A 72,089-nucleotide genomic window follows, 5' to 3' on the forward strand; every position below is an offset into this window, starting at 1 on the left:
ATCTTCTATTAATCTCCCTTTTCCAAGCTTCAAGGAATTTCATTTACTCACCTTTTGCAACCTCACTTCATAAGGATAATTTCCACAATCAATTCTTTTACACCCAGTCAGAATTTCCTAACTGGGGCATTTTTTATTTCAAAATTTGGTGTGTTTTTCTTTGCCGCTAAGCTCGACTTCCAACTGGCTTAGCAACAAAGAGGGACATTTATAAACACCCCAAAATTTTCAAGTCCATTTCAGACATCTCTTTTCTCAGATGTCAAACCTCTGCAAGGCAGTATTGAGTCTCACCCATAGGTTTACTTCTGTCCAGAGGTCAGTCTACCTCGTTCGACCAATAAATTGCCATTTTACTCCTAAGTCATCCTTGGACCTTTCGTCAGTTAGGTTTAACCAAAGCTCATTTCAAGTTCAGAACAGTTAGAATGTATGTCATTTCTAGCTCCCCTGAGCTTACGAAGAGCAAATCCTGATCATTTCCTGACCATTTCAGCTAATTTAGCTCGTTTCAGGCGAAATAAGCTCATTTTAGCTCAAATCTTAGCCAGACTGTCCCTAAGTCAGCCAAACCTGGTAGATTCTATTCCCATGAGTCTAATCTGAGTTCATCATGAGTTTGAATGGTCCAAATCTAATTCAAAATCACTTTTTCACACTTGGATCTTTGTTTCAACTCATTTTAGCTCATTTAAGCTTGATTCAATCCAAATCGAGCTGACTCAAGCTGGTTGAGCTAGTGTTTTAGCTTCGAGTCCAGTTCATCTGAGTATAATTGGCTTCTGATTCAGTTCATTCCTATCATATCCAGTTCAAATTAGTTTAGACCTGTTATGTATCATGTTTGTACCCCTATAGGGCAAAAACAAAAAATACAAATTTCTTCAAAACACTGTTTCTGACATTTTTCTAAACTAGGAAAAGTCCCAATTCGGACTCGAATCAATTCCTTCATCTAATATCTTATCAATATCCAAGATCCAATCCATTTCAATTCGGATATTGGGTCCAATGCTGGATCCGGTATCTAATTTCATCCCAGACCTGCATTTTTCATCTGATTCATTCAAAAATTTATATCCAGAGTCCAATTCATTCTTTGAATATGAAATATCCCATCAGATATTCAGAATTCAATTAAACCATTTCGGATCCATTTCAGTCTAAATCCACCTTCTGATCTATTTAGAATGTTAAAATTGAATCAATTTCTGAACTCAGATTAATCTAACATCAGAGATCCAAATTCACTTCTTGGATTCTGTTTCAGATCCAAGATCCAATTTCATTCTCTAAACTGGATCCAAGATTCAAATCCAAAATCCCAATTTTATTATAAATTTGGGTTTTTTCCATTTTCAATTCTTCAGAAAACTATATTCAGGGTTTGATTCTCATTTTCGAACCAATTTCCTTCAAATCGAGATCCAGATCCAATTTTTTTCAAAACCTCGGATCTAGATCCTTTTCAAAATTCAATTTTTATTCTAATTTCAAAATCAATTCTTTAATTTTGAATTCAAAATCAATCATTTTTGCAAAAATTCTTTAAAAATACCTTGGATCCAGTTCATAATTCAATTTAAATTTTGAAACATCAAAATGGATCCAGATCCAATTTCAAAATCCAAATTTTATTCAAAATCAATTTGGGGTTTTCAAAATCAAAATCCAATTTGTATCCCCAATTTTAAAATTAACTTTGAATTTCAAAACCAAATTTAATATTTTTTACAAAAATTCCTTAAAATTTAATCTGGATCCGGTTGTTACCTAATTTGAATTTCAAAAATCAAAATAGGATTTTTTTGAATCCAATTATTTCTAAATTCTCCTTTTAATTTCTCATATTTTATTTCACTTTCATATTGATTTTTAAAACCAAAAATTAAAAATACATTTTCAAAGAAGGGGTGCCACTTGGTATTTTAAAAAATCAAAATCATCTTTATACCTTTAAAAACCCTTTTTAAAACCCACATGAGCATCACTTGCAAGGTGATGCCATGTGTCAAAATTTCAATAAAATTCCTCTTTTACCCATTTGAGAACTTTCAAAAAGACCCACATGGGCACCCAATTGCAAAAGGGGTGCCACATGTGCTTTTTTCACAAAATGGCAATTATGCCCATTTACAAAAAAGAGGAATACCCACATGGGGTTGGCGCCAACCTTGAAAAAATATCTTAAATACTTTTGTCCAAAATGTCCCCATTTAGCACTATAAATAGACCCCTTGGGGTCTCTCCTTTAATAACTTGAAATTTTGAGAAATTGAGAGAATAAAAAAGAAATCTCTCTTTCTCTTATCCTTTCTCTCTCTCTCCTTCCTTCCTCCTTAAAGTTGATGCTAATTGGGGAGAAGAAGATCCATCTTCATCCCAAAGGTAAGTCCCTTCTTCCCTCTTTTTGATTTTTTTTCTTTTGTAATTTTTTATTTTTATAATTAGATCTTTCTTCTTTTTTTCAATTTCTTTCTAATTTTGAAAATAGCAATGTAGATCTATCTTAGTTCTATGTTAATTTCCATTTTTATGTTTTGATCCATTGAATTTTCTATTTACTTTGTGCATTTTTATTCTAGCCATTTAGAATTATGAGATTTGATCTTCAATAGATCAAATCTCATATTCAATGGGCTAAATCAATTTCAATTTATGCTCCAATGCTTTTAATTTCATTTTAGATACTTTTATAATTTTTTTTATCATTTTAATCATCATCCATGGTTTGAAATGATGGATCTCATGTTTGATCATTGGATCAATTCATTAATGAGATGTCATTCTACTCAATCATGTTTGGATGATATTTTCCATTCTGGTCCATTTTTTATTTCATCAATTCGCATATAATTATGCATCATTTTTATCTAAAAATTTTATGACATTTTCATGCATATGTTTTGGAGATCTTCACCAAAAATCAGATCAATCTGAGTTGATTTGACTTCTCAAAAAATCAGGATTTGGACCCTATCATTTGGCCTTGTCTGAATTTGACCCAAAACTAGATTAACTTGTTTGAATGATTTCTCCATAACCAGAGATGATCTTTCAAGTCTGTAAAAAGGGATGTCTTCAGCATTGAATCTAGTTTGTCCATAGGGTTTTCATATTTGATTTTGGTCAAAAATCATAACCCTGTTATACTATGTCATTTTAATAGTCCAGATTTTTGTCTATTTTGTCAGAGTCATATCTCACTAATGGGAAATCATTTTCTAGATTTGTAAAAATGACCTCCTTCATCTATATGTCTAGTTCATTTCAGTAAAGTTCATCAATTTCTATAGAGAAATTCTATTTCTTTTGCATTTTAAGTCGAGATCTTGTCTATCTGCAATCTCAAGCATTGCTTAAACCCAAGATCAACTTGTTGCATTCATATCTCCCTAATGGGAGATTGTTTTTCAAATCTGTAAATAAGAAATTCTTCAATAAAATGTCTAGTTTATGCATGCCAATTTTCATAAATTTTGATTTCCTTTTCATTGGCCATTAAGATAAAAAACTAAAACCCTGCCATTTTTTTTGTCAAAATTTTCACAAGTTTTTGGCTAACTTGATCAGATTGGATCTCCCCAATGGGAGATTGTTTTCTAGATATGTAAAATGGATATTTTTATTTTGCACGTCTAGTTTATCTTTGTAAATTTTCAGCAATTTCTATGGATTTTTCATATTTGATTCTCACCAAAAATTATAAGCCAGTCATTTAGCCTCGTTAAGTATTACTTAAATTTTGTTTCAACTTGCTTAGGTGTGTTCTCTCTAATGAAAACTCATTTTTAAAATATGTAAACAGGGTTTTCTTTCATTTTAAGTCTAGTTCATCTATATCAATTTTGATAAATTTCTATGATCATTTGACTCTTCATTCATTGCATTTTCTAAAACTAATTTTATAAAAGACATCTTCTTTGTTAAAATAAAGTTAAATTAGGTATTTTAACACTTTTAAATTCAATTCTCAAATACAATTCATGTATTTCATGAATTAAAAATATCTTTTATCAACTTAGAATGCCTTAACTTCATTTTAAACAAATTTTGGAGTTTATTTACCTTTTATTTCAATCATTTTCAAGATATTTTCATGAAAACCTCAATTTCAAGGTTAAATTCATTTTAAATTCAAATGTTAAAGTGAATTTACCTATTTCAAACCCAAATTTCAAAAATTTGAAACTCTAAAATATTATTTTCAAATAATTTACAAAGTCATACATCATTTGCTTTATTTTTGTTTAATTTTCTTTATTTTTGGGGCATAAAAGGCATAATTTAGATATTTTCTTCAATTTTTCAATAATTGAAGAAAATCCATAAATACCTACATTTATTTATAACAAGTTTGCTCATTTTGCAGGAATTTTTATTTCCTTTTCAATTATTGTAATTGATTAGAAGGTTGTAATAATTATATTAATAAAAATTTTACTTTACGCTTAGTTTAGAATGAATGTGCATCTTAGTTTAATTTTTAATTTCATTTTAACTTATTGCATTTTTCTATTTTTTTCTTAAATATACTATAGAAAACATGAATGGCATGTTCACCATTTAATAAAGAATAAATAAAACTAAGTAAAGTTCATATTTTTGGCCCTAGTTGAAATATGAATAATACTTAGAGTTATTATTTTTATTAAATAAAAATTCCACCTACACTTTTAGGTCATTTTTGAAAATCATCATTTCTTTCAAAACTAATTCTCTTTTCTTCCTTTATTTGAATTAAAATAAAAATTAATTCCAAATATATTTGTGGCCCTAGTCATGAATATATTAAAAATTAATTTTGTTTCAATTCTATAAAGGCACAAAATCTCTTTTTTTCTTTATTAGAACTTTAATAAAGATTAATTTAAAGTATATTTGTAACCCTAGTCATGAATATATGAAAATTAATCTTGTTTTAATTCTATAAAGTATAAAATTTTCGTTAAAATTCAAATGATTTTTCAAAGAAATAGCATATTCATCATTTAAGATAGAATTGCATCATTTTTCAAATTGTTTTAAGTCATTTTCAAATTTCCAAGTGATTTTCGAAATGATTTTTCAAAAACATATTTCATTTAAAAATTCAAAGTCATTTTCGAAATCCATTTACAAATTCAAAGTTATTATTTTTCAATTTCATTTTCGATTTCATTCAATTTCTAATCCTATTTCAAATATTTATTTTCAATTTTCAATTTTTTATTTTTATTTTCAATTCTAACTTTCTATTTTCAAATTTCAAATTTCAACTTTGAATTTCATTTCAGTTTCAAGTATCAAATTCAATTTTCTATTTCTTTCAAAATTCCAAATTTTAAATTTCATTTTTCGTTTCAAATTCAAATACCAATTTCAAATTCTCCATTTTCAAATTTGAATTCTTAACTTTGAATTTCATTTCAATTCTCGATTTTTAATCTAAATTAAATTTCGAATTTCATTTTGAATTTCCAATTTCATTTCCAAAATTTCAATTTTAATTTCAATTTCAATTTCAATTTCAATTTCAATTTCAATTTCAATTTTTTATTTTCAAATTCAATTACATGTTCAATTTCAGATTTCAATCCTTCAATTTTAAATTCAAAGTTCAATTTTAATTTTCAATTTCAATTCTAAATTCTGATTTTCAATTTTAAATTCCAAATTCAATTTCAAAAATCAATTTCTAAGTTCAATTCTCAATTCAAAAATCAACTCCAATTTTGATTTTCAATCAATTCAGATTTCAAATTTTGAAACTTGACTTTGAATTCAATTTCAAAACCTTCAATTTCATTTTGTCATTTTCAATTCAAAATTCAACTTCGAATTCTATTTCAAAATTAAATTCAATTTTCAAACTCAAATTCAATTTAACTTCAAATTTTCAAACTCAAATTCAAGTTTTCAATTCAAATCAAAGCCAACTTCAAGTTTTCAATTCAAATCAAAGCCAACTTCAAGTTTTCAATTCAAATTCAAATCAAATCCCACTTCAAGTTTTCAAATTCAAAACTCAATTTCAGTTTTCCAATTCAAGTTCAAATTCTTCCATTTCTTAAAGGATATTTTCAAATCCATTTCAAAATCACTTCGATTTTTGAAATCTTTCCAAAAGCATATATATTCTCAAAGTTCAAAATCATTGCACAAGCATGATTCTATGTGCATTTTAGGACTTAGAATAATTTCTTGGGCAAATTCGAGCCAGTTAAAGGCATAAATTCGATCCTTGGTTCAATTACCCTGGTAAAGGTGTCAGAAACGGTTAAACCTCGTACCGACGAGCGAGCCTCGTCTCCCCATTTTCCCGCATTTTCTAAAAATGGAAGAGAGTAATATTTCAAAATCTTTTCAAAAGGTCAAGTGGACCTTGCGAGAGTTTTCTCTTTCCTTAAAAAGAAAAGGAAAATTTTTTCAACGATCACACTCTTGTTGCCCTAACTCTCACCCACTTCTCTCTCATTTAAGACCCCTATATGTGACCCTCATCTCAGCCCCAACTCCCTCCCCACTAATGGATTAGGTGACTCTTGGAGTGACTAATGAAACCCCCCAATTAAACCACTAACATCCCTCACTTAATAAAAATGTAACTCTCATTCCCTCCCTCTCTATATAAAGCTCACGTAAACCCCTTCTTCCTCCATACTTCTCCCTATCAATCTCTCCAACTTGTTGCATTCTTCTCACTGTTGGGAAGTGGTGATTGTGGCAATAGATAGTGGAATTCTCGGCCCACCAATATAGATCAATCAGCACCACAATTGACTTGAAGTTCCATTAGTAGGGTAGGTACTCTGACTTATTATGTGCGTGTAGGTTTAGGCCTCATGAACGTTAATTTTTCCATGTTGTAGATTTCTTGAAATTTTCATTTGGTAATCAAATGTTAGTATTTGACATAAAAGTCTTATTAGCATTTTCTTTTAGATCGATATGTGTTGTCTCTATTCAGATGGATATGCAAGTATGTTGATTTGGTATATGCATGTAGGCATAGGCTGCATGGTTTAATGTATTTTCCTAAGTTTTATGGATGTCTATGTGAATGTGGAAAAAGAAAATAAATAAATAAAAAAGATTTTCTTTATTCATTTTTCCTTAAGATGGTGAGACAAATTTTTTTTGGTATTTGGACTAGTGATATTTCTTCCAACAACTGCATTTTTGAAAGTTGTCCAGCCGGTGTGTATTGGTTTCATCACATAGAAAATTTGTGACATATGAATGATGTTATTTCTTAACATAGTCGGTTCTTGAATCGGGCCTATAAAGAAAAAAAATAAAAAATGCTACATATGATTCAAATCGTTACCTGCGACTAAAAATGTGAGTTTTTGTCAAAATGATATTTGTGTTCTAGTGTTCAATTTCAACCAGTGATTTAATTTAATGTATTTTATATAAAAAATATATATAATGATATATGTGTTTTATGATTTAAATGGTAACTTGTGGTTAAATCTTGGTTTTTGTGAAAAACGATACCTGTGTTATGATATCCAAATTAAATCTACGATTTAAAGTTATATTTTTAACAAAAATGATTTGTGTACTAATGATTCAAATAAAATGGGTGATTTAACCCCTATATGACATATTAATCGAGGTATGCTAATTCTGCTCAAAGACAAAACATGGTTTAACCTATGTTTAATGTTAGGAGTTGTATATGTTATAAGTTCTAATGAAAATTGGTAACTTAGTCTTTGTTTATGTATTTTAAATCTGCAATTTTCATTAAGTGAAATTTATGATTTATTTTATATGATGTGCATTCTTTTATATGATATGCATTTTTATTTCTTAAGCATAACTATGTCCTGCGTGATATATTAAGACACATCATGTATGTTTTTTGATGAACATGGCACGAACATCATGCCCTGTATGAATGGCATGGTTGTTAGAATAAGAAAAATTAGATTTTTGATAAAACGTGTGTGTGCAGTTTCAAAAATAAAATCTTTAGAGTGTGTGGGGTGTGATGCATGTGTTAGTTGCATGATATCCTACAGATGTATGATTAATGTATGATGGATAAGGCATGTTTATAGTGGTAACTGCATCATGATGGAAATATGATGTGCATGCATATGATTGATAAAAAAATGCAAATGAATGATGTATTAGTGAATTGTTCTAAGATATTTAATACATGATACAAAAATTGTACCTCACATGATATTGGAAAATGCAATATGTGCTCAGAACATATGCAGCTAAATGTGATGCCAATGCTTCATGTTGAAACTTACCATGGATGTTGTTTAAATTATGCTTAGGGCATAATAAAGTGACATGTATGGCAATAGATCCATTGAGAAAAAGTTCCAAAGGAAATATTTGTGAGGGTGTGCATGACCAAGATCGAGAAATCTGGCTGGGGTGGTAAATCTCTATTATGATATGCATTATCCAAGACTAGGTACACTACAAGAAACTTGTGGATTAGCGACGATCTAAATCCGTCGCTAATCCGATGCTAATCCGTCGCTAAACAGCTTAGCGATGGATTAGCGTCAGATTAGAGACGAATAGCTTCCATCACGAATTTTTCGATGCTAATTAGCGACACAATATATATGTCGCCCATTCTGTCGCTAAGTAGCGATGGAATGTATCTGTCGCCAGTTTCGTCACTAAGTTGCGATGGAATAACGAATGCCAACATCCATCGCAAGGTCGTCACTACTATACGGCGATTTTGGTGTTGCGACGAATTTATAGTCACCACTAATCCGTCACTACATTCAACGCTAATAGTAATTAGCGACGAATATATCCATTGCTAATCTGTCGCAAACAATGAAAAAAAAATTAAAAAATATTTGAAAATTAAATATCGAGAAAAAATTTCTCGTGATACAATTTATATTTCCTGTGAATAAAAAACAAAGTACACATAAAAATACATATAAAAGGAAACTAAAACAATGAATCGATCCACTGTAAAAATCGCTAGTTCTAATTATTTACAATTCAACATTTACATTTTTGAAACAAAAAGAAGGTAGAACAAATTCAACACATGAATTATAATCATCGCCAAGATTTTGTGTGTCCTATTGTTTATTGTCTTGATCTATCCCTTCAGCTCCACAATGTTGATTAACGTCAACAACCTACACGAGAAAAGAAAGGTCAGTATTGATAAACAAAATATACTTAAATAAATTATACTCTATATGTGATTCTATCATGCTCATATGTGTTCTAAGACAGTAAAAAAACTGTATATGTGATTCTATCATGCTCATATGTGTTCTAAGGCAGTAAAAAAACTATATATATGATTCTATCATGCTCATGTGTGTTCTTAAGGCAGTAAAAAAAACTTATATGTGATTCAACCATGCTCATATGTGCTCTAAGGCAGTCAAAAAAATGTATATGTGATTCTACCATGCTCATATGTGTTCTAAGGCAGTAAAAAAACTTTATATGTGATTCAATCATGCTCATATGTATTCTAAAGATAGTAAAAAAACTATTTTTATGATTTTATCATACTCATATGTATGAGCTCTAAGGTAGTAAAAAATTTGTATATGTGATTCTATCATGCTCATATGTGTTCTAAGGCAGTTAAAAAACTTTATATGTGATTCAATCATGCTCATATAAGTTCTAAAGGCAGTAAAAAAACTTTATATGTGATTCTACCATGCTCATATATACTCTAAGGCAGTAAAAAAATTATATATGTGATTCTACCATGCTCAGATTTGTTCTAAGGCAGTAAAAAAACTTTATGTGTGATTTTATCGTGCTCATATGTGTTTTAAGGCAGGCAAAAAACTTTATATGTGATTCTATCATGCTCATATGTGTTCTCAGGCAGGCAAAAAACTGTATATGTGATTATACCATGCTCATATGTGTTCTAAGGCAGTCAAAAAAACTGTATATGTGATTCTACCATTCTCATATGTGTTATAAGGCAGTCAAAAAACTGTATATGTGATTCTATCATGCTCATATGTGTTCTAAGGCAGGCAAAAAACTGTATATGTGATTATATCATGCTCATTTGTGTTCTAAGGCAGTCAAAAAAACTTTATATGTGATTCTATCATGCTCATATATGCTCTAAGGCAGTCAAAAAACTTTATATGTGATTCTATCATACTCATATGTGTTCTAAGGCAGGCAAAAACTGTATATGTGATTATATCTTGCTCGTATGTGTTATAAGGCAGTCAAAAAAATTGTATATGTGATTCTATCATGCTCATATGTGCTCTAAGGCAGTCAAAAAACTGTATATGTGGTTCTATCATGCTCATATGTGTTCTAAGGCAGGCAAAAAACTATATATGTGATTATATCATGCTTATATGTGTTCTAAGGCAGTCAAAAAAACTGTATATGTGATTCTATCATGCTCATATGTGCTCTAAGGCAGTCAAAAAACTGTATATGTGATTCTATCATGCTCATATGTGTTCTAAGGTAGGCAAAAAAGTGCATATGTGATTATATCATGCTCATATATGCTCTAAGGCAGTCAAAAAAATTGTATATGTGATTCTACCATGCTCATATGTGCTCTAAGGCAGTCAAAAAACTATATATGTGATTTTATCATGCTCATATGTGTTCTAAGGCAGTAAAAAAATTGTATATGTGATTCTATCATGCTCATATGTGTTCAAAGGCAGTAAAAAAATTGTATATGTGATTCTATCATGCTCATATGTGTTCTACGGCAGTAAAAATATTTTCAGAAAGTTACTAGACATGACTCTAACAAATAATTAAATGTGAAACACATTAACTATGACAAACAACTATATATTATGAATAAGGATCACAGTCTGTCTATCACCTCTTTTGGATACTTTTTCGATTGAGCGATCGGTCCAGGTAGATATTGAAGTAGTGAATTTTTAATATCGCGTACTACTTCTTGTGGCTCGAACCTCGTTCTGCACATGAATTGATACACAATAAATATCAATATATAATATTTATAAGATATGCAATAAGTGAAAACAAAATACTTATGGTCGATTATCGATATACAATATTCGAATGAGTCTTCTTATGTCAGACTAAGAAGACCCTGCATCCTGTGTTGGCTCCTGACTTGTATGATCAACTGGTGTAGGTGGGTCATGTACAGGCGAAACATCATCTGTAAAAAAATACATTAAAAATTCTCAGAATGCGCATTTCAACTAATCAAGCATCCAATTAGTTAAATAATATACCTATCAAAAGAGCCCGTGAAAATGAAGGTTGAGACTGGCTACTACTGGATGAACGACCACTGTTAGCTCCACGAACCATATTCTAACAAATAAAAAATGTCATGCAATATATTCAAATTGTTTCAAATCATTCACATCAAGTATTTCAATACATTCAAATAATTCAAATCAAGTATTGTAATACATTCAAATCATTGGAATACCTATAAATCATTCAAATCATTGCAATACATTTCAATACATTCAAATAATTCAAATCAAGTATTGCAATACATTCAAATCATTGGAATACTTGCAAATCATTCAAATCATTGTAATACATTTCAATACATTCAAATAATTCAAATCAAGTATTGAATACATTCAAATCATTGGAATACCTACAAATCATTCAAATCATTATAATACATTCAAATCATTCACATCAAGTATTGCAATACATTCAAGTCATTCACATCAAATATTGCAATACATTCAGATAATTCAAATCATTCACATCAAGTATTGCAATACATTCAAATCATTCAAATCATTGTCACACATTTCTATACATTCAAATAATTCACATCAAGTATTGAAATACATTCAAAACATTGGAATATATTCAAATAAAGGTTTGTATTACAAGATTTTGCTCACTAGCTCAAGAAATCTTTCTCATCACTTATTTGACTTTCTTCTTCTTCTTCTTCTTCTTCATTGTTTGCCCATCCACTTGGTATATCATTTGAATCACATTCTTCTATGAATGTTTCATCGACCAATGAAAATATGACATGCATATCATGCGCAACATCGTGACCATAAGAGAAGTCATAAATATCATCTGATTGATAGTAATCACTCTCTTCAGTTAACTTGTATTCCTGTAACTGATCATACTCAGAGTATAGTTTGGACTTCATCTTGCAAACTGCCCACCATTCATTTCTATCTGACTATTTTATACTCGGATATGAAGTATAATAAACTTGTTGAGCTCGCGAGGCTAATATGAATGGTTCATATGTTTCAAACCTTGATTTATGATTCACCTCCACAATGCCTGAGGCTTTGTCAACTTTTGTTACAGTTGGATCAAACCAATGACACTTGAATAAAGTTACCCTATTATTTATGCCTAAGTAAGTCAACTCCATTATTTCTTCTATAACACCGTAGTAATCATGTTTATTTTCACCGTAGCTACTACCCTTGACACACACGCCACTATTCATCGTTGATTTGTTTATACCATAGTCTTTTGTATGGAATCGATAACCATTTACGATATACCCATTGTAACATTGCACAACTTTGGTCGGACCATTTTGTAAATCACATATTTCTTAATCTTTAACATCACTATGGCGGACCTACAAACATAAATAATGATTGTGATCACAACCAATTAAGTAACTTAATGTTGTTTATAAGTACACAATTTATGTGAGCGTCCTTACCAACTCTTTCAACCACTCCATAAACTTAGTTTCATGTTCTTTTTGTACTTTTGCATCAGTGAGATGTGAAACTTCTCTTCGCAACTCCAAATCAAATCGTCTGCAAACCACAAATACTTATATTACTGAACCATGTATGCATGTATAGAACATAAAAGGATTTAAAATTGTGTTGTGTCTACATATACTTACTCGATGTATGGGTCGATCGCGGAGCAATTAAAAAGAATATAGATGTGTGTTGCATCTTACTCTCGATCTGCCAAGAGTCTTGATCGGCAACTACCAAATGAATGCCCAAGTGGTTGAAATATCGACAGTTTGTCAGCTACAGTTACTTGTTCTCCATCATCGTTACGAGGTGGGCATGTGTAACGTGTTGGAATGTGATGTTCAAAGTACATAGATGAGAAATTTGAAATCTCTTCTAAAGTGTATGCCTCACAAATAAAGCCTTCTACTCTTGCTTTATTACGAACCTTTTTTTTAGGTTAAACATGCATCTGTCAAAAATATACATTTCAAATTTGAAATATCTATTATTGAAGAGATAAATATAAGAAAACATATACCTTTCAAATGGGTACATCCATCGATATTGCATAGGACCACCAACCCTTAGTTCATATGGCAAATGTATGATCAAATGTTCCATAACATCAAAAAATATTGGCGGAAAAATCTTTTCTAGCAGACAAACAGTAGTGATGATAGAGTCATCGAGATTCTTTATATCAGATACTACGACTTCCAATGCGCACAATGTTCTAAAAAATCCACTCAACTCAGACAATACCCCCCATATAGGTTTGTCTAACATATCATGGAATGCTAGGGGTATCAATTGTTGCATAAAGATATGACAATCACGGCTCTTCAACCTATATAACTTCCCATCGTCAATCTTCACAGCCCGAGCAGTGTTAGAGACATATCCATCTAGAAATCTCAACTGTCTCAACCATTGACATATCTGCTTTATTTGATCAGGTCCAAGCACGTACCTTGCCTTTGGTTTCAATATTTTGCCATTATACTCTTTGAATTCCAATTCTGGTTTTTTACATATTACTTTTAAATTCATACAGGCCTTCAGATTGTCCTTCATTTTTTCTTTAACATTCATTATTGTATTGAACACATTATCAAACACATTTTTCTCCACATGCATTACATCTAAATTATGTTGTATCAATATGGTAGTTCCCAAAAAATAGATTTTTTTGTCCAATTGTGATCCTTCCCAAATCCAAGGAAGGGCGTCGGACTACGGACATCTGTTAATACATCTGGAAAGTATCGCAATCTTCTTAAAATCTCTATGCCAGACAATCTTGTGGGTGGACCTTCTATTTTAGTTGTGCCTGCTCGAAATGCATTCCTTTGTCGTCGGAACGGATGGTCGTTGGGTAGAAATCGACGATGACACTCAAACCAGCAAGGCCTCCTTCCATTCGTTAATCTAAATTTTTTTGTATTCTCCATGCAGTACGGACATGCCAACCTCCCATATGTGCTCCAATCAGATAACATATCATATACAAGAAAGTCACTGATTGTCCATAGAACAATGACCTTCATATTAAAATTTTGTTTTTTGTGGGCATCATATGTGGTAATACCGTCATCCCACAATACTTTTAGTTCATCAATCAATGGCCTTAAATATACATCAAGATTTTGGCCAGGTGAGGTCGGACCAGGGATCAATAGAGATAAGAAAAGATTTGGACGCTTCATACACAAGCTTGGTGGAAGGTTGTATGGAGTTATAAATACTGACCAGCATGAGTATGGAGTTGATCTACCCCAAATGAATTAAATTCATCTGTACATAGACCAAGTCTAACATTTCTCACTTCCATTGTGAAGTTCTGATGAGTACGATCAAAGTGCTTCCAAGCTTTTGCATCAACATGATGCGTAATCTTGTCTTCATCATGTCGAACTTTATTTGCATGTCATCTCATGTGTTTAGCTATCCTTGAAGACATATACAATTGTTGCAATCTAGGAGTGATAGGAAAGTAGAGGAGCAACTTGTATGAAACTTTTTTTGATCTCGTGTTACCATTGTCTCTTGTCTTTGGCTTGAACCGAGGATGCCCACATGACGGGCATGATATATTGTTTTCCTAATCCTTGAAATACAACATGCAGTGATTTGGACAAGCATCTATCTTTTTATACCCCATACCTAGAGCGTTGACCATAACCTTCGCACGATAGAAATTTTGTGGCAATTTCTCATCTTTGGGCAACATACTCTTCACAATCATGCACAAACGGTCAAAACATGATTGACTCAAATTATACTCAGACTTCAAATTCATTAGTTAAAGAACTGCAGACAAGATAGTGTGACTCTCGCAACTGTTCTAAAGTGGCTCATTAGCATCTCTAAGTAAATCATAAAATCTACTAGCTGCATCGTTTGGTAATTCTTCATCTACTGCAGTTGTTACAACACTAGGACCCATAGCAGAACCCAGTTCTATTCCTACAACATCAAATATCAAATCTATATATGGATTATCGTGCACCACATTCACCTGTGCATCAAAATTGTTTCTAAATTCTTCACCATGAAATATCCAATTTTGATAATCACTCACAAAACCCTTCTTGTATAGGTGATGTCTAACGCCATGAGGTTCTACAAATTGATTGTTCTTACAAATCTTATAGGGACACCTAATCCGACCTGTGGGATCCACCGTACTGACACTTGTCGTAGCAAATTCAATAAAACTTTCAACACCATCCATATATTCATGCGATAACTCATTGTCAACTATCCTATGGTACATCCATTCACGGTTTGCAGTCATTTTGTCGTATGATGTTACGAATAGTATCCTAACCAGTTAAAAGAGAATCATCAGAATATTATGATAAAGAAAATATCAAATTTATCATGCAATATATGATGTCATACAATCATAAGAATTATGATGCATGCATTGATAACTTAATATTTTCATGTGCAAACTATTCATAACACGATACATTCATTTGAAACATGCTTTCATTATATAATTTCACATGTAAGTTATAATCAAATTGAAAGTAACTACATGCAAGCATGGATACAATCACATCAAACATTGCAATACATTGAAAACATTCATATAAAAAAAATGTCAAACATGTACCTGCAACAAACACACTCCAATATCCCACTAACTACTACCATGCCTAGCATGGAATCCGTATTCCAAAAATAAGAACACTTCTATTCTCATACATTAAAATCATGCTCAGCATGATCTCCAAACTCCAACAAAGCAGTCCTAGATATCAACAACTAAGTGAGTGTGTGAACAGTAAAGTGTTGCATCAAATAAATTAAATAACATGTGATGTGCTTGCATCACTTACTCACCACAGGTATTTACTCAATTTGCATTGTTTTTGTCACTTACCACGGGTGGCGGGGCACAAGCGGGATCCATTGAGAAATCTGCAAGAGACATTGTGTTAAAATGAAGTCACCCTCTGTCGAAAGGAAAAAATTTAGAATAAATATCGAAGTCGGATGGGATTCCGGCGAGGTGGAATGCCTCCCAGGCGTCGACCATCTCTCCATTCGACCCAACAGGTTTTCTAGTTCGGCCGACCAGTTAGTATGCCAGCGATGTACGACAGCGGCACGAGGTCTTCAGAGGCAGTGATTGTCTCCCGGAGCGGCAGGCACGGAATTTTGCCGTGGTTTAGGAACCCGGTGATCGTCGGGCGCCCCCCGGCCTATCGCCCCCCATACCGAAAAAAAAAACAAGGCAGAAGGGGTGACCCCCTGCCGAAAAAAAAAAGAGGCAGGGGGGCGACCCCCTGCCCGAATAAAAAAATGAGGCAAGGGGGGCAACTCCCTGCCGAAAAAAAAAGAGGCAGGGGTCCCCCCCTTGCCAGAAAAAAAAAAGAGGCAGAAGGCGACCCCCTCTGCCAAAAAAAAATAAGGCAGGCACTCCCCTGCTGGAAAAAAAGAACGAGGCAGGAGAGGCAACCCCCCCTACCAAAAAAAAATGAGGCAGGCACCCCCCCTGTCAGAAAAAAAGAACAAGGCAGGGGGGGCCACCCCTTGTCGGAAAAAAAATGACCCACTTGCCTAGGAGACACCGGGCGACGGGCGACGGACAGCGGAACGGGGGGCGATGTGCCGAGAGAGGTGGAACGGGGGGCGATGTGCCGACGAGAGGTGGAACAGGGGGCGATGAGCCGGGGGAGGGACGGGCGGCGGAACGGGGAGCGACGAGCAGCGGGCGACGGGCCGGGGAGTGCATCGGGCGGGAGAGGGCGGTGGCTGGGGGAGTGCATCGGGCGGGAGAGATGAAACAGGAAAGAGAAAGAAGGGTTCTGATTAGGGATTTATGAGAAACTTAGCGACGGATTTGGCGACAACCTACTTCCGTTGCAGCTTTGTCATAAATTTACATGACCAGTTAGCGACAGAATATTTCTGTCGCTAACGTTGTCGCTACGTACTGACAAAAACATTTGTCGCCAAATTCATTGCTAAATGCCATAGGTATTGCGACAAAAAACTAACATCTCTAAGTCGTTGCTAATTAGCGATGAATTTGGAGGCGAAAGTTTTTTTGTCGCTATTTTTGTAAATATTATGAATTTTAGTGACAGATTTGTTTCTCTCGTTAATCCGTCGCAAAGTTGCGACAGAAAAAATCCATCGCAAACTTCTGTCGCTAATGGCCATTTTTCTTGTAGTGGTAATTCATTAAGGCAGTAAATCTCTATGAGGAAGTGTGTCATCTAAGACTAGGTAATCTGACTAGGGCAGAAACTCCTTGTAAGGTTATACATTCCCAAGAGCAAGTGATCCAGAAGGAAACTTAGTTTCAAGATATGATGAGTGAATATGGATTCAACTGAATGAAATTTGGATATATCAGGTTGAGGGTGTTGAGATTTCTCTCTTGATAAGTTTTGTCCCTAACCCAGGGCCAGAAAGGAAGTGCAAGACCAAGGTAATAAGACACAAATTGTTTGAATATACCTCTTGGTCATGTCTCAGATCTGGATATTGTCTATGTCGTATCCACAGAGATTGTTAACAAGAGGAACAAAAATGTATTGCACATTTAGTGAAGCATATCATGCATCATTTAAAAAAGACCATCTAAATTTAAGAATTATAAGCCACTCATGTTATAGATGGACAATCTACTGCACTGGTAAGTCATGCATAAATTACTTGATCATGCATAAGTGTTGAATTTGGTTTTTTTATGGTTTTGTGATTTATTAATGCAATGATATTACTTTATGTGTGAGAAAAATGATGTTTCATGTATGTCTGCTTCTATATACATGTACTTTGTCATTGTATTCTAACGGAGGTGTGGTTATTGACCCCTTACATAATGACAAGCACTAAATGATCTATCGGAGCGATGACGGGAAGCTGAGGCAGAGTCAGAGAGCCAAATCCTTTCCTTTCCTAGAGACTAGATTTTTGGAACTCATGTTATTTTATTTTTATGAACATTAGTATTGTTTATTTACCTATTGGACAATACTCTACATGTAAAAATGAAAGTTTAATTTGAACATGTTCATTTTTTATAAAAATCTAGTACTAGTGCGATTGACCGATTTGTAACTCGCCTAAGGTTTTGATCCAAGAAGTTGAAAAATGTTTTCACGGATGAAAAAAAAATCAATTTTTTTGAGTTAAAAATCTTGGGGTGTTATAACTTGGTATTAGAGTAGGAAGAAAATATTGGCTTTTGACACGTCCAATAACCCGAATTGACTAAAATTGCAATATCTCAAAATTTTAACCATGGAAATCCATTAAATTTTTACAGAATGTCTATAATATCATATACTACTGATCCAAATCAAAATTTACATGAAAATATTAGCCAAATTTATGTATTATAAAAATTTATGGTTTTATTTTTTGAGAAACCAAGGGGAAAACATGTTTTCAAGATGGTTTTCTCTCAAAAAACCATTTTTCCCCATATTTCGATAGCCCTAAGCCAAATCCATGTATGAGGAGGTTTGTTTAGGGTTTATAATTATGAAAAATCAGTAGAATTTATGTTACAAAATCTGTTTCGCAAGAGAAGTGTAGATCCACCTACCTTTTATCGAAAAATCATTCCTACGCGATTCGGTTGGACTCTTTGCACAAACCAAGTGATCCACACGTACCATGACCTCGGATGTAGCCTCCTCACACCTCCTTCAACCACGTGAAGGTCTCCCTTATAGATCCAAGGGTGAAAAACACTAATAGACTTGGTGTAGGGAAAGGAGAGAAAGAAGAAGGGGAAGAGATTTGGGAAAGAGAAAGGAGAAGAAGCTCTAAACTAAAAAGAGGCAAATAAGGGGTGGGGGTGGGGGTGGGGGGATAAATCCTAGCCCTTGATCTAATCTTGAATAGTTTCTAAATCCTATGTATGCTACTTACCTTTTCTTTCTTTCTTTTTTTCTATTTCTTTGTAGTTACTTAGGGTTATATTACATATATATATATATATATATATATATATATATATATATATATATATATATTGTATAATACATGTAGTATCCCCACAAGGGTGGGTCGACCACCATGGGGTTGACCTCCATTTCCTTTTTACAAACAAGTCGCTTGCTTGGCAAGCAAGTTGACTAAGCGCTTTCCTCTTTTTTTTTGGTAACTTTCAAATTAACCTCTATTTAAAGTTTATTTATATTTTTATTATTTTAAACTTTAAATTAGGATGCCACATAGGATGGAATGGCCCATTTATGGACTCCTACTATTTTATAAATTCTAGTTTATTTTTTAAATCCATTCCATGAAACTCAAGTTAAATTCATTCTAAATTAAATTAAAATATATCATAAATTAATTTATAATCCACATGAAATGATAATAAATAAATCTTAATTAAATAATGCCTAATTAAATTTCATTAATATATTTTCAAAGTCTTAAACATTTTAAATCATTTATTTTTAATTAATTCCACTAAGGCTAACTTCGAATTTTACAAAAATATGATTCAAAATTCCAAATTCACCTTAAATTGTACTTAAATTTTAAATATCTTTTAAGCCTAAATTAACTTTGAATTTCAATTAAATTCAAATGTGAACTTCCATTTATATAAATTATTTATATTTCTTAAGGGTTAATTCAAATTCTTTAGAAATAATTTTTGAAAAAAATCAAAACTCAATGGGGTCGATGAGACCTTGGGGCATGTAGGGGTTATTTTTCAACATTTTTAATTTCTTCTAAACCCTACAAACCCTCTAGTGAATTTCTTGGCTAAAACTTGAGAATTGTAATTAAAATCCAATAACTTTAGAAAAAGTTTTGAAATTCTTGGGTATTACATCTGAATTCATATTTATGTTTAATAAAAATCTGAATTCAAATTTTTGTGAAATAGAGTCTAAATTAAATCCAAACTTTAAAAATGAACTTCAATTAAACTCAAATTCACTTGATATTAAGTTTTTTACTCTTCTTAACATGCAAATGAAATCTTGATTTAGTCTTAATAAAAAATCTATATTTCACCCAAATCTAAAAATTCATTTATTTATTTATTAATTATTAGAAATTCTTAATTTGGTTCTAATTTCAAATTAATTTATCATTCAAACTTGAATTGGCATTCAAACTTGAATTGACATTCAAACTTGAATTGGCATTCAGACTTGAATTGACATTCAACTAAATCTTAATTTAGATTTGAACTAAACTCAAATCTAATTATAATGTTTGAGACAATGATAAAATCCGATTAAAAATCAAAATCCTGATTCAAAATAAATTCTCAACTAGAAATTTATTCTGAAATCCAATTAATACTTGAATTATAATTAAATTTATAGATTAACTTCAAAAAATATTTTAGCCTTAATTAACTATTATTTCTCAAAAACATCAAAAAATTGCAGGTTTTACATCCTTCCCTAAAAAAAAAATTGTTCTCAAAATTTAGTTAAGGCTATTTATCGGATGTTTTATATTTGTTATTTATATGTTTAATAAATATAGAAAACTTATGGGTATTACACAATGTATGGTGCTCATGGACAAGTACTTTACACATGAGTATTATTTTGTGTATACATGTTTATAAGATATTTCAATCATTGTCAATTTGAAATTCAATCATTGATTAAATTGTCATATATATATATATATAACAATTTGTGTGTGTATGTGTTTGAATCATGTTTTTAGGATCACTAGTTTGAATAATTATAATTAAGTAATTATATTTGTGTAACTCAATGATTAATTGTAACTGCATGATCAACAACAAGAAAATTCAAAAGATCCAACAATTTGTATGCACTGGCTCTACTAGTTTCAAGCACACGAGTAGTTCCTAAAACTAATGGAGGAAGCAATGGACATGCTAGATTGAATGCAATTTTGAAACTTCTTAGAGATTATACCATGAAACATCAGTCACTGCCTCCTAGAGGCTATTATGCAGTTCTAAAATTTGGCAACAAACACATTCCAGTTTGAAGATATTGAGATGACCATCATATTGGAGGATATAGCACGAATAACTATATTTAAGTGCAATGGAGAGCTAGTGAGTGCATATCGATTGAGAGATTTTAAGTACATTTTAGGTGTTTATCTACAAATAGGTGAGGATATGTTCAAAAGAGAAATGCTCAAGTTATCATGGTTGATGAAGCAGTACGATCTCAGCTGGGAAAGGAGAATGAAAGAGAAGCTACTATGTGTTGGAGGGAAGGGTGGTCCTAGTGTGTACAAGGAGGTGACAACATTCTTGTTGTACTTGTTTGGCATATGCCTATTCATCAACATTAGTGAAAAGTCAATCCATGGATCTTACATTGAACTATTGCATGGTCTGGATCATATCGATGAATACGCATAGGGAAAAACCTTACTTGCACACCTATATACAAGTTTGAGTGCGATGAGGCGGAGAAGAAAAAACATTGCTAACATATTGGTTATGTTGGAGGTATTTATTCCTTCATTGTACCTAAACTTTTAAGTTGTTTAACATTTTTTATATATTATATGTTAATCCTTGTATTGATCCTTTCAGGTCTGGATATGGTATCATATAACAATTGGAAGGCCTTTGAGACATGACTGTCTTTCAAATTTTTACATACTATAATATGGAGTTTGTCATGCAACAAAGAGAAGGGGAATGATCGAAGAGCATCACATCCTCACATGGAAAGGGCTCGTTGCGCTGCACTATTGTGTGTGTTGACCAGAGCACAAATAAGTATTCTTGAAATTTTCAATATTTTTATAAATAATATGATATAGGACTAACCATGATTAAAACTTTGTTTTGTAGTTATGGTGCCCTTATGAAGCTGTAGAGGAGGAGGAGGAGGAGAATCTATATTTTTATAAATAATATGACATAGTTGTGCAAGCAAAAGACATCTTAAGGAAGGACATTTGGTTGCATAATATGAATGAAATTGAGTTCCAAATGGCTAGCTGAGTGGTTTGGTAGTTTGTGTTTTTCAGCAACTACCATATCATCCTTGTGTAGTTAGCAGAACCATATCGTTGATAATGAAGGATTGAACAAAGGATTACCTACGAAATTCCTCTTCAAACTTGAAGACTAGCTCAACAATAATGAAGACATCTACTTGTCATCCATGGTATATGCCTAAGATGACAAGGATGTAGCTTCTAACAACCAGCACTTTGCAAATAATCCCTTTGCAAAGAGGGGCATTGAGGACGAGGAACTTAGGGTGAATATTCTAATGCACAAGAGGATTGCAAGTGGAGTGGTTGTTGAATTAGCTCTTTGTAAACACCCCAAATTTTCACTCACCTTCTTGACATTGCCCTCGATCGACACATTTCAGTGCTCCAGGAGCAATGAAGGGCAAAATAGTCATTTTCTGAAATAGAACCTTGCAGAAAATCTAAAATTTCATTCTTGAGTCTCAAAATTTCTCTATTTAGACTCAGAGACATCTTCAAACTGCAAATCTTCAAAATCTCATGCTTAACCAAAAGTCAGAATTTTCAAATTCAAATTCAGAGGGGCAATTTTGTAGAACATGTCTTTTGCATATTGCATGAGCATTTCATATCATTTCACTGCACAGCATATCATTTTGAGATCCGGAACTCCTGATTTTCAAAATTATCAATCCAGATTTGATTTCTAAACTTTTCAAAATTGATTTTAAAACCCTGGGTTTTCAAAATTATCAATTCTTCCCATTTTACCCCCAGGACCCCGAATTACGAAAAGTTTTCTCAAGAAAACAATCTGGATGGTTTGGACATTTCAAAATCTTGCCAGTTGAAAAGAGGGGAACATAATTTCAAAATTCATAAGATCTTATTTCAAACTTTTACAAAAAGGCTCCGAATTTCCCTACTTCTTTCAAAATTTCGCCCGGAAGAACCATTTTCTTCTAAGTTTTGAAATCAAACCAAATTTTGCTTCGTGTTTTCCAAAACCAACCTACTATTATGAAAATTCCAAAAATCTCACTTGGCTTTGATTTCAAATAAGTGACGGGGGACCCACCCTGAGGTGGTGTCACACTCAAATTCTCAAAATTTTCCCTTATTTCCAAAATAGTGCCCATCCGAAAGTGGCACCGATTTTTTAAAACCTTGTTTCAACTCAATAAAATAATTAGTGGGCCCACGTAGGTGGTGCCCCACTAAGGGCCTTTGCCAAGAAAAGCAAATTTTTTTTATGTTATCCCAAAAGTTTTCAAATATAGCTGAGGTGGCACCACCTTAAAAAAGAGAGAGAGAAAAAGCCAAATTTCATTTTTTTATCTTAGTTATTACTCTTCAGCCCCCCCCCCCCAAATGGCGCCACCGTGAAACCCTACCCAAGACCCCATTTTTACCTAAGTTTCAAATATCAACTGAAGAATAGGAGCCGCCCCCTCTCAAAACGGCGAGCCCCTTTCTCAAAAGGATTTCAATTTTTTTTAAAAGTCTGTTGTTAAAAGCTATCAAGATGGGCTAAAGGGGAGGAAAAGGAGGGGGTTTTGAAAGATCGGCTATTAAAGAAAGGGGGAGGCCCAGCAAAAAAGGGGCAGATGATTTCCCTTAACCTCAGTCATCTCTCACTCAAAGGGGTGCCTACTCTCATCCTCTTCAACCCAGTCGATTGCTTTCTCCCTCCTTTCAACCCATCAGCAGGAGACCAGCCGTGTCCTCAACTCAGCCGCAGAGGCAGTCTAGCAGCACACTCCAAAGGAAGACAAGCCTCCAACGACTGAGATTTAGGGATTTTCTCATCTACTCCTGGAGGCTCAGCTCACCCTGTACGAAGTGCCTCTTCAACCTCTGTCGAACCAAGGTAAAGGCCCTTTCCTTTCTTCCTTTCTGTCTTACTCTGCATCTACAAGAATTAAGTCTCAGGTTCATGTCATGTGCCCCTGTAAAACCCGTTTTAATGGTTGACGTGGTTTACATTCCGGTTTAGTCAGTACATTAAGAAATGATAACGCCCCTCAATGGCATTCTCATTTCAGTTCTAAAGATCTTGGCTCCATCGAGTCCTTATTTCAAAACTGTAGCATGGTTCACTACGGTATCATGAACTTTTCAAAATGATTTCTTTATTTCAGTTCAAGGATTGCATGTGTATTTCTAATCCAGTCTGTTATGTGATTTCTTTTAGAGTAAATTTCAATTATCAATCCTTGAAAATGCAGCAACGGGGACTTCAGGCATCAGCTGTGTCAATATTCTCATCGTCATATGTTTTTTTTGTCTTAAAGTAGTTTTGAAAACGTTGGCATGTCATCGGTTTTCACAGAATTACATGGGTTTTGCTGAAAATACCTATATACGATGGAATAAAATGATAGCTTACAGAGCTTATCATACAGTAAATAATGTTCTTAACCAGGGCATTAACATCCAGCCCAGCTGATTTTGCTTTCATTTCCCTATCCATTAGTATGGGCCTCTGGATTTTTTTTTTTTTCCTTTTCTTTTCGGTCTTTGAAAACAGCATCTTTGTCATTAGACCTTCCTGTTTTTATCTTGCAGAGCATCTTTTTAACAGCATTAATATTTGATTTGAGTTCATTGTGATGCTACCTACAAGACATATCAGCCAACCGTTCGGTTGACCATTCACTCCTTTTATTTTGTATCATTCGTTGTTTTGATAGCTACTTTTACTCATCTATGACTCACGTCTCTCTGTCACTATAATTTTTTTTATGAGGATGAGGAAACCATCAGATGGATCTTGTGTTGTCACTCTTTAATCGGCTTCCATTTGTCAAATGTTGTTATTTTTCTGATTTTCAAGTCTATGTGATTGATTGTTGTTCTGTTCTGCATTGGTGACATTAAAATGAATGCAACTCATGTCTGGTGGTATTAATTTTAATGGTGTTTTGGAGAATGTGGAGAAAGGATACAGTAAATCCTCCTGTACTTGGTACCTTTCTGATGATGATTGTTCTGCAAGTGATCCTATTACCTAACACAGAGGTGGTTTCAGCAGTTTTTGATCTGTGACTTCATCCATGGCATTTCTTTGAGTATTCATGTCAGCATCTACAACCTAGGTAAGTGTAACAATGGCAGAAAACCGCAACACTGGAGCTAACAGCAAGCTCAGAAGAGGTCCATGTGAACCCTATGTAGCACATGTATATTATCCAAAACATTGTATCCATCTACCTCAGCGTGCTCTACTTTTTTCATAGCCGTATGGCAAATACATGTAGAGTCTATGGGGTATACCTGTACAGCATCACCCAGGCCCACTTTCCAGCTTCCTGTGTATCCACATGCATGTCCTCTTGCTGTTCCCTTTTTTTTTTAGTCACTTAAGTTAATTCCACCATCTGTGCATCTTCTAAAGATTTTTTTTTTCTACTGACATACTGTTGTATCATTTCCATTGTTGTATCAGATAGCAAATACATAAGGATTAATGGCATATTTTTTGTGTGTTGTGTATAGGTCTTATTGTCACAGCCATAGTTGCTGGATTCCACGCATATTAGCTCTTTTGATGTCATAGATTTGCTCCTAGCATCTACTGAAAGCTCATTCCTCATGTCATTTATGCACATTGCATGATTAATCCATTTCAGAAATGCATTATTGGCCCAGCTCTAATAAAATTTCTATATTTTGATAGTGATTTGCTTTATCTATATGATAGGCCTGAAAAACTTCTTGTTACAAACATCCCAGTCCCACCAACACCAATTTGTCCTTCTGCTTTTGTAGATACTGGATCTGTGAGGGTTTAACAAGTTCATGTTGTCTGTATAGATGCTTTATTTCATATGCTCATTGGTTTCCTTTTGCATATTGTAAAAATAAAAAGTTAAGCCTCATTCTACATAGATTGATGATACACTTGTTTGTTGGCAATAGTAAAAGTTATTAGAAGCTTGTGTTGCTCATAGTCTGATCGATTTTCCATCAATAAAGGAAATCTGTACCACGGATCCTGCATAAAAAAAATTTCAGTTCACCAAAACTGACTATTGGAGCAAAACAACTGTTATGCTTGCTTAGCATGAAAAACCCATGGTTAGGATATAAGACCTGCACCTATCTTGTATAAGCATTTAAGAGAGATACCCGCCTCTATGACATCAATCCTTCAAGGTTATCCGATTAGGGTGTGTATACACCACACATTTTTTTTTTGTCCTTGATTTTAAGCAAATCTCATATGGAACATAGTGTCTGTATGTTAAATATTTTAGCATACCCTTACTCCCCTTTTGTCAAATCATTGCCCCCCATTCATTTAATGCCATCATGACCTATACATTTCTCCTTTTGCATAAATGGTATTCTCAAGCATGGCCCTGAAAATCTCTTATTTAGCATAGGCACAAGCTTGGGTCATCACATACACATTTCATTAGCATAGGTGCAATCATATGTGGTTTAGCACAAATGTAAGGCTTCCAATTTCTCTGCCTACTTTGTATTGCTATTTCTGGTATTAACTCATTTGCAGGAAAGTCTGGAGGATGTTGATTCTTTACATTATATATTTTGTTTATTTCATTTGTGTTGTTTTATGTCAGAAATGTAACAATTCAATTTGGAATAATACTTACTTTTACTGCTTAGATTAGGATGCATATCATGTAGTTTGATTTGATAATATCCTGATCTTATGAATCATGCATTTTATTTCAAAATTCACTGTGGATGAACATGAATGGCATGTGCACCAACTCTTAGAGAGTTGATGGACTCGATGGAGTCCATATTTACGGCCCTAGTCGGAATATGGACGAGACCCAGATCCATCATCTTTCTACCAGTCACATTGAGCCTACACTCTTAGGCTATCTTAAAATGCACATCATATTTCCAATTTTTTTCAAAATATTGTGAATTAACTCAAATAAACTCTGAATATATTCATGGCCACAGTCAGAATATGTGAAGGATTTATTTTGACTTAATACACATTTTTCCAACAAATTTCTTAGAAAATCTTTTAAAGTGCATTCATACACTCATATCATTTGCATCATGAAATCATCGGTTTTCTCATGATTTTCTTAAGAAAATTTCATTCTCAAGAAATCAATTTCTCAAGAAACTCTGAGGATTTTCCAAAATCGATTTTCCCAAGTCAAATTTTTCCACAGTTTTTCATGGAAAAGGTTATTTTCTCAAGATTTTCAAAAGAAGTCTTTCACCTTTCTCAAAGATCAAAATCGATTTCCAAGTATTTCAAGGGTAAGACTCCCAGGATTTCAATTTCCCAAGTTCAGTTTTTCTTCTCCAATGAGTTTTCCTATAAATTTTCCATCATTTTCCTAAGAAAATTCTCAAAGTTCGAGTTTTCCTGAGAAGTGTTTCCCTTTTCAAATGTTCACCTTTTCTCAAAGAATCACTTCTATTTTTCCAGGATTTTAACTATTCATGATTTTCCCACATCTTTATGAACTTTCTCGTGATTTCAAAAACCCTTTTTCATCTGAGTTTCCTGAGGGATTGATTTCCATCTTTTTCCTGAGAAATGCTTTTCAACTCCAAATGTTTTCTAAGCATACATCATAGTTTTCTGACTTATATTTTACCAAATCTCATAGCACATGCCTGAATTCTCTGTGCATTTACGATAGAACATGATTTCGATAATTTAGCTAAGTCAAGCACAATTTTGGTCCTTGTTTCGATTACCCCTGTTAAAGGCGGCAGGAATGGTCGAACCTCGTATTGACAGGTCGAGCCCCATCCCATGGATTTTCCCATAATTTTCAAAACGGAGGCAAGTATTTCAAAACAATTTCCAAAATCTGGTCAAGTTTGAATCGCGAAAGCATTTCCCTCTCTCTTCCGCAAGGAAGGGAAGACGGGAAAATTTTTGCGACGAAAACAGGTTTGGACAAAGGATTACCTACGAAATTCCTCTTCAAACTTGAAGACTAGCTCAACAATAATGAAGACATCTACTTGTCATCCATGGTATATGCCTAAGATGACAAGGATGTAGCTGCTAACAACCAGCACTTTGCAAACAATCCCTTTGCAAAGAGGGGCATTGAGGACGAGGAACTTAGGGTGAATATTCTAATGCACAAGAGGATTGCAAGTGGAGTGGTTGATGAATTAGCTCTTGCATTGGCTAAAAACTGCATGTTGAAAGGGTTCTTTTAAACAAAGGTGTCCATTATACAGGATCTTATCATTAACAATAATAAGGTCATCGAGGACCTACGAGTATGCCTCATGAAATATTAGTGACTTTTGTTTTTTATTGTTTTGTAAATCATTGTAATTAAGTAAATAGTATTTTGTAAATAATTATAAATATAGTCATAATTGAATTTTGTTTAACAATTTAACTAGTTTGAATGTATAACAAGTTTAACAGTTTAACTAGTTTGAATTATATATTCCTAGTTTGAATGTAAGAACATAACTTTGAAGTATGAATGAATGTATATAGTTTTGTGAATTGTGTTATGGGTTTCAAATGTATATACCTATAAATTTGATTGTTACGGGTGAATTTTAATTGTGTATCTGTTGTAAGTATTCTTGAATTTGGATTGTGTATCTGTTGTAAATCTGCAAACTTCTTGTAACTAAAAGTATCATAACATCGCAAATATTTCACTAATTTTGCATATACAGTACAAACTTCACATAAAAAATTTGCTAACTTCTTGTAACTAAAACCTGTATTCATATATATAGTACATAGTTCACATAAAAAATTATACGAACTTTTTGTTAATAAAACCTCTCAAAACTTCAAAAATATTCCACTATATTCGCATATATAGTACGAAGTTTGCTTAAAAACATCTGCAAACTTTGATAACTGAAACTTATATTTGCATATACAATATAAAGTTCACATAAAAAAAACTGTGAACTTCCTATTATTAAAACCTTTCAAAACTTCACAAATATTCCTCTAAATTTGCATATACAGTATGAAGTTTGCATAAAAAAGCAAACTTTCTGTAACTGAAACATGTATTTGCATATATAGTAAGAATTTTGCATAAAAAATTTTGTGAACTTCCTGTTACTAAATCCTCTCAAAGTTCTACAAATATTCCACCAAATTTGCATAAAATTTTTTGCAAACTTTATATAATTGAAATTGTCAAAACTTCGGAAATAATCCACTAAATTCACATATATATATAAAGTTCACATAAAAAATTTGTGAACTTTCTATAACTGAAACTTGTTGAAACATCACAAATATACCACTAAATTCGCATATGTAGTATGAAGTTCATAAATCTGTAAACTTCTTGTTATTGAAACTTCTCAAAACTTCACAAATATTTCACTAAATTCGCATATATAGTATAAAGTTTATAAATCTATGAACTTTACATTATTGAAACATTTTAAAACTTCACAAATATTTTACTAAATTCACATATAATATGTTATAAATGTTTATGAAGTTTGCACTCTGAAATGACTATCGCAAATATTTCATTAACTTCACATATATGATCATTGTAAATATGCTCTTTATATGTAAATTTCCTTCTTTTAGCAAAGTTCCATTCGATCTTGAATATAGGCAAAGTTACTTTAAAATATGTTGATTTCCTATATTTTGCATATGTCCTTATTACAAAACATTAAACCTGTAATGAAATTAAATATATAAAATATGTGCATCTTTCATAGAATGAAAGTAAATATACAAAATATACATAAACAATTAACTTGGGATGAATATTTCAAGTACATTTACCAAACAATTTCATCAATTTTATATACAATCTTTGACAATTTTATCAAATTTATATCAAATGTTTTATAAAAATAATCAACTTATACTCCCTATAATTGTTCATAACTCAGCCTCCAATATCTTTCCATCTGGAACCTTAGTGTTTGATGTCTCCTCATCCTCCACCGTTTTTTGGCCTATAGACCTTTTGTATTCTGTTGTGGTTCTTTTTGGCTCTCTGTCTTCTCAATCTTTTATTTAACACCCACTAAAGTCGTCTTCTACCTCATGTGTTTATAGAATTTATTCATACACTTCTTGTAGTCTGTTATATCATTGTGGAAAAAAGGTTCTTAGCAAACAATGAACTATAGTTTACATCTCAAAAACATAACAAAATAAATCATATAAACACATACCTATGTGAAGTTCAATTTTGTGTTTCCTACCTAAGTATTGCATGTATAATAGAACAAATCTACCATAATTAAAACTGTAAAAACCATAATTTTTTTATACTTTATGAGAAATAATAGTAAATTAAGGCTAAAATTTTGTTCAAAATTAAGCTATAAAATTAATTATAATTCAAGTATTAATTGAGATTTAAAATAAAGTTCGAGTTGAGAAATTATTATGAATCAGGGTTTTGATTTTTATCAGATTTAATATGAGTTTAAGCTGAACTTAACTGGATCTTAATTTGAGTCTTAATATTAGTTAGGATTCAAACCAAGTATATATTTTAATTTTAAGTCTTATTGAATTTTGATTTCAATTTCTGAAGTTTTATCTATTCGAATTCAGATTCGAAAATTCAAATTCGGATTGGATTTGAATTTGGATTCGGATTTAAATTTGAATTTGGATTTAGATTAGAGTTGATTTGAACCTAAATCAAGACTTGATTTAATGTCAATTCAAGTTTGAACTGTATAATAATTTACATTTTTGTTGTAATTGAATTTGAAATCTTAAAGTGAACTTTAAGGTAATACCTGTAACTTTTTGAAGCTTTTTCTTAAATTTTCATATTTTTCTTTACTTAATGATAAATCAAAATATTAAGTTTGGTAGACAATGTATTAGAAGGTTTGTAAGGTTTAGAGAGAGAGAGAGATTTTAATATATATATATATATATATATATATATATATATATATATATCCTACATGCCAGAGTCTTACTGACCCTATAGCGCTCGAATTTTTTAGAATTAAATTCTAAGAAATTCGAATTAAACCTTAAAAGAATAATTGGAATAAGTAATTTAATTATGTGGAGAATTCAATATTCAAGAATAAAATTTAATTAGGTATTGATTTAACTAAATCATATTTAGTAGCATTTCATGTGAATTTTAAAGCAATTTATGAAACATTTCAATTTAATTTAAAATAAATTTAACTTGAATTTCATGGAATGGATTTAAAAAATTAACTAAAGTTTATAAAATGGTAGGAGTCTATAGGTGGCCATTCCATCCTATGTGGCATCCCAATTTAAAGTTTAAATTGGTAAAAACAAAAAGTTAAAATCAAACTTACCAATATATATATATATATATATATATATATATATATATATATATATATAGAGAGAGAGAGAGAGAGAGAGAGAGAGAGAGAGAAAGAGAGAGACTAGTCAACTTGCTTGCCAAGCAAGCAAGTTGACCATTTTGTTTTTTTTGGAAAGGGCTTGGCCAAGAGGGTCGACCAACCCTTATCCTTTGTATATATTGTAATATATATAGTATACTATGGTATATATATACAATATATATTATATGCTTAAGCTAACTATTAAAAAAAAGCCAAAGAAAGAAAGTATATATAGCCTTTTCCAGCTCATTGGTACTTTAAAAGTAGCATTATTACATCTTGATATTCTTAAAACATCAAAAATGTTCTTGCAATATTTTCATACGGTGTTATAATACCAAAAAGGTGTGATATTTTTTTAATATTGTGTTTTAAATATGATATTAACACGATAACATTTGTTTTTGTTGCATTTACAATACCTTTTTTATTTATATATACTAGTAGAATGACTCGTCCAATAAGATGGGTGTTATTAGGAAATAATAGATTAAAAGAGATTTAATATCAGAATATTATGATAGAGGGCTAAAAAAATATGCAATTAAGACTTTTCATGTCACGAGTTTGCCCATGACACATACATAGGCATTACTAATCTATTGTTCGGTCATATTCTAATCATGAACACCAATAGCATTACGTAACTACAAGTATATTGTAGGCAAGAAGCAAATTGGGAAAAGGAAAGAAAGAAAGAAGAAATTAAGAAAAAACAAAACAAAACAAAATAATAGTCATATGAAAAGATTAAAGAAAGAGAAAGAGGGACATGTACTTCACTTACCAATTATTATCTATAGCATATCGTGTATAGAGCATAGGTTATATATATGGCATAGTTTAGGTAATAATACCTTTATATATTACACATAATAAATAACAATAAAAAGGAAATCTCTATTTCCTTGGTGGGAATAGTCAACAATTTTATAAAACAAAAGGAGAGGGTTGTCTCATTCACATGGCTCCCCTTCATTTGCCATATTAAAGTAATACACAAAATAAAGAAATGCAAGAAAATAAATTTAAAAGAGAAAGAAATAAGGCAATAGCGACTTGCCTTGGAAAAATTGAGAGGCCTATACAAGGCCCCTCTCACGATTCACCCTCTTTTTATTTTCTCTCTCTCCCTCCTAAGTTCTCTCTTCTCTCAACTCTCTCTCTCTTCTTTCAACTCTTTCAACCTCTCTTCCTCCACACAATATTGGAGAGTTGAGACCTGAGTGAGGTTCTAGTTGGACGAGGAAGCACAACCACTGGTTGGTGGGTGTTTGGTTCATGCCTACGATGTATTGGTTTAATGTTTGTTTTTCGACGATTCAAGGTAGATGCATCTATACTTCTCCTGCAAAACGGAATTCGTAACACGAATTCCATTGATTTTCATAAGCATATACCCTAAACAAACCCTCACATATGTGGGTTTGTCTTAGAGCTATCAAAAGATAGAAAAATAATAGTTTTTTGAGAGAAAACTATCTTGAAAACACATTTTCCCCAAAAACTGGTTTCTCAGAAAATAAAACCATAAATTTTTACAATACATAAATTAGGCTAATGTTTTTATGCAAATTTTGATTTGGGTCAGCAGTATATGATGTTGTAGACATTATGTAAAAATTTGGCAGATTTCTATGGTCAAAATTTTGAGATATTGCAATTTTAGTCATATCGGGTTTTTCAGAAAAGATTTTGGTAAATTTAGAAAAATCATGAATTTCATAATTAAGATCATGTAATTTTTAATTGTAGTTGGTAAAATATGTGTATGTGGTTATTTTTTTATTTTTGCATATTTTTTTATTTTTAATTATAAAGAAATTTCATGATTTAGCTATTTAATTATGTATTTTACCGAATTATTTTTTTAGAAAATAAGTTATGTCTTAGACGGGTCTATTTTTCTGGCCAAAAAGGCTGAGAAAAAACAGATTTGTCTGTTGTGGATTATGATGAATTAATGGGTGTATTTTTATTTAATTTTCTAAGATAAATTATAAGAAAAAAATTACGGATGTATAGATTCGGGTGACCCGGTTTGGCCCCACCCAAATGCATAGATCTGGTATTACAGTTTTCTAGCCAGACATCTGACCAGTAAAATGCTCATAACTCTCTCGTCTGAATGAGTTTTGATGAGCGGTTTATTGCGTTGGAAAGATAACAAAAAATTTACACCTACTATAAAGTTTGGGCTTTGTTCATGGAATGAGCATAGTTCAATGACAGTTGGAACATAAAATATCATATATGTAGTAAAATGTTTGTAACTCTCTCATACGAACGAATTTTTATGAACACTTTGTGGCTACAGAAAGCTGACAAAATTTCCTACAATCTGTAAAAATATCAGCTCTATTGCCTGACTAAAAATTTTCCTGTTAACTCTATAACAGTCGTATAGAATTGAGAATTTCATAAATTGGAACCGATCTAAGGACCAAACCCTGTTACTTGTGCAATTACTTATGCTTTGCATAAATTCTCTTAATTCAACGAATATACAGAGTGTGTATACATGAGTATGTGTGTTTATATGATAAGTCATGTTTGCTCAAAAGGGGGCTACGCGCAATCAAGGGACCGAGGGGTCTGAATTACGTAGTATGATTATGAATGTTAATGAAATTTCTGCTAAAATTGTATGTAAATTCATAAGATAATGATGATGATGATGTTATTGACATGTATGCATGGTTTGATGCCAAGTAGTGAATGAATTTGACATTTATGCATATGCACATGTTTCTTTTGTAAAAGGCATAAATGAATGAATGAATATTTATCAAGGCCAATGTTTATAGGTGCATCCATTGCCCTATAAGGGGCGGAATCCTTTTGATGGATTCAAGTATGATGATTGCATGTAAGACACTAAGTTAATAAAGTAAAACAATGTGGAGGGTTGCTCCTCTCCTCCCATGATTTTATGGGGAAACCTCTGTAATAGACTGTAGTGTAGAGGATAACATACTCATGAGTGGAAATCTGATGTATCGAGATTAAAGGTATTGAGAATCCCTCTCGAATTATCATTCCTCACCCTGTCCTTGGTGAAAGGTGTCTTGCCAAGTCAAATCCACCCTTATGTATGAAAATATCCCTGCACCATGGCCCTGATCTAGTTTTCAAGTATGTATCATACTAATAGGGCTAAGAAGTAAAACCTAATATGTATGTGCATTAGTTAGGCATGTGATGCCTCATTTAAGAAAGAAAATGTAATTAAAGACAAGAATTGATTCATTCATTGAAGGGCTTCTGCATATGGTAAGTACATACATTTTAATTGTTCATGCACAATGTACTTATTTGTTTAATTAGAATATATGCTTAATTCCTTAGTTTTGCTTGATTATCTTATGGAAAATTAGATGAGACACTTGTTTCGAATTTTGTTTTATGAATTTAGTATATTTCACCCTACTAAGACATGTTATGTCTAACCCCATATGATTTAATGTTTTTCAGGAAGTGAGTAGATGCTTGCATGCGAAGGCGGGAGGTTGCGACAGGGACCGAGCCTATCTTTCCTATACCTCTGAAGATTTTAGACTCTGATTATTTTTAATTTTAATTCAAATGATAAATGTAATGGATTATGACAGTTGTGGATATTTGATTTTTATTATCGTATGGATGTTTAAATTTGTTTTAATTCCACAAATGTATGATACGAATGATTGTGAAAAGTAGCACGCCAAGTTTTAGACCTGATGAGTTTTTTTGCTGTTATTTGTTAAAAGATTTAAAAGGGTTTAAAAAAGAAAAAAATTCACTATTTTTCAGGTTATAAAAATTGGGGTGTTACAAAAATTGTATCATTCAAAATATATATATATACAAATTAAGTTAACAAATATATGCAAAGTGATTACCCATTTTCTTATTGAGTAATACACTCTATGGGTGAAACCATCCAATGGGTGTAACATTCAAAGTCAAACCACCTTGTAAAAAAACTAACCTGCAACACAACATTCAACCAACCAAGTATCAGATAGCAATAAGCTTCAAATTAAATAAGTAATATTATTGTACTAGTTCTTTGATGTTCTTATCTGCATTAATTATGGACCTAATTAAATTATACAGTCAAAACTTCCTCGCATTCATATCTGTTTTTCAAAGTACCCAGTGTTAGTTTCCCAAGTTAATAAGAATTAAGATTTGTAACTATAACGCCTCAAATTTTCAAAACAAAACTTGGTAAAAAATTCATGGATTTCTTTTTTCTTTTTTTTTGCAGCAAAATTTAGAAAAGGTTTTTAGTAGTAGAAATAGATGATAATGAGTCTTCAATTTTAGAAGATGTCGAGCAAGTCATAGGTATATGGCCAAGCACTGATTGACCATCAAAGTATTCCATTTATGCAAACCAAAACAAGTTATTTATTATAACAACACTACTTGGCAAAACAATATTCATAAAATTTGGTTTTTTAAATGAAATATCCAACATTCTCTGGAGAAACCCTGAAACTTGATGCCACCCTGCTCCATATATCACATCACAGGTTCAATACCTGCATCTCCCATAAAACAAAGTCAGAATCATTGTTGGTCTCGTAAGGAAGCATTCCAATTCTAACAAGTATACGGCTTGAAAATACAAGGAGCCTCTTCAGGCCGTAGTTGGAAACAACATAGCTCAAGTCTCTATGACTTAGCATATAAACATGAACAACCTCTTCATGGACATAGTTGGAATATCGTAGCTTAAGTCTCCATGACTTAGCATATAAACACAAAAAGCCTCTTTAGGGCCGCAGTTGGAATATCGTAGCTCAAGTCTCCACGACTTGGCATATCGGTATCCCACAAATCAAAGCAATAGCTCCTTGAGCTTAGCTTAGCCATGCGGATACAACTTTGGTCATTTGCCTGTTCGGTCCAACACTGTACCGATATCAATACCTTTCACAAGGTTATGCATGAGTAATAATAACGCATATTCATTCATTGTTGAACTTATAACTAATGCATTATTTTGATATTTACTCGCTCACCCCCTAGTACACAAGAGAACTTAGCTTTGGTGTCAAATGAAGCCATCTAGGGGTTTATTATGCTATGTATTTTGTATACCCTAGAGGCCTGAGTGACTCCGTCCATAGCGGGGCAGCAGTCAAAGCTCGTGCCGGGAGACCCCCTCCAAGTTGGTTCAAATACATCATTCTACTACAATAACAATGTTCAATCCCTAGATCTTAAGGATAACCAGACCTCCAAACTTCTGAGTGACGAGAGGTCCCTTTAACTCTTTGGTTCATAACATAATATAGGTCACTCAAGGTGGTACCATTACCATCATGCCATGGTGAGTGCAAGTCCTGAAGGGGTTCAATAGCATAATCTTTCCTATTAGGATGTCGAGTGCCACATAGGTAATCCAATGCATTTTGCACCAAGGGAACATGTACTCCAAACCCCACTTAATTTTTTGAAGCACAGGCCACCTGTGTGGTTCAATGACTACCATTATGTTTTATTCATATGCATGCAGGACCACACTCTTGGCATCTACGACCTTCATGAGTGCTTCACCCCTTTCAGGTGGGGGTGGACAACCAACTCCGGCACAACAGCCCTTACGAGTCTTATTGTAGTATAGTATTTCACATGGGCATGCATAGACTGTAAGATCCACAATTTATTTTGATGTAATATCATGTAAATATGTTGAAATCAATGAAATTTTACTAATTTGGCAATTTTGTAAATTTATCCTATATTGAGAATTGGGTTAAATCGCATAATTTTACGTAAAAAGGCAATTGCGGGAAATCTAGAGCGAATTGACTTCTAAAATTTTTAGGGCAAGTTTGGAATAGGGTTACGGTGACTTACCCCGGATTTATAGTGCGAACGAGAAAAAAACCCCGTCAGTGCATGTGATATATGGGAGATCGCTTAGAAAAATAGTGAGGGCCTAAACGAGACCAATTTTGCTCGAAACGAAGATTTCTTTGCTTGAGTAGCTATGTGATAACATTTATAATGATAATATAAAATAAAATTATTGCACATTATGGAAAAACATTTGAAATTAATTGAAAAATGGAAATTGATAGCATGAAAATACCCATTCTTCCATTGGTCATGGTCGACCAAGGCCTCATTCGTCCACTTTGGATGGCCTTGGGACGACTAAGGCCATGGAACCAGCTGGTCACATTGACCAGTTGGGTTAGTGGCAATGTTGAAAAAGGTTTTTGAAAGCTCATAAAGGAAGGGCCACGATTGGCCCTACCCAAATCATTAAAAAGAACAATGTTAAAATTTTGAAAATTTATATTATGTCATGTCATTAAAGAGGTAGGATGACGTTTTTTCCTTGAAGGGCGTCGTTCCCTTTTGGGTTTGGCGTGGATCCTTGTATGATGGGTTGCCTTGGGATTTAGGAAAAATCCCCAGGGGCTCTTTCCTAGGAAAATCCATCATTAGCCTTGACCCAACATTATTGGATGCATGGGGTGGCAGCCCCATGGCAATCCAGAAATTTTTAAAAGCCTTTTTTAATCCTCTAAAACCATTGAAAGGGCTGGGCGGCGGTGGAAAACCGTGTTCCACCCCAGCCCTCCATCTAGGGTGAGTGATTCCTAGCCATCCATCTCACCCAGCCATGTTTTAAAAGCCCTTGGAAAAGTCAAGCACCCTTAAGGGGTGAATTTTTTTCTAACACTCTCTCTCTCTCATTCTCTCTCCCAAACTCCCTCTCTCACTTTCCCTCTTCCTCCAGCAGTGGGAGCCCCCCTCTTGGCGTGAAGGATTGCAGCCTTGTTTCCTCCATTTCAAAGTTTTAAGGTGAAGACTCAACGTATTTTGTTCAAGGTTTCGTTACGCATGAAACCGATGGAGAAACGTATCCATGCATGAGTGCTCCAAAAATGGATTAGGTAGCAAAAATGTATTTCTATTCCTTAGTTCATCTTGAGTTACATTGTTAGATGGTTGCATTCTACTTAAAATCGTTTCCTTGTTGATTTTTCATTTTTGCATTTCAGTTTTTCTTCTCCTATGTAGTTTTTTTTTTTGTTAGTTCCAGCATTCCATGTTTTCTTGTTTTTGTTGTTGGGTTTTCAGCAGGTTCGTGGGCATAGCAACCGTGCTGGGGTGCACTGGACCGAGCTGAGCTCGTCCAGCATGCACCCAGCCTTGGTGGAGCCTCGGCGTAGCGCAGGCTAGCATGCAGTGGGTGCGCTGCAGCCACATTCTTTTTTTTTTCTTTTCGTCTTAGCTGGTGTGCTGGGTCCAACCCAGTCCCAACATGTTTGGGACTGGGGTGGTAACCTGTGCTGGACTTGGTCAAGGTGTGACCAGGCCTCCTTCGGCCCCCTTTCATTTATTTTTTTTTTGGTTCGTTGGTCCCATTCAGACCTTGGCGCGTGGGTCAACCAGGTACCCAAGCGCTTTAGCAGGTTGGGGCCGACCCATGGCAGGCGCCCAACCCTGCTCAGCTACTATGGTTTGAACCACAAGCCTTTGTTCGTGTCTTAGGAGGATGTGTGGTCTGCTTCAGTGGACCAGACCCCCTTTAGTCGACCTTCCTACCTTCAATTAGAGTTGGGCGCCACGCGGGCGGCCCGTGCGCGCACTCAGCAATAGGCATCCAACCTTTCTTTTTGTTATTTTATTTCTTTCAGCTAGTTTACCTTCAGATCAGGTCTGAACCGAAGTTCAGACCTGATTGCTTGACAGCTTGGGTGTGGCACACGGTGCCAGCCCTGTCTTACCCTATGTTGGGGCTGGGTGCCAGCCGCATGGTGTTGGGCACCCAGGCCATGTGGGGCGCCAGACCTTTTGGGTCCAGGTCTGAACCGAGAGGTTCAGACCTGTGTATGTGTGTAGTAGCGGTCTGGTCATATGGACCAGACCCGCCTTGTTCCAGCCTTGGTAACCTTTTTCAGGGTTAGCCGACTGCCCCTTTATGGCAGCTTGACTTAGCCCCCATCGACCCTACTCGGCAGTCTGGTCCGCACTAGGAGTCAGACCAGAATCCGTTAGTGAACACGACAGCCCGGTCCTATGGACCAGATCCACCTTGTCTTGCCCCCTTGGCACCCAGTTTGCAAGAGTGTCCAGCCGACTGTCACTCCTTTTGGCAGCCTGACTCATCCCAAGCCAAACAATCACAGTGGTCTGGTCCCAACAGAGAATCAGTCCAGAATCTCATGCTGGACTTAATTTTCTGGTCCAAAGGACCAGACCTTCGTTTGTGCAATAGTCCCTTTGGCAGCGAAGGTGCGAACCCCTCGTTGGCACCCTTGCAGCCCTATGACTCCATCCAATCGGCTGTCACACATGCGGAGTCATTTTTCTTTTGACCAGCACACAAAACCTATTTCTAGCTGGACCTTAATGGGTCCAGATTCGGGTTTAGTTTACCCCTCACCCTTTCGCACTTCGGTTAGGGTGTTGGCCTTTGTGCACATGCCACGGGTCAGTGCATGTGTCAAATAACTATATATGTATATATAGAAGGGTACACACACATATAAAGAGTTGGGCATCGTTAAGTAGGTGTGCAAACATATATATATATATATATATATATATATAGATATATGAGTTAATGCATGAAAGTGAGCATTTCGGTGTGACCGAATGGACATGCGACACTCTTGTGTCCGGTCTAAGTGTTTCTCCAAAATGATTCCACACTCCGAACTGAGTATGAATTCCATAGTGTTGTTCTACGTTCGTTTTGTCATGTGGTTTATTTCGGGTCCGCGGGCGCGGCACCCCGAACCTTGGATATACCAATGTAATCCCCATTAGAATGGGATATTACCAGAAATCACCTTTGACACGTATGTGTGTCGTACTGCATAAGGAAAACCCTCACGCCTTGCTTTATGTTCGACAGACTAAGTAAAGTAAGCCGATAAACATTATTGTAAATCTATGTACTTAGAGACTACGTTGTTTTAGAATCACAATACAGTGCAGTATTGTTGTATCGGGTCCGTGGGCGCGGCACCCCACACCGTGGAAAAGCCAATGTTATACCCATAAGATGGGATTTTGGTTAAACTCAGTTTCAACACTTGAGAATGTGAATGTAATTCCCATACGTATGGGAATACTGTTAAATTCAATCGCAACACTGAAATATGCAAATCATAAGTTCTCTACGAGAATAATTTCTTGTTTTGCAAAGTGCCAATGTTAATGATGAAGGGACAACTTCTTGAATGATAGAAATTGATGGAATGTCATATATATGAGAATGTGTATTTGCATGCACGTTTACTTGTCTCTCAGAAATAACTTTATGCAATGCCTCTGTTACTTATATTTGTGCAAAAGTTAGTAAACATGTGGTACTTTTATACTTTGCACGTGGCACATCCTGACACTGACACTGAGTAGTGCGTACCTCGGTTGGTACATTGTTGAGGCATTGGCAAGCGCACAAGGTGCACTTACTTCATGAAATGAAAAGACTGAAATTTTAACACCACAGTGTGTGAATGAAAATGACTTGTTTTGGGCTCAGTTGGAGTCCTTGGGCAATGGCCCTTGTGTTGTGAGTGGACTCTTATGTAAATATACCCTGAATCAGAAAAGAAAATAATATGGTGTTGTGACTGCTTTCACGAGCAATGTGCTCTGTTGGCCGCGTGAGGCTAAGCACGTGGATGGGCAGACTAAGTCCTCGTTTTGCATACCCCACGGGGACCACGAGGCAAAATCCTCGTTGAGAGGTGTGACTGAACAATGAGCCTAAGAAAGATAAACCTGCTTCGCCCCATTCACAAAACGGTTCACCTTGGAGAGGGTGGATGGTACAACCCTGAGTGACTAGTCATTACTACGACACGTGTTTGACAGGAGCTGTAGCGTCCTTTGGCCTCCAGTCACTCAGAGTCAAAGAGGTCGAGGTTACCTTTTTAGGACCTCACTACTGTAGTAGTATGGATTGCAACCCTTGCCTATGCGAGTGTTTTCTCTCAGTTGTGTGTTGCTCGCATGAGGTTGACTCGGTTTGTAGCATCCCCGGTTATCACACTAGAACTTGAATAACAGATGTCGGGTGCATGTCTCACAGAATGTGAGGTTCTTTAGCGTACCCGAAGGAGTAATCAGAAGAACTTAAAGACTAACCAATCAGCTGACTTACTGTAGTTGCTACTTTACTTGTTCAGTAGTTTTCCCTTCAGTTACTTTACTTATTCAGTTGTTACAGTTTAGTTATTGCTTTAGTTACTTGTTTTACTGTTACTTCAGCTCTGTTGACTAGTACTTGTCACTTCCGCACTTACTTGACACAGGCACAAACACTTGTTAGTTCTTGTTTATGTTTCCTTGTCAGAATTGATATATATATATATATATATATATATATATATATATATATATATATATATATATATATATATATATATATATATATATATATATATATATATATATATATATATATATTTGTGGTTGTTTCTTCACGACCTCGCGAGAGGCCTGACCCCGTTTTATGGGGATATAGGTGACGAACAGGTGCAATGCTGATGTGACGATACATGGTGGAGGCTTGGGGGACCCACACTTGCTCTGCAGATCCTGTTCCTCGTGGTTTTGGGTTTTTGAGTTTTGATTGGGATATATTCCCTGTTTTAAGACTTATACTCTTATTTTGTAAACTTTAAACTGTTGGGTTGTATACCCTTTTTACGTGGTAGTTGTACCTTTGTTCACACTGTGGTTTACCTTGTTGCACTCACCTGTGGCCGTCCAGGCTCGCGGCTTTGTTGTTTTCCTCACACTTTGCTTTCCGCTCTTTTCTAGTTAAACCTTTTTCAAAAAAAAAAATCATAGAAAATTCTAAGTTTTTCCAAAGTCGGTGTTTGAGGCGCCACAGTGTTTGGTATCAGAGCAGCGTTAAGTGTGGTCCAAGCTTCATCGTTCATCGTCCATCGCACTGTAAGTATAAGTTAAGCTTTATTTATTTCATTATTTCTTGCTTCTTAGTTGGTATTGTATACTTGGTTCTGTGTGTGGATTAGATGCCAACGAACCCGAGCTATGGCAAGATTTTGGAAGCTCTCCAGAACCTGACTCGAGGCGAAGAAGCCTTGAGTGGAGCTATGCAACATTTGACACGTACTGTGTATATGTTGGCATCTCTGTGTGCCAGGTGTTTGGTTGATCACGCGGGACAAATTTATCCCCGTGAGTTGGTTGATTGCCTCTACTGCAGTCTTCGAGGGCATGTCGAGGATGAATGCTAGATGAAGCTGAGGGATGAGCTCTGGAGGAGCAATGCGAATGATATTGAGGATGTATTTTCGGTCACTGGACCCTTAGTTGTGGAAGTGGATAGCCAGGACAGAGAAAGGCGTGGAGCGATAGATTCTCACGAGTCTTATCCATATGTTGTTTCCTCAGAGTACGTGCCATTGATACTGATGGAAGTCCAGGAGATTTCTGATACACCGCTGAGGAATCATGTTTCTCCTCCTCGCGTCACGCCGAGGCGCTATGGAATTCGGAAGGACTACAAAGACTTCTACACTAGCTAGTCATGAAAATGTTATGTTATGTTGTTAGAAAAACTAAGTCAGTGTTTCATTTTTGGTTTTTGCTTGAGTTGTTAGCAGTGTTGATTAACCCTGTCTGGATGAAGGGTGTTTCTGTAATGCTTACAGTTTCCTTATTAATGAAATGAATTTTCTATCTTTGAGTACTTATCAGTTTCTTATGTGTAAATTTTACATATTTAGATGGCGTGGCGTATGAGATGTGATGATCTCATGGAGATGCTTAACAACCTTACGGAGGTTGTCGGACGCCAAGCAGAAACGATGCGGAACATGGGCGAGCATATTCAGTAGGCCGCCCAGGGTCAAGGAGTTTCTGCCTGAGTTCCAGCTGCAGCAGTACCATATAAATAGTTCATGAGCATGAATCCCCCATCGTTCGACGGGAAAGCGACACCGGAGGCAGCTGAAGATTGGATACGGGAAATGGAGAGGATTTTTCGTGTTCTTCAAGTCGGTGATGATCGCAAGGTGGACTTCAGGATGTATCGTCTCAGGAAGGATGCTGAGAGGTGGTGGGCGACCACCTGAGAGATTAAATTTGACAACCAGTCGATTGATTAGGAACAGTTCGTTGAAGCCTTCTTCGCTGCATACTTTTCGGCTCACGAGAGGAGCAGGAAGATGCAAGAGTTTCTTGATCTGCAGCAGGGTAGTTCGTCACTTGCAGAGTACATCACTCATTTCCGCAGCTTGGAGAGATTTTGTCCAAATTTGTACACGATGGAGAAGGAGCGAGCACTGAAGTTTGCTTGGGGTCTAAAGCCAGCTCTACGGACGAAGGTGTACACCCGTGCACCAACGACAGTAGACGAGGCTTTGGAGATGGCCTCCTTATTAGAGCATGATTGGATAGAATCTCAGAAGGCTCCAACATCTCGTCAGCAGCAGCATCATCCAGGCCAAAAGAGTTGGTCGGCGAAGAGTCAGTTTCAGAAGAACCAGAGTGGAAGGAAGTTCCATCCTTCGTCAAAGAAGAATCGGAACAACAACAACAACAACAGTTACCACGCTAGTATTGGGATGGCCCCGTACGAAGCGTTGTATGGGAGACCCTGTCGATCATCATCTTATTGGGACGATATCAGTGATAGATCGAGCGAATCGCTGATTGTTCTTCAACACTACACTCAGCAGGTGCAGAGGATTCGTGAACGTTTGAAGGCAGCGCAAGATAGACAGAAGAGTTATGCCGATAAGAGACGTCATGAGTTGTCTTTTGAAGTTGGTGACATAGTTTTTGTCAGAGTTTCACCGACGAAGAGTGTGTTTCATTTTGAAAAGAAAGGAAAGTTGAGCCCTAGATACGTTGGACCGTTTGAGATTTTGGCAAGGATCGGTGAAGTGACATATTGTGTCGAGTTACCTCCATAATATGCCCACATTCACAATGTGTTTCATGTGTCGATGCTCAGGAAGTACATTCCTGACCCATCTCACGTCATTCGTTATGAAGATGTGGACGTGCAGGAAGATCTGACTTTGTCAGAACTGCCTATCGAGATTGTTGATCGATGAGATCAAGTTTTGCGTACGAAGACTATTCCGCTAGTTAAGGTACGTTGGCAGCACCATGGCATTGAAGAATGCACATGGGAACCAGAAGCGAGCATGAGAGAGAATTATCTAGAACTTTTTGTAACCTCCTAAGGGTGATTTTACAGACAAAATCCTTTTTAAGGAGGGGAGGATGTAAGATCCATGATTTATTTTGATGTAATATCACGTAAATATCTTGAAATCAATGAAATTTTACTAATTTGGCAATTTTTGAAATTTAGCCTATATTGAGAATTGGGTTAAATCGTGTAATTTTACGTAAAAAGTCAATTGCGGGAAATCTAGAGTGAATTGACTTCTAAAATTTTTAGGGTAAGTTTGGAATAGGGTTATGGTGACTTACCCCGGATTTGAGGACCAAACGACGAAAAAGCCTCGTCAGTGCATGTGAATTACGGGAGATCGCTTAGAAAATTAGCGAGGGCCTAAACGTGACCAATTTTGCTCAAAACAAAGATTTCTTTGCTTGAGTAGCTGTGTGATAACATTTACAATGATAATATAAAATAAAATTATTACACATTATGGAAAAACATTTGAAATTAATTGAAAAATGGAAATCGATAGCATGAAAATACCCATTCTTCCATTGGTCAAGGTCGACCAAGGCCTCATTTGTCCACTTTGGATGGCCTTGGGACGACTAAGGCCATGGAAGCAGCTGGTCACGTTGACCAGCTGGGTTAGTGGCAATGTTGAAAAAGGTTTTTGAAAGCTCATAAAGGGAGGGCCACGATTGGCCCTACCCAAATCATTAAAAAGAACAATGTTAAAATTTTGAAAATTTATATTATGTCATGTCATTAAAGAGGTAGGATGACGTTTTTTCCTTGAAGGGCGTCGTTCCCTTTTGGGTTTGGCGTGGATCCTTGTATGATGGGTTGCCTTGGGATTTAGGGGAAATCCCCAGGGGCTCTTTCCTAGGAAAATCCATCATTAGCCTTGACCCAACACTATTGGATGCATGGGGTGGCAGCCCCATGGCAATCCAGAAATTTTTAAAAGCCTTTTTGAATCCTCTCCAACCATTGGAAGGGCTGGGAGGCGGTGGAAAACCGTGTTCCACCCCAGCCCTCTATCTAGGGTGAGTGATTCCTAGCCATCCATCTCACCTAGTCATGTTTTAAAAGCCCTTGGAAAAGTCGAGCACCCTTAAGGGGCGATTTTTTTTCTAAAACTCTCTCTCTCATTCTCTCTCTCAAACTCCCTCTCTCACTTGCCCTTTTCCTCCAGCCGTGGGAGCTCCCCTCTTGGCGTGAAGGATTGCAGCCTTGTTTCCTCCATTTCCAAGTTTTAAGGTGAAGACTCAACGTATTTTGTTCAAGGTTTCGTTACACATGAAACCAATGGAGCAACGCATCCATGCATGCATGCTCTAAAGGTAGATTAGCTAGCAAAAATGTATTTCTATTCCTTAGTTCATCTTGAGTTATATTGTTAGATGGCTGCATTCCACTTAAAATAGTTTCCTTATTGATTTTCCATTTTCGCATTTCAGTTTTTCTTCTCCTATGTAATTTTTTTTTCTGTTAGTTCCAGCATTCCATGTTTTCTTGTTTTTGTTGCTGGGTTTTCAGCAGGTTCGTGGGCATAGCAACCGTGTTGGGGTGCATTGGACCGAGCTGAGCTCGTCCAGCATGCACCTAGCCTTGGTGGATCGTCGGCGTAGCGCAGGACAGCATGCAGTGGGTGCGCTGCAACCACATTCTTTTTTTTCCTTTTCGTCTTAGCCGGTGTGCTGGGTCCAACCCAGTCCCAACATGTTTGGGACTGGGGTGGTAACCTGTGCTGGACTTGGTCAAGGCGTGACTAGGCCTCCTTCGGCCCCCTTTCATTTATTATTATTTTTTTTTTGTTCGTTGCTCCCATTCGGACCTTCACGCGTGGGTCAACCATGTACCCAAGCGCTTTAGCAGGTTGGGGCCTGCCCATGGCAGGCGCCCAACCCTGCTCAACTATTGTGGTTCGAACCACAGGCCTTTGTTCGTGTCTTAGGAGGATGTGTGGTCTGGTCCAGTGGACCAGACCCCCTTTAGCCGACCTTTCTACCTTCGATTAGAGCTGGGCGCCACGCGGGTGGCCCGTGCGCGCGCTCAGCAATAGGCATCCAGCCTTTCTTTTTGTTATTTTATTTCTTTCAGCTAGTTTACCTTCGGATCTAGTCTGAACCGAAGTTCAGACCAGATTGCTTGACAGCTTGGGCGTGGCACACGGTGCCAGCCCTGTCTTACCCCGTGTTGGGGTTGGGTGCCAGCCACATGGTGTTGGGCACCCAGGCCATGTGGGGCGCCAGACCTTTTGGGTCCAGGCCTGAACCGAAAGGTTCAGACCTGTGTATGTGTGTAGTAGCAGTCTGTTCATATGGACCAGATTTGCCTTGTTCCAGCCTTGGTAACCTTTTTTAGGGTTAGTTGACTGCCCCTTTGTGGCAGCTTGACTTAGCCCCTATCGACCCTACTCGGCAGTCTGGTCCGCACTAGGAGTCGGACCAGAATCCATTAGTGAACACGACAGCCCGGTCCTATGGACCAAATCCACCCTGTCCTGCCCCCTTGGCACCCAGTTTGCAAGAGTGTCCTGCCGGCTGTCACTCTTTTTGGCAGCCCGACTCAGCCCCAGCTGAACCATCACAGTGGTCTGGTCTCAGCAGAGAATCAGTCCAGAATCTCATGTTGGACTTAGTTGTCTGGTCCAAAGGACCAGACCTACATTTGTGCAATAGTCCCTTTGGCAGCGAAGGTGCGAACCCCTCGTTGGCACCCTTGCAGCCCTATGACTCCATCCAATCGGTTGTCACATATGCGGAGTGGTTCTTCTTTTGACCAGCACACAAAACCTATTTCTAGCTGGACCTTAATGGGTCCAGATTCGGGTTTAGTTTACCCCGCACCCTTTCGCACTTCGGTTAGGGTGTTGGCTTTTGTGCACATGCCACGAGTCAGTGCATGTGTCAAATAACTATATATGTATATATAGAAGGGTACACACACATATAAAGAGTTGGGCATCGTTAAGTAGGTGTGCAAACGTGTATATATATATATATATATATATATATATATATATATATATATATATATATATATATATGAGTTAATGCATGAAAGTGAGCATTTCGGTGCGACCGAATGGACATGCGACACTCTTGTGTCCGGTCTAAGTGTTTCTCCAAAATGATTCCACACTCCGAACTGAGTATGAATTCCATAGTGTTGTTCTACGTTCGTTTTGTCATGTGGTTTGTTTCGGGTCCGCGGGCGCGGCACCCCGAACCTTGGATATACCAATGTAATCCCCATTAGAATGGGATATTACCAGAAATCACCTTTGACACGTATGTGTGTCGTACTGCATAAGGAAAACCCTCACGCCTTGCTTTATGTTCGACAGACTAAGTAAAGTAAGCCGATAAACATTATTGTAAATCTATGTACTTAGAGACTACGTTGTTTTAGAATCACAATACAGTGCAGTATTGTTGTATCGGGTCCGTGGGCGCGGCACCCCACACCGTGGAAAAGCCAATGTTATACCCATAAGATGGGATTTTGGTTAAACTCAGTTTCAACACTTGAGAATGCGAATGTAATTCCCATACGTATGGGAATACTATTAAATTCAATCGCAACACTGAAATATGCAAATCATAAGTTCTCTACGAGAATAATTTCTTGTTTTGCAAAGTGCCAATGTTAATGATGAAGGGACAACTTCTTGAATGATAGAAATTGATGGAATGTCATATACATGAGAATGTGTATTTGCATGCACGTTTACTTGTCTCTCAGAAATAACTTTATGCAATGCCTCTGTTACTTATATTTGTGCAAAAGTTAGTAAACATGTGGTACTTTTATACTTTGCACGTGGCACATCCTGACACTGACACTGAGTAGTGCGTACCTCGGTTGGTACATTGTTGAGGCATTGGCAAGCGCACAAGGTGCACTTACTTCATGAAATGAAAAGACTGAAATTTTAACACCACAGTGTGTGAATGAAAATGACTTGTTTTGGGCTCAGTTGGAGTCCTTGGGCAATGGCCCTTGTGTTGTGAGTGGACTCTTATGTAAATATACCCTGAATCAGAAAAGAAAATAATATGGTGTTGTGACTGCTTTCACGAGCAATGTGCTCTGTTGGCCGCGTGAGGCTAAGCACGTGGATGGGCAGACTAAGTCCTCGTTTTGCATACCCCACGGGGACCACGAGGCAAAATCCTCGTTGAGAGGTGTGACTGAACAATGAGCCTAAGAAAGATAAACCTGCTTCGCCCCATTCACAAAACGGTTCACCTTGGAGAGGGTGGATGGTACAACCCTGAGTGACTAGTCATTACTACGACACGTGTTTGACAGGAGCTGTAGCGTCCTTTGGCCTCCAGTCACTCAGAGTCAAAGAGGTCGAGGTTACCTTTTTAGGACCTCACTACTGTAGTAGTAAGGATTGCAACCCTTGCCTATGCGAGTGTTTTCTCTCAGTTGTGTGCTGCTCGCATGAGGTTGACTCGGTTTGTAGCATCCCCGGTTATCACACTAGAACTTGAATAACAGATGTCGGGTGCATGTCTCACAGAATGTGAGGTTCTTTAGCGTACCCGAAGGAGTAATCAGAAGAACTTAAAGACTAACCAATCAGCTGACTTACTGTAGTTGCTACTTTACTTGTTCAGTAGTTTTTCCTTCAGTTACTTTACTTATTCAGCTGTTACAGTTTAGTTACTGCTTTAGTTACTTGTTTTACTGTTACTTCAGCTCTGTTGACTAGTACTTGTCACTTCCGCACTTACTTGACACAGGCACAAACACTTGTTAGTTCTTGTTTATGTTTCCTTGTCAGAATTGATATATATATACTTATGGTTGTTTCTTCACCACCTCGCGAGAGGCCTAACCCCGTTTTGTGAGGATGTAGGTGACGAACATGTGCAGTGTTGATGCGACGATACATGGTGGAGGCTTGGGGCACCCACACTTGCTCTGCAGATCCTGTTCCTCGTGGTTTTGGGTTTTTGAGTTTTGATTGGGATATATTCCCTGTTTTAAGACTTATACTCTTATTTTGTAAACTTTAAACTGTTGGGTTGTATACCCTTTTTACGTGGTAGTTGTACCTTTGTTCATACTGTGGTTTACCTTGTTGCACTCACCTGTGGCCGTCCAGTCTTGCGGCTTTGTTGTTTTCCTCACACTTTGCTTTCCGTTGTTTTCTAGTTAAACCTTTTCAAAAAAAAAATCACAGAAAATTCTAAGTTTTCCAAATTTGGGGTTTAGGGTGCCACATAGACAACAGTTACTTTGGATCAACTACTCGGCATATGTATACATAACAAGCACTAGCCTAGTCAAGAAGCAATGACTACTCTGACGCATCAGCCCTTACGACTACGATTACCTTAAGGGCGAACCAGAATGAGCCATCCAAGCACGGTTTCGACAATAAGGGAATCATCATGCCATTTATTTTAGCTCATGTAGGTATTCTGCCAAAAAATTTAGCAGCACTTTCTCTCTTTAACAGAGAAAGTGTGACATTTTTTTTTACTATAAAAGGTAACTTATCAAAAATTTTGGCAGCACCTTGATAATGGATGAAATGCATATCATTTTATCATAAATTCTTGCATTTGGATGTGATTTTATAGCTTAAGTACGTGTGTCTATGATGTTTTAGGTACAAAGGAGCTTCGGTTGGAATTTCATCAGAATCTAAGTTAAAACGATCAAATTAGAGCCTTTTCTAGAAAATCAAATTTGTACCGATGTGAATTAGATCCAGACTTGATCCAAAATAGTGCAAAATGGACTTCAGATCTTATCCACATTCCATTTAAACTCAACTCCATAGACCCAAAAAGTAAAATTTTATAAAAGTCCACCTTGAATTGGCATAGAGGTGTTTTTATCAATTTTAGAAAGTTTTAGGTAGTATTTTAGAAATGGTTTTAAATTAGGCCTTGTTTTGGAATTTCTTTTAAAATCATCTTTAAATAGGATGTCCAACATAGGGTCAGACGTCTTTTGCCTAGAGTTTCACACCAGCCTCCATATCTCCTTTTCCCTTTTCTTCTTCCTCTCTTTCTCCCTCTATTTTTTTACCTCTCTTCTTTAAGCTTATTTTTTTTCTCATTTCCACACTGTTTTTCATTGTTTTTCTTTTATTTTTTGGCATTTGTTTTTTGTATTTTATATAGGCACCCACAGCTGGAATCTTTAAACTCATATTTGTTGTGAACCACCATCTACCTTCACGATTGGCAGCTGAGAAACTCTCTCCTTGCAACCAACCGATCTCTTTTCTTCCTCTATCGATTCTTCTCCTTCGATGATTCAATTTTCAATGTGCTACAACAAAAACACAATCCCAACAACAAAAAGATGTATATGGCATGAGATATGAGGTAAAAGTCTACTCTTTTCTATGCCCATACTCGTCGGGCAGCCCTTGTGTGCCTTCCTCCCCCTCTCAACTTTTTGGTTTTTATTTTTATATTTGTTTTAAAGAAATCGGGTCTTGGTCATTTTTCCTTTGAGTTTAGGTTTGAGTTTTTTATATTTTATATTATTTATCATATATAATCATATTCTAGGTTTTGATCATTTTCTTGGTGGTGTTCTAGTCGAGTCTTGAGTCATTCGGGTCGAAAACCTAGCCGAAAGGGCTCGTCGGCTAGAGTTGGATTTATAAATCCTGTCTATATCAACTAGTTATTTAGTTTATTTTTATATTTTTGTTGATTATATTAGTTTTTGTTTAGTTTTATATCTAATTAAGTTTTTTTTACATTTCATAATCACGTTTTTCCAAAAAAAATAAAATTAGGCAAAATAAATTTTATCGATTTCTTAGTCTTTTCTGCATAGTGTTCATTTTAATTTAAATTGTGCATGTAGTTTAGGATTTTCTTTATTATTATGTTATTTTCCATTGAGTTTAGTTCATATTAGATTAGTTTATTTTTGGTATTTAAGTTAGTATTCAGATTAAATATTTCTGTTTAATTTCGTTAAGTAGGTTGAATATTTACTGATTAAATCTCATTCTTTATTATTTTTTCAGCATATTAGTTAATTTTATTGTTTTTAAAGGCCATTTATTTTATTAATAGATTAGGTTAGTTAATCGATAGAATAATTAGTTAGTTTATTATTTCAGCTGAATAGATTAACTTCAATTAATTCATTCATTAGTTAGTTAATTCTTTTATTCAATTCCAGAATTAATTTCCAGTAATTAGTTAGATATTAAATGTGTTATTCGTTAGTTAATGTTGCTTAATTAGAGAATTTTGTTTTTAGTCGAATTTAGGAAATCATTAATTTATGTTTTAATTAGTATTTTTAATTTCTGTTAAATATTTTTTTTGTTAATTAGATTAGTATTAACGTTGTTGAATTCCATTAGAAAGTACATTAGATTAATTAGTTTATTTGGAGTAATTAGGTCAATTAAATTAAATTAGCCAAACTTGTTTCTTTTATCCAATTATCGGTTTTATTTAGCATAGTAACATTTATTTTCCTTTCTTAGATTTATCATAAGTTGTTGTAGTTATTTCTTGAATTAATTCATTAGTTAAATTTAAATTGAGCTATTCACATTATTTTAGTTTAGATTTTATTTCAATCTTGTATTTAGAAATAGATTAGATTCGTAATAATTTAGTTGCCAATTTCTTTTTTGTGATAATTTTACTTCATTAATCATCGATTTAGGTTAGATATTAATTGCTTTATTGTTCCAGATTAAACATTATTTAGATTTACTTTCGTTAAATCATGTTTAGTTGGATGTTAGAATAATTAGTTATTAGTTAGTTATTCATTTTATGTGATTAGCTTAATATTAGTATTAATTCTTGAATCTTGTGCCTTTCGGTTAGTTGTTTGCTTGATTAGTTTAGATTAGTCAGTTAGTTTCTTTGATTATTCGTGCATTGCCTTCTTGTTAGATTAGTTATTTTACATTTTTCATCATTCATTTGCATTAAAGTTGATTTTGATAGTTTAGATTATTCTTTATTAGCCAATAAATAGAATAGTTTAGTTTTTAATTAGAATAATCGATAGATTTGTTTTTAGATGATAATCGTAGTTTATGGCTTAGCTTAGATAATTAATTTCATTTGTTATTGTTTGTTTATTCCAGTTACTTGTTGTATTTAGTTAGATTAATTAATTCTTTTATGTGTTAATTATTCATTTTATTTAACTATTTAGAATATAATAGAGTACTTTTTCTTTATCTTTATTTTACAGGTTTGTTTAGTCAAGAGACGAACAAGGAGGAGGGTGGGCTGAGGCGGACATATATTTTTCTAAAAGCTCCTTGGATTGTGTTCGAGAGTCTCGAGAGTAGTTTAGAATTTTTACTTTTATTATTTTTGTTTTTATTTTATTTTAGCATTGTAATTCAGAATAGTGTAATTTTATTTTTCGAGATATTAATAAAGTGATCTTTTAAGTGAATTATGTTGCCTTAGTCTCGTTCTCTAAGGAGACGATCTGACTTGCTACTTTGTAATGAGTGCAAGAACTGGTTTTAAAAATATTATTTGGTGTGCAGTTCTTGGTTTAAATTTATTGTTTTTAAAATCTTATCAAATTTTTGGCATCGTTGCCGGGGAATGACGTAAGGCATAAGTTCACTTCTTGCTTTATTAATATCCATGTTAGTTTATTTGTACATAGATTCTAACATAGTTAGTATATGTCTTGAACTTAGTTAGTAAATATAGGTTCACTTTCTTTTGTGTTGCGTAATTAGGTTCTTTTATTAGATTAGGTTTGTTGGTGCATACCTGGTCTAGACATCAGCATATGCAAGGGCGTAGAACTTTGGGTAACCCATTGTATCCTTGTGTTGAAGACCCTTAGAGAATAATCTATTCTTCTCAAGGTCAACATGAAATGGGTGACACGGAGCCTACTACTCCTACACACCCTCTAAGAGAGTACTTTCTACCAACGGAGTACACCCAGGCGTCCTGCATCAGGAGACCTACTGTAGAGATGCCCTAATATGAGATTAAGACCAGTGTGATTCAAATGTTACCTTTTTTTTATGGTCTTAGTCATGAAGATCCCTATAGGCACTTAGATGAGTTATTCAAAATCTATTCTACAGTTAAAATCCAAAATTTCAGGGACAATGCTTTAAAGTTGGCGCTCTTTTCATTTTCATTGAAGAACAAGACCAAGTATTGGTTAAAGTCCTTAGATACTATTGAAATAGGGTCTTGGAATCAAATGCAAAGGGAGTTCTTAAAGAAGTACTTTTTTATTGGTTGCACAAACTAATTTAGGCAAGCAATTAGTAGCTTCACAGAACTAGAGGGCGAGCAATTTCATGAGATCTGTGAGAGGATGAAAGATCTCCTTAGAAAGTGTCCCCATCACCAGGTGCCAAGATGGCAGTTGGTCCAGTGATTTTATGATGGTCTGTCTGAACAAAATTGTTAGATGATCGATTATTCTTGTGGAGGCACCTTCATGTTGAAGAGTGAGGATAAGGTATGAAAATTGTTTGATACTTTGAGTGAGAATTCTTTGCATCATGCCTCTACCTCTCTTGTTGAGAGAACCACACGAGGAATTGTAAAGAAAGGTGGTGCTCTGGAGATTGGAGAAGCAACTGAGTTAAGGAGCAAAGTAGATTTGATGACTCAGAAGCTTGATTAACTTCTTATGGGCCCATCGCCTACTCATATGGTGTGTGCTCGGTGTGCGAGTCTGGCACATGTTGTTACTGAGTATCCTTCAGCATCTAAGTACCCTGAATTTGTTCAAGAATAAGTTCAGGCTGCTCAAGGATTTACCAAACCCATGAATGATCTATTTTCTTCTACGTATAATCTAGGTTGGCGAAATCATCCTAATTTCTTATGGACTAACAAGCTTCAGTTTCTGTCCTTCCAAACCAACAGGTTAGTCCCAATGTATTCACTCATTCTTACTAGAGGCCAAACTGTCCCCAATCTTCTCCCATGTTTCTCATAGTCACCCCTCAAGAGACAACCCCACAGTTGTCCTTTGAGGATAAACTTCTCCAAGCATTCTAGGAGGTGAAAACCTCAAGTCAAAATACTCTTAAGAAGTGCAATCAAGTGTTAAACTCCCACACACAATCTATAGCTAAATTAGAAACTCAGATGGGACAGTTAGCATAGGCATTAACTAAGAGAAATGATGGTAGTTTGCCAAGTCAACCTGTGATAAACCCCAAGGGCAAGGACCCCATGGCTTTCGGCCTGCATATGACAAACCTTCATCGAGGAATAGAATAGGATCTGAGCAGAGATCTTGTATCATATTCATAGAGTAGGAATAGAATTAGACTGTTCATTTTCTTGTCATTTGTGTTTTCTTTTGAATAAGTTATCATGCATACATGCTTTAATTTATGTGCCTTAGTGTTATGAGTTACAGGATACAGGATACCTTTATAGGAGCAAATCATTTTCCAGGCCAACAGAAAATCATGCATTCGTATATGCAAGGTGGTGGTGTGAGGACAAGGCGACAATCAGTTCAAGAGGCTCTGCGCATAAACAGGTTGTATCTTTCCTTCCTCCCATATTTATTTCTTTCATGTTCACAGGTGTGCATGAGCATCTGCATGTTTGCATTATTGTATGCCACTAGGGACAATGTCATTTAGGCATGTGGGAGGGTATGAGATGCATACCCCAAAATTTTTCTTTTCATATATTTGTGTTTAATAAATACTCATGAAATTAGGCTTTTGAGAATCAAGTTGTAAGCATTTATGAGTTTTTATACATGATCAGAAATTTTAGAGTTTTTTAAGTGCCATGTGAAATTTTTTTGCTAAAACTAATAAAAAAAGAGTGGTTATTTATGTGGATTTCAAAGAAAATATTATATATGAATGTTAGAGTTTTTTTTGAATCACAAGTATAAATATGCACAGTCTTATTTTTGGAAAACTAAGCAAGTGAAAAATATAAAGAAATAAAAGCTTAAAGAAAAAGAGCATATGTTTAGTTGTTTGATTTCTTGGTTGTTCCCTAGCAGTTGGGTTTAGACAGGAGCTAAAGTGTTTTCTTTCCGTGTTAAAAAGGACAACTAAGGAGATCATGTCCTTGTCTAGTTAACATATGTGGCCTATTTGGTTCAAGCAAGTAGAGCCTGATGAGTGTTTTACACCTGGTGCCCTAAAGCTATCTGATTTGGGAGCCACCGACCTGAAAACCTGTTATATGAACTTAGTAGAGAACCTAAGAGATGTAGACATTGCGCACGACAAGAAGAAGACTATACATAACTATGAAAAATTAAAGGTCTAGTGACTCGAGCAATTAAGTCTGAGGGATACTCTATATCTGGTGCCCTAAGGTCGTTTGGTCTAGGAGTCATTGACCCAAAGCTCGCTACACGGGTCACAAAAACCTAAAAATTAAAATAGTGCTCAAAAAATGAAAAAGTAAAAAAAAAATAAAATAAAAATAAGAGCTTAATGAAGATTCATTGCTCAGAAAGAATTATGAGAAACTGTGTAAAAATTATACAAGTGATGATAAATGGGCAATAACATCTTGCATTTGATTTTTTAAGGAAGAAGCATAGAAAATTATAAAATTTTAGAAAAGTGAAAGAAAAGTTTTTCTACTGTGGAGGCATGTTAAACTCTAAATATGTTGTAAGAATGTAATTGCATGAAATATTTGTTTAAACTAATCTCTTAATTGCCTAATGTTTTTTGAAAAGAATTCTTACATATACATGGCAGAGATGTTTGTGGGTAGCATCACTGTAAATCCTCACGAGACCTTACTCGTCCACTGGGGTCCCCCAGGGGTTTAAAGAGCATGTTGCATATGCCAAATGAAATTGTGATTCCTACAAAAGTTGAAAGTGCACTAGGATCGAGGCAACGAGCACTAGATGGAGGGTGAATAGTGCTTTTAAAACTTTCTGCGGAATATTGAAGGATTTTGCAAATCTCAAAGCAAACACACAAAGAACACAAGATTTTATCCTGGTTCGGTCAAACCCGACCTACATCCAGTCCCCAAGCAAAACCCGCTTGAGATTTTCCACTATCAACCTTGTAAACTACAAGATCACACAGACCATAACCGGTCCCACTTTCAGTAACAATCCCACTGAAAGCAAACAACTCCTTTACACCAAGGAGTCCTTTTTACACAAAAGAAATAACAACTTACAATACAACCTATGAGCCTTCCTTTTGAATGCAAATGAAATGCAATTGGCTTTTGAGGTTGTTGAAACACTCTACTCACGAATTCATTATCTCTCAAAGTGATTTGAGTGAAAAACTGAAGTGAAAATATCACGTGAGTGAGAAAATCAATACTTGACTGAATAAGAGTGAAAAGCAAGATTCAAATCGATTGAATTGTTGTTTTTGAGTGTAAAATGCACTCATATTTATAGTTAAAAGATTCCATACGTTGAGAGTATGAAAGGGTGTCAAAACGGTCCATTTCGAACGATCAAAACGTTTGAAAAATGAAAAGACACGCCTTTTTGAAGTTTCAGGAAAACGGCAAAATTAGTCGATTGAAACATCAGTTAGTCGACTAATAGTTAGTTATTAGTAGACTGGCAGTTATTGTCGATCGACTGATCTGTTAATCGAGCCGTTTGAAAATCTGAACTTTTGAAACTTAGTCGACTTAAGAAAAGTTAGTCGACTGATAATATCATCAGTAGACTGAAAAACCTTTTAGTCGACTGCTGCTAAAAACTTCTGAAAAACAAACATTCTGTTCGGTCGACTGATAAAAAGTATTAGTCGACTGCTGCTAAATTTTCAGAAAACACATGTTCTGTTCAGTTGACTGATAAAACCATTAGTCGACTGCTGCTAATTTTCCAGAAAACAGACATTCTGTCCAGTCGACTAATTTGACAAGAATGACTTTTTAGAAAATATGGCGCGAAAGGATTAGTCGACTGATAAGTCTATTGGTCGACTAATAAACATGAAAATTTAAGAAAAGAGTTTTCTAAAAAGATTTTCAAAAGAGTTTCTTTTTGAAAAGTTTTTCTAAAGACTTTTAAGGTGAAATGCAACCTAAATATGCACTCTAAGTAAGGCTCTTACAAGAATCTAAGACTTTTAATGAATTAAACATTTGCACACTAGTCTTCAAGGATTCTTCATTGAATTCTTCAATTTCTTCATAGCCTTAGCTGAAATGCAGTTGATTCTACTTGCTCATCATCAAAACCTTGTACTTGAAGTATCATGTATGGCTTCATTGTCGTAACAATCTCCTCCTTTTTTATGATGACAAACTTAATCAAAGATGAAGCATTTAGATGCATAGATGGAGATTTTACTCCCCCTATCAATATGCTGCAAAACATTAAAAGTTAGTACATTTAAAGCATATATATCACATATTGATTGGTTTGCATTTCCATTCATCATTTCTTCATGTATTTAGAAATACATTCATTCAAAGCTTTCTTTTTCTCTTAATTTTGCATTTCTCATGCAAGATCTCCTGTAATGTAATTGCTATCATCTTTTTATCAAGATCACCTTGCAATTTCAAAGTAATGCTATCTTTATCTTTTTCTCCCCCTTTGTCAGAATCAAAAAGAGTAAGGGCAAAAATAGCATAAGCAGAAATAGAGATAAGTTTAAAATATTATAACCCATAAAGTATGTTTTTCAAAGATCAAAGATCTAAAAATATCATCAGTCGACTAGAACTATATCGGTCGACTAATATGGTGCGATATATTCCAAAATATAAAACACCAGTCGACTAGAATTTTATCGGTCGACTAATATAGTGCGATTTTGAGATTTTGTTCAAAAATCAGCATTTTTATAAATCCAAAAATGAGCAAATACCTAGTTCTCTCCTAATTCTCATAAAATCTTCATTTTTAAGAGGTTTAGTGAAGATATCGGCATGTTGTTCTTTAGTGGAAATAAAATTTAATGAAATATCTCCTTTTAACACATGATCTCTTAAAAAAAGATGTCTAACTTCAATATGCTTAGTTCTTGAGTGCTGAATAGGATTTTTCGAAAGATTTATAGCACTAGTGTTATCACAATAAATAGTTGTTGTGGAGTAGTTTAAACCAAAATCTTTTAAGGTCTGTTTCATCCAAAGTACTTGTGAACATGCTAAACTAGCCGCTATATATTTAGCTTCAGTTGTTGAGAGTGATACTGAATTTTGCTTTTTACTAAACCAAGAGACAAAGGAATTTCCCAAGAAATGACAAGTTCCATTAGTACTCTTGCGATCAGATTTACTTCCTGCAAAATCTGCATCACTATATGAAACTAAATCAAAGGAAGATGATTTTGGGTAAAACTAACCGAAATCTAAAGTATCTTTCAAATAACGAAGAATTTGTTTTACTGCAGTTAAATGAGATTCCTTTGGATTAGCTTGAAATCTTGCACACATACAAACACTAAACATAATATCAGGTCGACTAGCAGTTAAGTATAATAGAGATCCGATCATACCTCTGTAGAGCTTAGTATCTACACTTTTACCATTTTCATCTTTATCAAGAGAAGTAGTTGTACTCATAGGATTCCTTCTTGATTTCGATGAGTCCATCCCAAATCTCTTGAGAAGTTCTTTTGTATACTTAGCCTGATTGATGAAGATTCCTTCTTCAGTTTGCTTTATTTGAAGTCCAAGGAAGTAGTTTAATTCGCCCATCAAGCTCATTTCAAACTCTTCCTGCATAGCCTTAGCAAATTCTTTACAAAGAGAATCATTAGTAGAACCAAATATTATGTCATCATCATAAATTTGCACAATAAGAATATCTGAATTAAGATTTTTAATAAATAAAGTGGAGTCTACCCGACCAATGGAAAAACCAGATTGTTCTAGAAAATTTCGTAGTCTTTTATACCACGCTCTTGGTGCTTGTTTGAGTCCATACAGAGCTTTTTTCAATTTGTAGACCTTTTCTGGATATTTCTCATTTTCAAAGCCTGGAGGTTGCTCTACATAAACTTCTTCATTGATGTGTCCATTTAAGAATGCACTCTTAACATCAATTTGATATAACTTGAAGTTCATGTAACTAGCAAAAGCAAGCATCATACGAATTGACTCTAATCGAGCCACTGGTGCATAGGTTTCATCAAAATCTATGCCTTCTTCTTGATTATAGCCTTGTGCCACTAGCCTTGCTTTGTTACGAATGACTTCACCATTTTCATCCAGCTTATTTCGGAAGACCCATCTTGTTCCAATTGCTGGATGATCCTTTGGTCTATCAACTAGATCCCAAACATCATTCCTAGTAAATTGGTTAAGTTCTTCAGACATGGCTAAAAGCCAAAATTCATCATCACATGCCTCATTGATATTCTTTGGTTCTAATTTAGATATGAAAGCAACATTTGCAATATATTTTTCTAATTGCCTTCTAGTTTGGACACTACTCTTTATTTCACCAATAACTTGTTCATGTGGATGATTAAGAACTTCTTTCCAAACCGGTTGAAGAGGAATATTTTCTTGAGAAGTACTCTCTGTCAAGGGTTCTTCTTGAAGTATTGCTTCTTCTTCTTCACTTAGAGGAATAACCTGCTCACAATTCTCATCAAATGCAACATGTAGAGATTCTTCAATACAAGATGTTCTTTTATTGAAAATACGATATGCTTTACTTCTAGAAGAATATCCAAGAAATATTGATTCATCTGATTTTGAATCAAACTTATCAAGATTATCTTTGGTATTTAACAAGAAACATTTACTACCAAAAATTTTGAAATATGAGATCTTTGGTATACGATCATAATACAATTCAAAACATGTTTTATGTAAAATTGGTCGAATAAGAACACGATTTAAGACATAACATGCTGTATTAATTGCTTCAGCCCAAAAATATTTTGGTAAATTTTTATCTTGAAGCATGGTTCTAGCACATTCTTGCAAAGTTCTATTCTTTCTTTCAACAACTCCATTTTGTGGAGCCGCTCTAGGAAAAGCAAAGTTGTGAGATATACCATGTAAATCACAAAACTTTAGAAAAGATTCATTTTCAAATTCACCACCATGATCACTACGAATTTTAATAATAGATGTAGATTTTTCATTTGTAATTCTTCTACAAAGTTTAGAAAATTCTGAAAAAGCATCATTTTTGCTTTTTAGAAAAATCACCCATGTAAACCGAGAATAATCATCTACTATAACAAAAGCATACTTGCTACCATTCAAACTTTGAATTCTAGATGGTCCAAATAGATCTAAATGTAAAAGTTCAAGAGGACGTTTTGTTGAAACTATATCTTTAGTTTTAAAAAAACTCTTGATTTGTTTACCCCTTTGACAAGCATCACATAAGTGATACTTTTTATATGGTATTCTAGGTAGGCCTCTTACAAGATCATTCTTGGATAATTTTGAAATAATTTTAAAATTAACATGTCCAAGTCTCTTGTGCCATAACCATTGAATTTCATTTGAAATAATAAGACATTTTTCATTAAAAGAGGGTAATTCATCTAGATATAGTTCATACACATTGTTTCTTCTTTTACCTTTAAAAATGATCTTTTTAGATTGAAAATCAGAAATTAAGCATAAATCATTTTCAAAAGAAACATGAAAACCTTTATCACATAATTGACTAATAGATATTAAATTATGCATTAAACCATCTACTAAAAGAACATTTTCTATCAAGGGAAATTTTGGATTACCAATATTACCAATACCTATCACTTTTCCCTTGTTATTGTCACCAAAGGTGACGGTTCCTCCATCCTTATTTTGGAGGGTGGAAAATAACTCCGGCCTTCCAGTCATATGTTTGGAACAGCCGCTGTCCAATATCCATTTGCTCCTTATGTTGTGTACCTACAACAAAATCAGAAAACAGAGCATTTGACCCCTTTCTATTTTCGGGTCCATGAGAGTTAGTCTTAGGAACCCATATCCATTTGGATTTTGGTTTCCTTTGATAATAAATATTCTTTCTATAAAAGGATTTAGAATAAACATGTCTAGAATAATCATTTCTAGATGCATTTCTATTAGAACTAGAAAGTTTAGTTTTATGAATAAAAGGTTGAGAATAATGTCTTTGATTTGTCACCACATAGTTTGGTCTATTTTGAGTATCAAATAAGCTATATCCCAATCCGGTTTTATTAACCGAGCATCTTTGAGAACCAAGAAGTTTTTCTAGATTCTCTTGACCATTCGTGAATTTGGTCACTATTGAAAGAAGATCATTTGACTTTTCTTTAAGACTAAATATTTCATTTTGTAAGAGATTGGTTCTAACTCCAATTTCTTTTATCTCAAGTGCTTGGCAAGAATTTTCCTTCTTGAGATCTTCTATTTCTTGAAGTAACACTTTATTTTGAGAGTCAAGAGTTAAATTTTCAGTTTTTAACTCTTTATTTTTAGAACTAAGACTCATAAATTTAGCATATAAATCATTAAATGCTTCAAATAACTCATCATAGTCAAATTGACTTACCGAATCTTCTTGTGCTACAAAACACATGTTGGCAACTTCTTCATTTGATTCTTTATCGGAAGAGGAGTCACTATCATCTCAACATGCTTGAAATGCCTTTTTCTTCTTGAATTGGTCCTTGGGCTTGAATTTGAGAAGAGGACAATCTTTCTTGATATGTCCTGCCTTTTTGCAGTTAAAGCACTTTACTTCATTGGGAATGGAAGAATCTGCTTTCTTTGCCTTTCTTTGAAATCTTCCCTTTTTGATCAATCTTCTGAATTGCCTTGTGATGAAGGCAATATCTTCATCTTCATCTTCTTCAGAATCTTCTGAGTCAGAAGTAGCCTTAAAAGCAAGAGATTTCTTTTTAGGCTCTTCTTCTTGTCTGTCTTGAAGTTGGACCTCATATGCCATTAGGTTTCCAACTAAGTCTTCAAGAGTGAGAGTATTGAGATCATTTGCTTCTTCAATAGCAGTGGTTTTTCTCTCCCATTCAGGAGTTAAACACCTTAGAATCTTTCTGACTAAATCCACTTGTGAATATTCTTTTCCAAGGGATTTCAAAGTGTTAGTTATATCGGTCATTCTAGTTACCATGTCCAATATAGATTCATTTTGCTTCATTTTGAACAATTCAAATTTATGAACTAAAGAAGCAATTTTAGATTCCTTTACCTTTGACGTACCTTCGTGTGTTACGAGAAGAGTATGCCAGATTTCATTAGCTGTAAAGCATTGAGAGATGCGATTGAACTCTACCTTGTCAACGCCACAATATAAGACATTCATTGCCTTGGCATTAAGTGAAGCAGTCTTCTTTTCTTCATCGGTCCATCGGCTGAAATCAGTTGATGGAGTTTGGTACTTTTCTGAAACAACTCTCCAGATATCGAGATCCATGGATTGCAGGAATATTGTCATTCTTACTTTCCAGTATCCATAGTTTGTTCCATCGAAGAGAGGAGGACGAACAGAGGAGCTTCCTTCTTTGTGCTGAGATGTTGTAGTTGCCATGCTAGATGATGGTCAAATCAAAGTAATAGCAAACTTGTGCTCTGATACAAAATGAAAGTGCACTAGGATCGAGGCAACGAGCACTAGAGGGGGGGTGAATAGTGCTTTTAAAACTTTCTGCGGAATATTGAAGGATTTTGCAAATCTCAAAGCAAACACACAAAGAACACAAGATTTTATCCTGGTTCGGTCAAACCCGACCTACATCCAGTCCCCAAGCAAAACCCGCTTGAGATTTTTCACTATCAACCTTGTAAACTACAAGATCACACAGACCATAACCGGTCCCACTTTCAGTAACAATCCCACTGAAAGCAAACAACTCCTTTACACCAAGGAGTCCTTTTTACACAAAAGAAATAACAACTTACAATACAACCTATAAGCCTTCCTTTTGAATGCAAATGAAATGCAATTGGCTTTTGAGGTTGTTGAAACACTCTACTCACGAATTCACTATCTCTCAAAGTGATTTGAGTGAAAAATTGAAGTGAAAATATCACGTGAGTGAGAAAATCAATACTTGACTGAATAAGAGTGAAAAGCAAGATTCAAATCGATTGAATTGTTGTTTTTGAGTGTAAAATGCACTCATATTTATAGTTAAAAGATTCCATACGTTGAGAGTATGAAAGGGTGTCAAAACGGTCCATTTCGAACGATCAAAACGTTTGAAAAATGAAAAGACACGCCTTTTTGAAGTTTCAGGAAAACGGCAAAATTAGTCGACTGAAACATCAGTTAGTCGACTAATAGTTAGTTATTAGTAGACTGATAGTTATCGTCGGTCGACTGATCTGTTAATCGAGCCGTTTGAAAATCTGAACTTTTGAAACTTAGTCGACTTAAGAAAAGTTAGTTGACTGATAATATCATCAGTAGATTGAAAAACCTTTTAGTCCACTGCTGCTAAAAACTTCTGAAAAACAAACATTCTGTTCGGTCGACTGATAAAAAGTATTAGTCGACTGCTGCTAAATTTTCAGAAAACACATGTTCTGTTCAGTTGACTGATAAAACCATTAGTCGACTGCTGCTAATTTTCCAGAAAACAGACATTCTGTCCAGTCGACTGATAAAACCTTCGGTCGACTAATTTGACAAGAATGACTTTTTAGAAAATATGGCGCGAAAGGATTAGTCGACTGATAAGTCTATTGGTCGACTAATAAACATGAAAATTTAAGAAAAGAGTTTTCTAAAAAGATTTTCAAAAGAGTTTCTTTTTTAAAAGCTTTTCTAAAGACTTTTAAGGTGAAATGCAACCTAAATATGCACTCTAAGTAAGGCTCTTACAAGAATCTAAGACTTTTAATGAATTAAACATTTGCACACTAGTCTTCAAGGATTCTTCACTGAATTCTTTAATTTCTTTATAGCCTTAGCTGAAATGCAGTTGATTCTACTTGCTCATCATCAAAACCTTGTACTTGAAGTATCATGTATGGCTTCATTGTCGTAACAAAAGTGAGTTAGGATTTATATATTATTTGCTTTAAATTCATGCATTATTTATTTCTAGTTTTTTAGCATAGTAGTTTAGATTTAGTTTGCTCGGGGTCTAGCAAACAAATAACCATGGGGGCATTTAATAATGCATATAATTTTATCATAAATTCTTGTATTTAGATATGTTATTATAGCTTAAGTACCTGTTTTTATGATGTTCTAGGTACAAAGGAGCTTTAGTTAGAATTTCATCAGAATTCGAGTTAAAATAAGGAAATTAGAGCCTTTTCTAGAAAATCGGATTTGTACTGATGCAAATTAGATCTAGACCCGATCCAAAACCGTGCAAAATGGACTTCAGTTCTTATCCACATTCCATTTAAACCCAGATCCATAGACCCAAAAAGTAAAATTTCATAAAAGTGCTCCTTGAATTGGCACAGAGGTGTTTTTAGAAATTTTAGAAAGTTTTCGGTAGTATTTTAGAAATAGTTTTAAATTAGGCCTTGTTTTGGAATTTTTTTTAAATCATCTTTAAATAGGACATCCAACATAGGGCCAGACTTATTTTGCCTAGGGTTTCACACCAGCCTCCATATCCCCTTTCCCCTTCTCTTCTTCCTCTCTTTCTCCCTCTATTTTTTACCTCTCTTCTTTATGCTTATTTTTTTCTCATTTCTACACAGTTTTTCATTGTTTTTCTTTTCTTTTTCAGCATTTGGTTTTTGTATTTTCTACAGGTACCCACGGCTGTAAGCTTCAAACTTGTATTTGGTGTGAACCACCATCTACCTTCACGATTGGCAGCCTAGAAACTCTCTCCCTGCAACTAATAGATCTCTATTCTTCCTACACTGATTCTCCTCCTTCGACGATTCGGTTTTCAATGTGCTACAACAAAAACACAATCCCAACAACAAAAAGACATATATGGCATGAGATCTGAGGTAAAAGTCCACTCTTTTCTACCCCAAAACTCATTGTGCATCCCTTGAGGTGTGCCTTTTTCCCTCTCTCTACTTTTCGATTTTTATTTTTATATTTTTTTTAAAGAAATAGAGTCTTGGTCATTTTTCCTTTCAGTTTAGGTCTGAGTTTTTGATATTTTATATTATTTATCATATAGAATCAGATTCTAGGGTCTGATCATTTTCTTGGTGGTGTTTTAGTCGAGTCTTGAGTCGTCCGGGTCGAAAACCTAGACGAAAGGGTCTATCGGCTAGAGTTGGATTTGTAAATCCTATCTGTATCGACTAGTTATTTAGTTTATTTTTATATTTTTGTTGATTAGATTAGTTTTTGTTTAGTTTTAAATCTGATTAAGTCCTTTTTACATTTTATATTCATGTTTTTTCAAAATAAAATAAAATTAGGCAAAATAGATTTTATTGATTTCTTAGTCTTTTCTGCATAGTGTTCTATTTAATTAAAATTGTGCATGTAGTTTAGGATTTTCTTTATTATTATGTTATTTTCCATTGAGTTTAGTTCAGATTAAATTAGTTTAATCCATATTAGATTAGTTTATTTTTGGTATTTAAGTTAAATTTAATTAATTAGAAAATTTCATGATTTGCCAATTAGGGTTTTTGATTTTTTTTTATTTTTAATATTGTACTGCTAGGTTGAGTTTTCCTTTTGTTTATTTATGTTAAATAGGCTAGATTAATTCCTGTAATTCTTGTTTTATTTTCCAGCAGATAATTAGTCATTATTTCCTTTATTTATCATTATTGAATTATTATTTTCTTAATTAGATTAGTTGATAGAATAGATAATTAATCTTTTATTCTAGCCGAGTATTTAGATTAAATATTTTTGTTTGATTTCGTTAAGTATGTTAAATATTTACTGATTAAATCTCGTTCTTTATTTTTTTTTAGCATATTAGTTGATTTTATTGTTTTTAATGAGCATTTATTTTATTAATAGATTAGGTTAGTTAATCGATAGAATAATTAGTTAGTTTATTTATTTCAGCTGAATAGATTAACTTTAATTAATTCATTCATTAGTTAGTTAATTCTTTTATTCAATTCCAGAATTAATTTCTAGTAATTAGTTAGATATTAAATGTGTTATTCGTTAGTTAATGTTGCTTAATTAGAGAATTTTGTTTAGTAAATCATTAATTTCTGTTTTAATTAGTATTTTTAATTTTTGTTAAATCTTTTTTTATTAATTAGATTAGTATTAACTGAAAGTGCAGTAGGATCGAGGCAACGAGCACTAGAGGGGCGGTGAATAGTGCTTTTAAATATCGTCTTCGGAATTTTGACGGATTTTAAAATTTACAAAGCAATCACACAAATAACACAAGAATTTATCCTGGTTCAGTCTTTTCTGACCTACATCTAGTCCCCAAGCAAAACCCGCTTGAGATTTCCACTATCAACCTTGTGTAACTACAAGATCATACACAGACCAAATCCGGTCCCACTTTCAGTAACACACCTACTGAAAGCAAACAACTCCTTTAAACCAAGGAGTCATTCCTTTTACAGAAAAATGAAATAAGTAACAACTTACAAAACAACCTATGAGTCCTTCTTATGAATGCAAATGAGATGCAATTGGCTTTTGAGGCTGTTGGAATACTCAACTCACGAATTCACTGTCTCTCAAAGGATTTTGAGTGAAAAACTGAAGTGAAAAATATCAAGTGAGTGAGAAATTGAATATGAGTGAAAAGCAAAGAGTAATTCAATGTAATTCGATTGAATTTCATTGCTTTTGAGTGTAGAATGCACTCATATTTATAGTTGAAAGATTCCATACGTTGAGGGTATGAAAGGGTGTCAAAACAGTCCATTTTGAATGATCAAAATGTTTGAAAAATGAAAAGACACGCCTTTTAAAAGTTTCAGGAAAAATGACAAAATTAGTCGACTGGAACAGTAGTTAGTCGACTGATAATTAACTATTAGTAGACTGACAGTTATCGTCGGTCGACCAATGTGTTTATCAAGCCGTTTGAAAATCTGAAGATTTGAAACTTAGTCGACTAGAAAAAGTTAGTCGATTGATAATATCATCAGTAGACTGAAAAACCTTTCAGTCGACTGCTGCTAAATTTTTCTGAAAATACATGCTCTGTCTGGTCGATTGATAAAATCATTAGTCGACTGCTACTAAATTTCCAGAAAACAGACATTTTGTCCGGTCGACTGATAAAACCTTCAGTCGACTAATTTGACAAAAATGACATTTTGTTTAGAAAATTTTGCGCGAAAGGATTAGTCGACGGGTGAGCCTATTGGTCGACTAATAAACATGAAAAATTAAATAAAGAGTTTTCTAAAAAGATTTTCATGAATGGTTCTTTTAGAAAAGTTTTTCTAAAGACTTTTTATGTGAAATGCAACCGAAATATGCACTCTAAGTAAGGCTCTTACAAGAATCTAAGACTTTTAATGAATTTAACATTTGCACACTAGTCTTCAAAGATTCTTCATCGAATTCTTCAATGCTTTTCATCTTTCTTCATTGCCTTAGCTGAAATGCAGTTGATTCACTTGTTCATCATCAAAACCTTGTACTTGAAGTATCATGTACGGCTTCATTGTCGTAACAATCTCCCCCTTTTTGATGATGACAAACTAATCAAAGATGGAGCATGTAGATGCATAGATGGAGATTTTACTCCCTCTATCAATATGTTGCAAAACATTAAAAGTTAGTACATTCAAAGCACATATATCACATATTGATTGGTTTGCATTTCCATCATTACTTCATGCATTTCTAAAACTTTTTCATGAATGCAATTTACATGTCATAATGCAATATGCAATTTCTATCTTTTTCTCTTAATTTCTCATGCAAGTTCTATCTATTTCTCCTGCAATTTCCATCATGTGTCTACCAAGTTCTATCTTTTTCTCCCCCTTTGTCATAATAAAAAAAGAGTAAGGGCAGAGATAGCATAAGCAAAATGCAAATTCAAGTTCAAAATATTGCAACCCATAAAGTATCAAAGTTCAGTAAGGACATTAAACAAAGATCAAGAGAAGTGTTGCTTGATCATTTCCTTGAGTTCAGCAATATCTTTCTGAATTGAAGAAAGTTGTTGAGTCACATCTTCACGAAAAGTGTGTTGATGCAGCTTCAAAGCTTCCATTCGCTGCAAAATTTCATCATTGTCTTGACTAGTAAAGATTTTCTTTCGTTTTGCTTGAGATGAAGGTGTCACAGAAGATGGTGAGGGTTCAGAGAGTGATGGTTCAGTTTGACCAATATACCAGTTTAAAGGAGGCAGATATTTGATTTTCATACGTTTAAAAATAGTTTGATCAAAGAACTCCTTTTGTTCAATATATTTTTCATTGGTTAAGGGTACTTTGAAATATCTGAAAATATGAGTAAGAAGACATCCATACGGAAGAAAAGTTTTTTTTTTCACAAATTAGTAAAATACACGTTGGCCCAATTTACAAAAATATTTCCAAATAAGACATAAAGAGCCGTAGATAGATCTGTGGAATAGTAATCAAAAGAACCAGTTTTAGGTAGAACATTATGGGCAAGAATTCGTCCAGCAATGCGTGCACGAGTTTGAAGATTGGTATTTTTAAAAGGAGGACAATGAGGTGCACCAGGAAGAAGAATTTATTCAAAAATTCTTTCATCATTAAGTTCAATAGTATTAAAAAGAGTTTCTGAAGGTGGAATATCTAGAATTTGTCCAAGTAGTTTAGAATCAAACTCAATTTCAACATCTCGAACAAGAGAGGAAAGAAATCCAGTTTCATAATCAATTTGTAAATTTGTGTAAAACAAGTGAATCAATAAAGGATAATGAAGGGGGTCTGCACCGGCGTCAAAAAGGTGGGAAATGCCTGGGAATAATTCTCTAATTTTGTAACAAGAAAATAGGTGAAACAGGACATTTCGGCCTGGTAAAATAGGGAGTGCAAAAATCAATCCAAAAGTATCATATAAAAGAGAATTTCTGAATAGTCTGAGAGAAAATCCATGACGTGCTTGTGGTGTAGTTGGAGGAGAACCTTGTGCAGATGCAGTCTTCTGACGAGGCATGGTTGATAAGGAACGAAACAAATTCACCTGTCAAAGAAGAATCGCAGTTGATGTCGGCTTTCAAATGACATCTGGTGGGAGGAAGATATTATCTGGCGTCGTGGCGGAGAACCAATGCAACAGAAACACTTTGTGCGATGCAGACACTATGTCTTCTATGATCGAGATCGTTGGTAGTGGCCAAAACAATCAGCAGTAACAACCCACCGAAAGGGATGTCGAGTTTCCACAGTTTTTTAGGCAAGAGTGAAGAGGCGAGGAGGAGTTCGTCTGCTACAGAAACAGAAGATGACGCTGTGGATGACGGCAGGTGAGAAGAGGCTGCCACAAGCGGCTTTGGCTGAAGAGGCACCCTGTCACGGCAAGAGGATTCCAGCGAGGAGGGGTTCGTCCGGCACTCTGAGGGATTTTCGGAAGAGAGAGAGGAGAAAGAGAGAGAGAGGGTTTCTTTTATGAAAAGGGGAAAACATATACGGGCATGAAAAAAAATGAAATGGTGCGTTAAAAAAAACGGGTGTTAAAAAAAATGATTTAAAAAAAAATCCAAGGGGTATCGGGTCCCTTCAATTGAATTTTAAAAAAATATCAGTCGACTAGAATTTTAGCAGTCGACTAATAAGGTGTGATTCCTTCAGTAAAAATTGTTTAAAACATCAGTCGACTAGAAGTTTATCGGTCGACTAATAAGGTGCGATTTTGAGATTTTTGTTCAAAAAATTAGCATTTTATAAATCTAAAAATGAGCAAATGCCTAGTTCTCTTCTAATTCTCATAAAATCTTCATTTTTAAGTGGTTTAGTGAAGATATCGTCATGTTGTTCATTAGTGGATATAAAATTTAAAGAAATGTCTCCTTTTAACACATGATCTCTTAAGAAATGATGTTTAACTTCAATATGCTTAGTTCTTGAGTGCTGAACAGGATTTTTCGAAAGATTTATAGCACTAGTGTTATCACAATAAATAGTTTTTGTGGAGTAATTCAAACCAAAATCTTTTAAGGTCTGTTTCATCCATAGTACTTGTGAACACGCTAAACTAGCTGCTATATATTTTGTTTCAGTTGTTGAGACTGACACTGAATTTTGCTTTTTACTAAACCAAGAGACTAAGGAATTTCCTAAGAAATGACAAGTTCTGCTAGTACTCTTGCGATCAAATTTACTTCCTGCAAAATCTGCATCACTATATGAAACTAAATCAAAGAAAGATGATTTTGGGTAAAACAAACCAAAATCTGAAGTATCTTTCAAGTAACGAAGAATTTGTTTTACTGCAGTTAAATGAGATTCCTTTGGATTAGCTTGAAATCTAACACACATACAAACACTAAACATTATATCAGGTCGACTAGCAGTTAAGTTTAATAGAGATCTGATCATACCTCTGTAGAGCTTAGTATCTACATTTTTACCATTTTCATCTTTATCAAGAAAAGTAGTTGTGCTCATAGGATTTCTTCTTGATTTTGATGAGTCCATCCCAAATCTCTTGAGAAGTTCTTTTGTATACTTAGCCTGGTTGATGAAGATTTCTGCTTCAGTTTGCTTTATTTGAAGTCCAAGGAAGTAGTTTAATTTGCCCATCAAGCTCATTTCAAACTCTTTCTGCATAGATTTAGCAAATTCTTTACAAAGAGAATCATTAGTAGAACCAAATATTATGTCATCAACATAAATTTGCACAATAAGAATATCTGAATTAAGATTTTTAATAAATAAAGTGGAGTCTACCTGACCAATGGAAAAACCAGATTGTTCTAGAAAATTTCGTAGTCTTTCGTACTACGCTCTTGGTGCTTGTTTAAGTTCGTACAAAGCTCTTTTTAATTTGTAGACTTTTTCTGGATATTTCTCATTTTCAAAGCCTGGAGGTTGCTCTACATAAACTTCTTCATTGATGTGTCCATTTAAGAATGCACTCTTAACATCAATTTGATATAACTTAAAATTCATGTAGCTAGCAAAAGCAAGCATCATTCGAATTGACTCCAATCGAGCCACTGGTGCATAGGTTTCATCAAAATCTATGTCTTCTTCTTGATTATAGCCTTGTGCTACTAGTCTTGCTTTGTTTCGAATGACTTCACCATTTTCGTTTCGGAAGACCCATCTTGTTCCAATTACTGAATGATCCTTTGGTCTATCAACTAGATCTCATACATCATTCCTAGTAAATTGGTTAAGTTCTTCAGACATGGTCAAAAGCCAAAATTCATCATCACAAGCCTCATTGATATTCTTTGGTTCTATTTTAGATATGAAAGCAATATTTGCAATATATTGCAATTGCCTTCTAGTTTGGACACCACTCTTTATTTCTCCAATAACTTGTTCATGTGGATAATTGGGAACTTCTTTCCAAACCAGTTGAAGAGGAACATTTTCTTGAGAAGTACTCTCTATCAAAGATTCTTCTTGAAGTATGACTTTTTCTCCTTCGCTTGGAGGAATAACCTGCTCACAATTCTCATCAAATACAACATGTAAAGATTTTTCAATGCAAGATGTTCTTTTATTAAAAACACGATAAGCTTTACTTCTAGAATAATATCCAAGAAATATTGA

The sequence above is a fragment of the Nuphar pumila genome, chromosome 11 (genome assembly GCF_984573655.1).
Source record: "Nuphar pumila chromosome 11, dmNupPumi1.hap1.1, whole genome shotgun sequence".
NCBI classification, from domain to species: Eukaryota; Viridiplantae; Streptophyta; class Magnoliopsida; order Nymphaeales; family Nymphaeaceae; genus Nuphar; species Nuphar pumila.